The sequence below is a fragment of the Mytilus trossulus genome, chromosome 14 (genome assembly GCF_036588685.1).
Source record: "Mytilus trossulus isolate FHL-02 chromosome 14, PNRI_Mtr1.1.1.hap1, whole genome shotgun sequence".
In the NCBI taxonomy this organism is placed as follows: domain Eukaryota; kingdom Metazoa; phylum Mollusca; class Bivalvia; order Mytilida; family Mytilidae; genus Mytilus; species Mytilus trossulus.
The window spans coordinates 59,325,230-59,397,318 of NC_086386.1; the positions used below are offsets into that span (position 1 = coordinate 59,325,230).

The following is a 72,089-nucleotide window of genomic DNA, read 5'->3' on the forward strand; positions in this document are numbered from 1 at the left end:
TTGTATACGCTACCACTTCAAAAATGTCAGTAAGATATGTACAATGCTTAATTATTGCTTGCACTGGCAACTATTAATGTATTAAATATATGTCCATACAGCATGGTGTTTATTACAACGTACAATCCTTCAATATTAAAGGCAGGAAAGACTAGATCCCTATATATCTTTTATGCATGTTTATATAAAAAGATTATCTTGATAGGGTAAAGATTAAGCACTGTGTAAATAAAATATTTTAGTTTTTTCCATGTATTATGATTCATGATTTTGTTACAAACTATAATAAAAATAACATGCATATACAAAGGGAACACAAGATATTACTCTTTTTTTAAATAGTTCTTACCTATACATGATACGTCCCTTAGTTCAAAATTATCACAGCAGAACAATTCATATCCTCTACAGAAACGTTCTTTCAAAGACTTAAGCAACCGATGTTTTAGAGTTAAAGCAATACTTATAATATTGACATGTAGAAATATTATTACATATATATTAATAAATGTTTAAAATAAGTTGTGTACACATTCGTATATTCATAAAAACTCAAAAGTCAGGCAAGTTGATAATAAAATATTAATAGCAATGTTCTAACTTGTTTCATCCTTCACGGGACTTATCAAGATATGTTACTAAGTAACATTACCACGGGATAGTGTGCCCTTCCGTTATTGTTGTGCATAAATTGCGTACTTCCTTTACACATTTAGATTTGCTTTGAATGTCTTAATAAAGCGCTTCTCCAGAACTGTTCTATATTCCTCATCATCGCGACGACATTTGTAGAACGGAAAAATTTAAATTTTACATTAGCACATATGTCTAACTGTTCACGTGAAGGAATTTGCCGTAAGTGTGGGTACCGGATTTATTGTTTGTGGACACGTACTCCTGCACTTAGTTTCACAGTTTGTCCGATGTAGTTTTCTTAACATTTTAGGCATGTTATAAAATACATGTAAATTAAATTTCTGGATTTGCAAGTCATGTCTGCATTTACATGAAATATTTGTCCACATACACATGTTTTTGATTTAGCCGTTGCAAGATAGTTATAGCTATCATGTTGACAGGACTATTTATCTGAAACTAATCCCATATAACATATAGTTAAGAAAACATAAATAAGGTGAATGGTATGTAGTATGGTGTAAGCTATTGTATTTGAAAAAGAAGTTAAGAAAAAGAAGAAAACAAATACGTGTCAGCGCTATTCAGATAGCAATATTTAAGAAAGCAAATGATTTAAACTAATTTTTCTGTCATGTTTATTTTGAACATTACTTGGTAATTTAAAATGTGATTTTTATGAAACCTTTAAAATACAACTTTGTCGTTTATCGATTCAAGGAAAATTATGACAACAAATCACCAAAGCTTGACAATGATTATTTCCCTAGTAAGGTGTTGTGTATTGATGTCATCTAAAACCTAGTAAGTTTGCATTAAGGAAGATAACATTACATGTCAGCTTTCATGTTTCCTATGCATCTCAACTGAGATATTCTATAACTCAATCAACAAATATGTAATCCCCCACAAGAACTAGTTTTGGAAGGTGCTTGATATTTTATAATCTCCTCTGGAACTATAAATTAACTCTTAGCTGTTTATTCAACAGTCCAGATACAAGCTGCAGCAATTGACCTAATGTGAACAATTATCCTGTCACGATGTCAATGTCTATATCATTTAACACTACAACGATTATTTCATATTTGAAATTACAATATTGTACATACCTATATGAACTTCTGTTGCATTTCGCTCCACAACAAAAGTTAGTCCTTAAAATTAATAGATTCACTAAACATGGCATTGCAAGAAGCAACATTATGTTTATAGTGAAGATAGAGGAAATAATTCAATCATTATACATTTTCTTTTTTTGTGCATTGTCAGTTATATTGAAACAAAAAAAAACAAATGTTCAATTTCCGTATGTGGGTGTTATTTTTTAATTCGATATGTATTGTGTTTCATAGTGGTGTTTTGTTCTATTTGTGGCTTTGGATAATTTAAAAAAACAAAAGCTTCATTTCATTACCTAAAAACCATGTAGTTTATGAATTATGTAATTGTTGTTATTATTCTGTATATTCTTTATGCACAACTTTTGTGTATGCCATTCACGAAATGCACATGAGGTGTTCCCGCTACCGCCCTCTATGTACACGACGTCACCTTTGTTGTGACGTTAGCTATTAGAGTTCCAATACAAATCATTGCAAGTAGACGTTATCATTTTCTAAGCCTTTAATTTATGTCTGATACAACCAATCTAAGATATTGGTGCCAAGTGACCAAGATAAATGTGAAGCTAAAATCGATACGTGTAGAACATTGAAGCGCCGTTTCAAGAATATTTAAGAATTCGACGAAATTCGGGAGAACGGAACAGAAGTTGTTGATTCTGATGAACTTTCGAACATTTTAGACACTTTGAAAAGGAAGCAAGAATTGTTAAGGACATTATATGAGGATATAATTAAAGATTTGGATCAAGAGGACATTGGAACCGAAATTGTCGATTCAGATGAGTAATCCTTTAATTTAGAAACAAAAAAAAGTCAAATAGCAATCATCAACGCTAAATACAAATGCCATAAGCTTTACAAATTCTAGAAGCGACGTTTAGCCGTCAGATCCTACATGTAGTAATCTATTAAGCTTAAAAAATCAGCACAATACACATTTCCGTTCAGATCTTCGCTCGTATTCCTCAATTGCTAGCTTATACAATAAGCTCCCTAAACTTAACTTACCAGCTTTCAATGTCGACATTCTACCATGGCAGTCCTTTTGGGACTCATATGAAACAGTCGTACACACAAATCCAACACTGAGTAACGTCCAGAGGTTTAATAACTTGACATCATTATTGCATGATGAAGCATTCCAAACCGTCAATGGTTTTGCGCTTACCAACTTGAAAGCTGATAAACTATCGTACTTATCCGGGATAAAACTCGCACATCCGGTTACCACGAACGATAATTTGCAAGTCTGAGTACTCGTAAGAGCCGACTAATATTGGTCAATTGTAGAAAATCTTTTGCCGTGAAATCAAGAAATAAATATTAATTATCCGAACCACGTCACGGTACACAAAGCTACAATAACCAGCTAACTACTACAATGAATGTAAGGATATCACAAAAGACAGCAGAGTGCAACCCAAACAAGTTACAGAAGACAGAATCATTTGGTATTGAACATATTGACGATAGGACAGGGAGAAAGAGAGAATTTCAAGTATGAGATTCATATCATAAAACATGTAAAAGTAGCAATGACAACAGACATTTCGATACCTTATTCCGGAAAGATGATCCCACACCTTCATTAGTGAACAAAGAGATTTTAAAAATGAAGAAAAGACAAAATTATTAATGAAGTAAAAAGGAACCGCAATTCATATACCCGCTAGAACTGACAACTGAAGAATATATAGGACCGTGATGAAATACTGCCCGCAGGACGACCACATGCCGATGCAAAGAAAAGATAAAAATGTGGATCGAATGAGACTATCGTATAATGTTATGGACTGGTAACTGATCGTGCTTTATTTCAGACTGTGAAATAATGTTATTTAATTCTTGCTCATTACCAAAGACAGTTAAGGATATTCAAAGATTTATATTTATAAGAGACAGTAATTCAAAGTAAAATTTTCATAATTTATTTTCATTTTATTGTCATTAAATCCATTTGAGGAACCCCATACTGTTAAAAATTCCACATAAAGTGTTCCCGTTACCGCTCTCTATGTACACGACGTCAACCTTGTTGTGACGTTAGCTATTTCAAATACAAGTATCATTGCAAGTAGACGTTCTCATTTTCTAAGCCTTAATTTCTGTCCGATACAACCACTCTACGATAAGGCTGAACTAGAGTATTACCGGGGTTTGAAGATCCGAGCCAGGTAACTCTATGATTTTTATCATTATATAGCGTGTCCTGAGTTTTCAATTTTAGCATTTTAGAACTGATTTCGCTATGGGGTGAATGTTTATCCATCAAAGAGTGCTTCATTGTCATTATGTTTCTGCGCAATATGCGCAAATGGCATCCGGAAAACTCACTGTCATGTCGTAATCCATATAACTTGAAGACGGTAATAAGTGAAAAGTATGAGAGGCAGATAAAGGTATCTGTCTGAAATTCCGACAGAAGATCGGACATAGTTGTTAATTATAACATAAAAAAATGAACTTAAAGGAGTAAGGCAGGGAAAAATAAAGACGATATGGTATGATTTTTAAAGACCCAGCTATAATGTATCCACCATAATATTGTATAGCAAATAAACTGCTTAAACGTTTCCATCTGATGTTCAGTGGCATCGATTGTTAATTTGTAGATAATACTATTGGGTTTGCTTTTGGATGGTTTTAACTAGTAATTTTTCATAGCTTGTTGTTCTTTGTGAGCCAAGGCCCCGTGTCAAAGGCATTACTTTGACGTATGAGCGTCACTGATGCGTCTTATGTAGACGAAATGCGCGTCTGGCGTACTAAGTTATAATCCTGGTACCTTTGATAACTTTTTTTTGACAACAAAAGGTTTACAAAATGTTCCTATACATGTCAATGTGACGGAGTGTTTCTGAAATAAAACTTATTGTATTGTATTATCGTGTTGTACAAATTGTGACTTGGATGGGGAAATGGCTCATTGGCATTCGTCAGCAAAAGAGCACATTTCCGACAAAAAGCATTGCACTTTTGCGTGACCATTGCACGTCAACTTCAACGTCATAGTCATATTCGAAAACTTAAGACCACTATAAATAATAACGTTACAGTGTTTTCAGGCATTCATAATTTTAGGTTTGATGTAGGTTGCATTTCTTTAAATATAGAAAATGCAATTTTCCATACGAACTCTTAAACTGTGACAATTTTGATATTAGGATCCGTGAAAAATTATATCCTAGAATGGAAAGTTGATGAGCCATTCTATCTGATTCAAAGGTCAAAAGAAAGGGATGTGATGCATATTTTCAACATTTATATGGCCTGAACTTTTTAGAGTTCAATACTGAATGTAAGAATTACAAATTAAATTTACTACCCCTACCTTTACTGTTTTTCTATTTCATAATTCAATATTCACCGCAATAGATTTTTTTTATACAGTCTGACTTTATGAGATTACACAAATAGATCATATCTTGGAACAAGAAGGTCAACAAATAAAATTATATATGAATAGTATATATCTCACCAAAAGAGGTGTGGTATGAGAATCAGCTGTATTTACAAAATGCAACCTGTAGATCATTTTTTCCACACTTATAAATTTATAAAAACTAATAGATTTGTTTTATTGTACAAGATAAGTAAATTGAAATTGATTTTGTAATGGTTTTAGGTAAATAGATTCTACAAAATACTGCTTAAACAATATGCAAAGATTTTATTACAGTGTCAAATGAGTACATTTAGTATAAATTGTTCAATAAACAATTCGACAAAACACAAGTGTGCAGGTAAAATCCTGATTATAATAAGAAATGTATCGATACAGTCGAATTCCAAATCATATATTTGTATATAAAAAGAATAAAATTAAGTACCAAAGTCTAGTAACGAGGTTCCTGTATATATTGTTAACTTGTGATACATTATCAACATCATGGAAATACATAAAGCTGTTAGACAGGGTGGAGCGAGCACATTTTAATATATGAAAGACATAAGATTGTAACAAATCAAAGTAAGTAATTAATGGGGCAAGAATTTATTATTTCTCTTGTTTAATGGGATCATATTGGGTCTCCTTTAAAAGTTTTTAGAATATTCCTGATCATTAACAAAAACGTAATTAAGGTTAGTGTTGTTGAATTGACAAAACAGATAATATTAAGGCAAATCTTCCCTGAGGTTGGCAACAAAGTCTGCTGTAAAACAAGCCCACCGGATATCCTACGGAGTTATTGCAACTTAACAAAAATCGTCACCATATTCAACTAAAAGTTTTGTTTACCTTCAATTGTGTTATGTCAATGACAAAGATATTGAAATTTCATATACAATTGTTAACCTTTCGTCGATGTTTTTGCTTATATATTTGGATTTTATTTTTCATATGACCATGCATAAAAGCAGTGTTGATAGTCAAAACGTTAAAACTACGCCAAATTAACTTAGTAACCGAAAAAAACACGAATTGTATCTTAAACAGCAAAATGTGTTTTTAAAATCCATAAATAGATATGTCATTTTTAAAATCCTTAAGAATGAAATAAATCAAATAGTTTTGATAGCTGTAAGATGGATAGCTAAACGACATATAATTTTTGATGATTGACACTTTGATCGGTCGATAAAACCGATATCTAACAAATTGTGTTCGTTTAGGTAATCAGTTTTACATGTTCAAAGGAACCCTCACATATTTGGAAGTGGCAAAAAGATTATATTTGACGTACACAAATCTAAATGTTGCCTTGTTTTTATTAATATTACATGTAGATATGATGATCATTATAACAAAGCTTAGACATTCACAAATGGGCGTGTGAAAATAAAAGAGACCTTTTTATTTAATTATAGGCAATACATGGTGTATGTCATACTGGGTTCTGTTTGCATTTTCATTTTCTCTCAAAAGGAGAATGTTATTTTTTCAATAATATGCATGTTAGAATCCTGTTAACAAATAATTCAGAAGGACAAAATTGACAATACATAAGTATAAGCATGGCGTCAATTGACGTGATAGAATAAAGTACATCTTCGTCATCCATCTTAAGGAAACAAAATGCTTAAACAATTATTATCTTTGCTCTTCCTGTTTCCTTGTTTGTATTATTTCTCTTGCGTTTTTCTCTTCTATAATATGTCAATGAAGCCGAAACCAATACCATAACAAGTGTCAGTGATCCAGTACAGATGGTATAAAGAAACACATTTTTCACTGTATCTGAAAAAAGCAGTTACGCAATTTTACAACAATTTTAAAATTAAATTCTATAGTTGACAAAGCTTAAAATATTGTCAGGAAATTTACAGACATAAACAAAGAGTAACCAAAAGAAAAATTTGTTGTTGCAGTCTGTAAATGTAACGACAAAATGGTAACTATTTTTAGGGGATCTAAAGAATCTTTTGACAAAAATGATTTTCCATTCATGCTATATCTTACATGATACTTGATTAACGATGACATTTTCATACGACCACCTTGTCACATAAAGTGCGGGGATGTTGTTTCTTTTAATAGTGTGTACATCGTTGTAATTTCCCACATGTGGTTATTCACTTAACATCCAGAAATACGATCATTCTTAAATGCTCTGTTTGGTCGTTTACTAGTGCTGAGATGTCTTTATAAAGGCCAAAAACATTGCCTCACATTATCATTCAATTGATAACAATACAAATAATATGCAAATAAAAGAAGGTGTTCAATGGGTCAAGTGTCTGTACAGTAATTTAGTTTACAGATAATAGTAAAAGGTGAATATTTTATTTTTACTAAATAATCGAGTTCTCACAAGGTTTAGAACATACAACATGTACAAGTATGAGTGTACGGTGAATCTTCTGTCATCAAGAGGTCAACTTAAAGTAAATGTCTTTAATATATTTTATATTCTCATAAAAAAACGGGTCAGTTTTACTATCATATGCGCATTTTGACAATAAACGCATTTATTACAGTTAAGTGCTACTGTATGTCAAAATATGCAAACAAAATCGAAAATATGATACACATTTTTATGAACGGTTCAAACCATAGACGATCATGACAATATTTAAATAGTCACATGTGCATGAGTCAATATAAGTGAAAAACATATTTCGCATGAGTTAAAACAGAATGTCTGCACTTAAAATTACAACCAAAGACTGTTATTCATTGTTTGCATGACACGTTACGTTAAAATTCACATAACAAGACTGGTTTAAAACTACAACAGGGAAAACGACACGAAACAAATTGCAATCAGGGTTTTTAAATCATTTTGTTTAAACACGATATGAAATTAAATTACAATCATATAATTTAATACCTGCTAAAATAAAAACACAATAGTTATTTATTTGTTAATCCTATTAAACAAAACAATTATTTTGCGGAAAATGAGACGAATATAATGATTGTGAAGAGTGTCATTCATGTTTATGTTGGATTTTATATAACAAAAATTGTAACAGGTCACTCATAAATATATTTCTACTTATTTTGTTACTTTGATTAAGCCTACCATCACCTTGTTATCATGCCAACCAAGAAAATACTGAATACTAAACAAATTAAGTGGCATCAATAAGCTGAAAATAACCTTTACATTCAAATCATCAATGTTATACTTACACTTGTATGATTGCATTCCACTGACCCCTGATTCAATATCTGGAAGTGTAACTAAATCGCCTGTAAATACATGCAAGATGCACCAGTTATGTACGATTTTGATTGCGGCTAAACTATTATTTGTGTATGAATAACATTTAAATTTGCTCTTGTTAAAGGCGATACTTTGACAAACTCATGTTCACCGATTGCACTAAAATGCTCATAATCGATTTATAACATACTTAAATTTGTAACCAACTACTAAAGTTTGAAGGCGGTGCGGTGACCTATAGTTTTTAATGTCTATGTCATTTTCGTCTCTTGTGGACAGTTGTCTCACTGGCAATCATACCACATCTTCTTTTTTATAAATCAAATAATTTACAAGGCAAGGACTCAATGGTATGTATCAACACTACGTATGTATTTTTATTTTTGACTAGACACGATCTACTTAACCATCAATATGACCTCCGAAGACTACCGACGTTTATATTATCCGATGTAAATAGATATACAATTATACACAGATAGTTATGACATGTACCCTAATTGTTCTTCGTCTTTTAGTGTAGGTTAAAAAGAATGTTAAACAACATTTTTGTTGATCGGAATACTCAATTTAATTGTTTATCCTTGTTTCAATTTCAATGTTGACTTTTTTTTCTTTTAATAGCCGAATACATGCGTAGCAAATATCGAGTTAATGATTTAAATTGAATGTGCCATTATAATGGAATTAATTAGGTCGAATTATTTACTTGCAAATAAATAATTCATCAGCGAATGTTTCTTAGCTTATTCGAATAAACCAAATTGGCTGCTAAAAGCAAAAAATTATTTCAACATTTCTCTTTTATTAATAAATAAACAAAAACAAACATATGTTATGTGTGTATCAATCTCGTAACTTATGGCATTTTATGCATTGTTGATTTCATTTAACGACATTATTTCATGTATTCACAATGTAATATTATATTATAATTACATTAGATGTAAGTTTCATTTTAATACGTTATTCTGATTGGCTAACATGTTATTCCGTAAGCAATTGCATCAGACAATAACATTTATCATGCATGATGACACGAGGTCCCACAAAAAAGTGCACAGGTGAATTAAATAAAACTGGATAAAAATCGTGTTTTCATGATTTTAGCTAAAAAAATGTAATTATAAGTATTGAATACTTCTTTTTGAAACTTTATAGGGTTGTAAAAGCGTTGACCGTGCGTACATTTTTAGAATGAAGCGCTTCCGCGCTTCATACAAAATGTACTTCGGTCAACGCTTTTACCACCCAATAAATTTACAAAAAGAAGCATTCAATTCTTAAATAATATACCAAAAAAATATATTATATTATGGAGTATCATTACTGTAAGAATGATGCATTTTTCTAAAGAAAAAAATAGTGAATCTTGATTAGGCGTAATCTGCAAGAAATCAACAGTTTGCAAACATTTAAATGTAATTAAATATGTATAGAATGTAGCTGTTTCAAGTACGTGTTCTAGGGAACAACAGATTATAGTAATACACTGACTTGTAATCTCATCTTTTGGGGTAACCTCTCTTGTTGTTGTGTCGGATCTGTCTCTATGATTACTTAATGTTGTTAAAGGAATGCAACCCATCACTTTATGACATCTACAATATATGATACATTTGAAACTTACAATTATATATTTAAGAAATACATATTTAAGTTAACATATATTGTTCATTTACGGACTAGAAAAGAAGATTCTTATTCAAATATGAATTTAAGGGGGAGGGGGGGGGGGGGAGTCAAGTCGAACAAGATTATTTAACATTTATCCAAAATTTAAATTTAAAACAAATTATTGACAATTGACAGAGAGCATGATGATTGAAGTAAATTGTTTTATTTTTTATTAAATGAAAATAACAATATAAACGTCGCGTTTTAGAAGCGCCTTTGACATTAACTTCATCAGAAACGCCTAAACATATTAAGAACTTGATGTAAAGATACGTAGAAATTTTGTAGGTTATATTATCAAATACCTTAAACGAAAAGCCACAACTATCTACAGTTAACTTTGAAAAAATGTTTAGTGATAGCGGTTCCTTATAATGACGACTGAACAAGTGATACTTGAGGGTATTAGGAGGACATCATCAGTTATATCGATCGGGTGCAATGAAATAGCGAATATAAAGCTATGTCTTGAAAACATTTTTTTTTACCAAAAAAAAATAATAACTTACCCCTTTTAAATAGTCATAAAGTGATTAAGGAAATACAAATCCGGGTCACAAACCAAAACCTAGGGAGCACATTAACTATTGGAGGAAACAACGGAACAACGGAAACACTGAACTGCAACAAAACCAAAGGCCAAATGTACATAGAAACATAGTATTTGATAATAACTACCATACGCTTGAACTGTCCTTGATATTTTAAGGAGAAGTAATGGTGACTAGACAAATCTCACGCTTATATGGGAATGTTAAAAATACCACTAAAAATAACGACATAACGTTTGACATGAACATATATAAAAAGCAAAATGCATATCTTAATATATACATGTCAGGGTATAAAGATGGTTTAATTACGCCAAATGTTATATCTGTTATAAAATTATTGGATCAGAGCGTTCCCGTTGAACAAATGTTGAAGGAATGATTACAGATGTTGTCTTCACACACATTTATAAAGTAGTATTGTCATATTTTGCAGGTTGAACACTTCTTATGATATAACGTTCTAGTTATACACTACAAAACGTGTTGAAGGCACCGCTAAAAGTTTAAATGGTGTAGAACACATTTCTCAATTATTTAAAAAAAAAAAAGTTTGCAAGAAGGGGTAGGGACAATTTAACATATTAAACAATATGTCACCCTAATTCGAAAAGAATACATGATGATACTGAAAGTGGTCAAAGGAATTCAATGTGCACAGTACAATAACTGAAACCAAGCTCGGTGTACTTTATCTGCAAATAGATGTAGTATTTCGTCCTGCACGTTTATAACGATATATTAAAACGAGCACTTTGACATTGAAAGACTGTAGAAAAAGATTACGCTCAACCAAGAAACAAATAAGATTGTACATGTTGGAGTTGTGTTCATCGATTTCAAAATACCACATAATGTTTAGTAACTAATCAACATTAAAAGATAAAATTTGTTCAAGTTCGGTCTGTCTATGAAAGAAATGTATAATAAAACTATAGCTACATTACAGACAGTCCATACCAAGCAAATCCACCAACAAGTGCATGGGGTTTGATTTCGGGTTACATTCAATTAATGACATATATTATTAAAAGTCATAATCTCGACCTAGGTTTTCAGAAAACAATTACAAACCTTTCAAACAGTTTACAATTGCAAGTGTTAGAACACTTACTACCATACCTATTTGAAGAACAAGGTTTACATGGTTGTTCACGCTCGGCTAAAAACCCTGCTCTGCATTCTACAAAAAAAGGGCATCTTTACTATAACAAGATAATAATTGAAATGTATGTAGAAAAGACTGAATATCGGAATAAGATATCGACACTTGCGTGCTATATATAATACTTATTTTGAATCATTCGGATTTACAGAATATGAGAGTTGCTTTTCAATGTGCCTTTTGTTGTGGAACTGTTCGTTTTAATTTGTATTAAACAGCATTTGTACACAAAAAAAATTCAAAATTGAATAGAACTTGGAACATAGTATATAACATGTATAATGTGGATAACAGTTCAATAAGTTGATTGCGTCAACTATTAGTATTGTTAATACTAGTACTCGGTTTTCCGGAACAATGCTATAACAAAAACATTTATGACGGTATCGAGAGTAATTGTCGACAAAAGTCATCATAATTTTAATCTAAAGAAAAGAATAGCTAAACCTGCAATGGCTTGTATCTGCGTTATTTGAACTCTGTTAACCGCTAAACATAACAGTTGGATTGAAGGGTTCTGTCACATAAGCTATTTCTTGTTATTCTATGAAACCAGGCCGTGTTGCAAGTTGATAAATGAGATATGACTAATAAACCAATGGCTTAATCTTGGAACCAGCAACGGACTCGCAGTTAACACAAAAATGAATAAATTAGGCAACTTTTACAAGAAACGTTGTAGTTAACACTGTACGCATTATTGTTTGTATTTATTTTTGATACTGCTTAATATTTACACGACATTTCAAGATATTAAACTTGTATTATCCCTTATAATGCCTTACCTACACATGTACCATTTATTCGTTCAGAATTGTCACAGCAATAGTACAAAAGACTGTAAAAGGACTTATATCCAATGTTGCTGAAAAGCAAATGTTATATATCAACGTTGTTTCAATTCAGAATACAAAAACCTTGATGATTTTGTTTTCTAATTCTATGTTAAAAGATACAAATTTGAAAACAACTATAACATGGTACATTTAAACGAATTTACATAATATTTACCTGAATGCATTAATTTTCCGGTGAACACGGTTTTTCAAAGAAAAAAGTAATATTTGTGTAATATTAATTTTAAATTAAACACTACGGTGACCAAGTCAATGTTACATTTATGTATATTATGACCTTTTTATTGATTAAACTGCGATGTCAACATGAAAGTATGGTTTATTGCCTCAAGTTTTTCTCTGTGTAGCATTTCTGCAGTATGAACTGTTAAACATATACACATATTTAAAAATAATTACATATACCTGTTTATTGATCTTTTACTTATCTGTCTGTAGCATATTTTTCCATTCACAAAATTAAACGTACATGTATTTATAATGGATGCGAAATTCAACATCATGTATAAAAAGACATCCATGGTCATAATTTAAAAACGGAAATATTTAACTTTGAATGTGTACTTCTACGAATTTAACAATAACTTCCGTGATGTTGGGGCATGTTACAAGACACATACTAACATTAACTTTATAGACACTTATACTGCACATGTGTTAACACAAAACCTAATCGCAAAAAAACAATTGTCAGTCAAACACCTAATGATAAAGTGTAAAACTGAACACATTTATGGTGAATTTATTGAAAACATACATAAGTTTAGTGGTATAGAATACTTGTTGTATAAGCACTCAACTGAGGATAGAGACAATGTGTTATACGTTTCATTTTTCCATCTGTTTATCATTCCTTTATCCTGAAGAAATACATGCACTCTTCCGTTGTCTTCTGTGAGGTAGTTTTTCTACGAAGGCAACTATTACAACAAACAATTACTATAATCAATAAATGCTCTCAGCCATGCCCACGTTAAATTATTTATTCAGAAAATCCCATAAAACGATCGTCTGAAAGATAAAAACACACGATCGTCGTTAGAAACATGCGTTTAATACTGTTAAAGGACCGAGCCATCATAAGGACAGAAGCAATAAATGTTTCCAAACAGGTTAATCAAGGTTTGTATCCGATAGTAATGTGTTTGTTATAACACAATGTGCTTTCACCATGTTCACGGGGGTCTTTTTGATAAACATTTACTTAAAAGTAATTACTTTTCTATGTTCTTCCTGTTATGACATTTCCAATTGAAAAAACATCCATCATTTATCGATAACTCGAGAAATCGTTTGCAACTTGTGGGCATGTGAATACCAAACACAATTCGGTCAGATACTGGACAACTTGGCCCGGTGAAAAGTCGGACCGAGTCCACTCGGACCGTTTAAGAAGAAAACGCGGATCGTACAAGAAGACATCTTGGACCATCAATAAGACAACTCGTCTATAAGGACAACACAGACACATTACTTAAAGAGGATTTGAACTAAAGTAATTGTTATGACTTATTAAACGATAATAGATATATCTTGATTCAGACGAAGAATCTGCTAAACAATATACTTATTCGTTTCTTTTTATAATAATATACGCTGAATATGCATAATATTGTCAGCATAACGTTTGTATCTACTAAATAGATTATTCTAGTATTCTAGCTTGAGATATAATTATATTTATTATTCAATTGCTCATCTTTTAATGATAAATTTTTTTCTTCAGGTCTATTTCATAAAATATTATAACAATTCGTAATTTTAACTAATTTGATTCGTTCATGGATAGTCACATGCTCAACTATATTTTTGAAGGTGGAGAGAAAATGGTGGATAGCAAAAAGCATATTGCACAGCAAAAACACTTTGCACTGTTATTTTTAGAATATCTAAAAAACCGATATAATTTGTGACGTGATGTAATGAATACCCTGTATACCACATTGCCTCACATTCTCATTAAGAAAAAATTCACACACCTAATTTATAAATGGGCATTCAAAAAATCAGAATGTGAATATATATGTTCAAACTCTTTTAGGTCATTTTTTAGTAGCAATAAACAAAAAAACTATGTTAATTGGACATGCTTTTATACTATATAATTATGCCCTTGAATTTTTACTAGATAACATTTTTGTTCGCTTTGGGGATTCCGTATATCGTCAGATTATCGGAATTCCAATGGGAACTAACTGTGCACCACTTATTGCGGACCTCTTTTTGTATTGTTATGAGTTACAAATTATGGCAAAAATATGCAAAGACCCATCAAAACAACATCTGATAAACTAATTCAATAATACTTTTAGATATTTGGATGATATTTTGGCTCTCAATACTGACGACTTCAGTCTGTATATTAATGAAATTGATCCTGCTGAACTTACTTTAAATAAAGCTAATACTAACAATGACCACTGCCCTTTCCTCGATCTTGATATCTATATGACTAACGGAAAGCTGAATACTAAAATTTATGATAAAAGGGATGATTTTTCATTTCCTATCGTTAATTTTCCGTTTTTAGATGGTGACGTTCCCTTGTCACAATCTTACGGTGTTTATATATCTCAACTTGTACGATTCGCTCGTGTATGTAACAATGTTTTAGATTTTAACGAGAGAAATTTATGTCTTACTGAAAAATTATTACACTAGGGTTTTCGATATCACAAATTAGTCAAAACATTTACTAAATTTTATCATCGGTATAAAGACATCATGCGTAAATATAGCTCAACATGCAGACTTCTTATACGTTCAGGTATTTCACATCCATTTTTTAATGGAAACATTCTTTATAAAGCACAAAGGTGTCAGTATTCATCTCAGAAACTTACAAAACCTTTGAATAGACTACGATACTGTTGTCAAGTCATTACAGATTGCATATTTTGGCGTTAATATTGAGTCACTGATAAGGTCTTTGTGTCGGAACTAAACACATTTATTCTAAAAACAGTTGTTGGCATGACACGGGTTATGTTCTTCTCATATATGTTTTGATGTCGTGATACTAAACCCCTAACGGGAAGGATTGTGCCTGATGTTCATATGATGAAATCATAATCTTTCAGTCAGTTTAATTGAAGTCTGGAGCTGGCATGTCAGTTAACTGCTAGTAGTCTGTTGTTTTTTATGTATTATTGTCATTTTGTTTATTTTCTTTGGTTACATCTTCTGACATCAGACTCGGACTTCTCTTGAACTAAATATTAATGTGCGTATTGTTATGCGTTTACTTTTCTACACTGGTTAGAGGTATAGGGGGAGGGTTGAGATCTCACAAACATGTTTAACCCCGCCGCATTTTTGCGGCTGTTCCATGTCAGGAGCCTCTGGCCTTTGTTAGTCTTGTATTATTTTAATTGTAGTTTCTTGTGTACAATTTTGAAATAAGTATGGCGTTCATTATCACTGAACTAGTATATATTTTTTTATGGGCCATCTGAAGGACGCCTCCGGGTGCGGGAATTTCTCGCTACATTGAAGACCTGTTGGTGACCTTCTGCTGTTGTTGTTTTATTTGGTCGGGTTGTTGTCTCTTTGACACATTCCCCATTTCCATTCTCAATTTTATTATATTGTTAAAAGTTTTATAAAAAATAATAAAATCTGATCGATTATTTGAAGAAAAAAGATCTTCAAATATGTGAGATGTAAATAAAAAGGAAATAAAATAACAACTTATATGTTGTTGTCAAGAAGATTCCAACAAAATCAAATGACGATTTTGATACAAATACAGGATATATTGACCTGAAAGAAGTATATTGACTGAGGACCTCATACACAGGCTGTAATTGTATAATATCATCGACTCAATACCTACCTAAGAAGCTGATATTACCTTCAACCTTGTAAAACAGGCAGTTAGAGGTGCAAGAGAAAGTTGATTTCCAGTGATGGCTACACCTTTACATTCAAGCGCCAGAACCTAACGCCGACAGAGTGGCGATGCATTGTACGCAATACTTGTGAATACTGTGGTCATTTGTAGTAATCATTTTCTGTTCAAACTGCACGACAAAATGTGGTACATCAAATTACTCGCTATTAAACAAAAAATGACAGTAAAAATAAAAGAAAATTACTGTACATTTAATTTTGGTTTGAATACTATCAGATATAAGATATAATCGGTCTGTCCACTGGTTACCTTTGTTTCTTGCATGTATACAGATACTTCAATTTTGCAATCTAGATCATTATTAACTGTATTCGAAGGTTACTTGATAGAAATGAACATTCAGAAAACTATAAATACAAAGGTAAGACATAACCCGTGTGTTCACCAAACGCCGTGTACAGTAAACATGTTTACATTTGGTTTAATGTAATGTATACTAGTTTCACATTAAATTTTTCCACATCTACTATACACCTTGTTTAGATACCCACTGGGGTAAAGCTGATGACCGTAACTTCATTCACGGTCATCCCAAGATGTCGGATGAAAAATTAGGTCAGTATTTGCATTGTCTGTTTAAGTGTTTCTAAAGCATTTTCTTTACAAAGCATACATTGGTACGATGTAAATGTATAAAAGAATCACACGGAAATCACATATTACTACCGAGAAATGTGTATTAAACAGGAAATTGGATTTGAAAAAATCGCTAAGATGACCGTACATCGTAAGTAAAATATTTTCAAGATGACCATAACATAAAACAAGGATGACCATGATTGGTAAAAAGATGGCCGTAATTTGTAAAGGATGACCGTAATTTAAATATCCGTATTTGTATTACCTTTTTTGTATCAAATAATTAATAATTGTGTTGGTATAAAACGTATTTATAAGACTGCATTATCATATAGGTAGAAGAAAATAAGACTTGCTTCAAATACATAGTTCACCAACTGTATTAAATCGTATCCGAATGTAAGAGGAATCTTTCTAGCTTTGAACATGAGCTATCTTGTAAACAATGTGCTTACTATGTAAACATTTTAACCTGCCTGTAACTTATAACCAAAGGAAACAGGTGTATATATGTTACACCTGCTTTGCACGATAGTGTTGCATATATATCTAAATTATACAAGTGAAAACCAAATTATAAATTTAGAAGAACTAACTATAGCATTCAAAAGATGTTCCTTTAATTTTAAAATCAGTGGCGATTATGTCCAAGAAGGGTGTCCAACGGAATTAAAAATGAATTTTATTAGGTCGTTAGTTTTCTTGTTTGAATTTCTTTTACATTGTTATTTAGGGGGCCTTTTATACTGACTATGCGGTATGTACTTTGCTCATTGATGAAGACCGTCTGGTGACCTATAGTTGTTGATTTTTGTGTCATTTTGGTCTCCAGTGGAGAATTGTCTTTTGGAGAGTTGTCTAATTAGCTATTATACCACATCTTTTTTTATATTTATGAACTATTGCCAAATATTGAAGCAAAACTAAAGAGATAGGGCGATACGAAGGCTTCATTTCCGTATTGAAATCCTTATCTAATAGAATATTTTATACTGAACATATTGCTTTTCATTTGTGACGGAAGGTTTAATCTCAGTCAAACCAACTGAATGCCGAATAAATTTTGCAGTTCCATCGGATCCGATGTTGTCAATGGACTGTTTGTATTCAAGGCAGATGTTAAGATTTTAATCTGATTCCGCTGGATAATCTTATGCTTAATCAATGTTTTTTTTTTCTTCAACTTTTCGTCGCATCGCTGTCAATTTGTATTATATTCTTCCCTTCACAGTTTGGAGTTATACAAGGAGATCACACAAGTCCTAACCTGTTTAAGATTTTCATCAATGACCTTCCCAACTATTTGGAAAAATCTCTAGACCATGTAAATATTAATAGGCATATTATCTCTAAATAAACTAGTACTGTATGCATGTTTTTGAGCATGCTACTAAGCTTTTAATCTATATGGAAGGGAAATTTGGAGCTCATTCAATCCCTTGATAGCAAAATTTAGATATGGAAACCAACTAATTTGCATGGATGAAATGTATTCAAATTTAACTTGTGAAAAGCTACACAGTAAATTTTGTAAATTCATTCTGGTCGGCACGAATAAAAACACAAATTGTGCAGCCTTATTTTAACTTGGTCGGTTTCCACTGTACTTTTAATTAGTGAGGTCTGTTTTGAATTATTGGCTTAGACTACAAAATAAGAATAATTTCCTTTATTACAAGATGCATACCAGCATTCAAATCTCTATATTCTCAGTATAAATCGTCATGGTGTAGCTTTCTCCAACACATTTAAAAAACTCTTCCTGGTTTTGCAAATCTAAATGATGGGGAAAATATTTAAAATAATACCATTAGGAAAATATTGAAAGAGACGTGCATACAAATTTTGGAAGGATCAACTGGTCAAGAAATCAGAAGGAGAGCTCTGCACTTATGTGACAGTTAATGATAATTATGGTTTCGAAAAGTATCTATATAAATATCTTAACAAAATTTTAGCGTAGGATATCATTAACAAAATTGAGGGTGTCATCTCACCATTTGCAGATTAAAATAGAACGATACCAGGGTACTCCTCCGAACCTTAGACCGTATGTCAGCAATGTAATTCTGGATATATTGAAAATGAAGTTCATTTTCTCTTTTATTGCACAAAATATAACGAAGACAGAAACTATTTATATCACATCTGAATCATGTTCCAATTTCAATAACTTAAATTCCCAAGAGAAATTGCTACGGCTGCTGTCTTGTGAGAACTCAACTGTATGAAAAGAGTTGTGTATATTCTTGGTTAAACACTGCAAATAGCAGATTTATATTCCATGTTTCGCAAAATTAGTTATTGTTGTTATTTAAAAAAAATATTTTTTAAGTGACAGGATTCAGTTTCTCTATTTATTTGTGTTCATCTGCTTCTGACACGAGGAGGATTGCTGTTATTGCCTATCGCAATCAACAGTATATCCTACAGCACCGTCCCTTGAATTGGTGTCTCCTATACAGATGAACAAATTTATTGTCATTTGTCTATTATAATATCTGTCACGTTATATAATTTTCAATGTTTGTTGCATATACTTTCATTATTGGTAATTGTATAAATGCCCGCTTTGGGACCCTGATTAGAAAAAATAAAATATTTGATTTGTATTCCAATTTTAACGTTGTTGTCAATAAATATTATTTTTTTTATGTTATTTCTTCATAGACAGAAAAAAAAATTACAGTCATTCTTTAAATATCTAATTATTTACGAGAAATATGCAATTTACTACCATTGTCATAAACTCTAAATACGGCAAATCGTTGAAAAGAAATTGATAAAACATATTTATAACCGATAAAAGAACCCCTATTGAGACAAACTCGACAAACAGTTATGAATACAAATATGAATTTTTCTAAGAATTGACGGTCATCCTAGCGAATTTTTCAAATCCAAATTCCCGTTTTATACACGTTCCTCGGTAGATATTTGTGACTTCCGTGTGAATCTTTTATAAATTTACATCGTATCAAAGTTTGCTTTGTAAAGAAAATGATGAGGAAACACCTTAACAGACAATAAAAAAACTGACCTAATTTTTCATCCGACATCTTGGGATGACCGTGAATGCAGTTACGGTCATCAGCTTTACCCCAGTGGATACCTGTACATAAGATTTGTTCACACTTGTAAACTATATGTCATTTAAATATTCATTACGTAGAACCGAATTCAAATTTTCGAACAACTTATCTAGCAGTTAGGGAACGACCATTTGACTTTAAAAAAAAAGGTGGGATGATTTTTTCCACAATTTAATTTTTAAAAATCGGGTCATATAGATGATTAGAATGAACAAATATTCTGAATCCAAAGTTTCCCCATACATTATAGTGTTAAATAGTGAATTGGTACTATCGAAAAATAAATAAATATAAACTTTCGCGCGAGAAAAAAATCTGACGCAGAACCCGCCCCCCCCCCCCCCCCCCGAACCCCACCCCCTTTTTCAAGTAAAGGGATTGCTCCTTTCAGAAAGTCATAAGTCATTTTGGATGATTTGGAGTAGTTTAAAGATGTATGGGTTACGTATTAAAAACGTAGGCTGCATCAGCATGCTTACAGACGAAGAAAAAGAATTGCAATGTTAATAAGGATCACTACATTTCTATCTTTTCTGTTTGTTTGAAATGGTATTTGTTCTCCACGGAGTATTTGGCAAAGGGAGGGGGTATTTTTTTTTTAAATTTCTAATTGTATTTCAACGGATCTGATATACTACACAAACAAACAATTAACCTCACCCTTTTTCAGTTATGCATCTATAAGTGAATTGTTGTTTGAGTAAAGACAAGTGGCAAATATTTCTGTCAGTGTGTACGTTCAGTCGATTCGGGAAGACCTTTTCAAATGAATTATGTGTTCGGCAATGATGATGATTGAGTCTTTATAAGGGGTTAATAAGGCTACGTAAAGTGTTTTTATAACAAAAAAATATATCAAGTTAAAACAAATATTTCTGTAAAGAACTTTGTTAATAAGTGTCATAAGTATCAATTTTATATAAGCATGATAAAAATCGTTTTTTTTTTAAATATACAGAGGAATATAAAAGTTCTGAATGCCTAGTTTTATGTACACTTAACCTACACAAGGCCTACATCGACTTTTGACTGCATGTAGACAAAACATGGTTTAAACTACATGTAAACATTGAGTTTAATCAATGGGAACGTAATTATGTTTAGTTTATGTGTGAGTTACACTAACACAACACCTAGTTTAGGTCAATGTGAACACGGCCTTACATGTAGAAGATTATTTAAATGTGTTATCTTTTTATCACTCAGCTTTGCACATGATGAATATAATTGTCCCTTTAGATATAACACACCTACATTAATAATAGTGTCAAGGTAATTTGTAATAACAGATAACGATAATGAGTGTGTTAATTTAAATAGACATGTACTCAGTGCACTTAGCTACATGTGACTGTACGTATTTATCGTGGATTGCATATATCGGGATAAAAACAATATATTTTTAAAACTGGTAAAGAAATTCGAAATGAAGGTATTGTCTTTTTACATAGATTTGGTTGACAATAGAGTATGTGTCAGAAGATCTTTTTCACAAATGTGTACATTCACTTTGGAAAAAAATACATCAATTACATTTATTTATTCGAAAACAATATATACCTCTATATACCTTTTTAAAATGATAGATTTTTGTTAAGTCTCAGTGAATAATGAAAGGTTGAAGTATGTCACATTTTTCAACGAAGTATTACAATATTTAAGGTTCTGGGTGTGATGAACACCTTAAAATCATCCGCTTCGACAAACATGTGAAACAAATTAAGAAACAGTTTTTCGTTTGAAGACATATCTGTATTAGTTCGAAAAGTAAGTTTGATTCAATAGAAATAATATCAAACGATTAGGTTATATTCATGTAAAAATTTATTTGTCAAATGAGAGAGAGAGAGAGAGAGAGAGAGAGAGAGAGAGAGAGAGAGAGAGAGAGAGAGAGAGAGAGAGAGAGAGAGATTAACGAACGCTTGAATAGTAATCAAAAAAGAAAATCACCTTCAATCATCGCGGTATAGTACTTGGGATTAACCAGTCGAGAAGGTAGGGAAGTGAGGAAACGTTTTCATGGAAAAAAATATATAAGACGGAAACACAAATTATTGCATGCATAAACAATGTTGTAAGATACTCATGCAAAGATGTGGAGTTAATAAAAAATATGTTATGCAAAGCTAAATTTTGTGTTGGATACAATGATTAAAATTCCCAAATATGTTTCTTACAAGTACTTCAGGATTTATATTAGTATTTTTATCAATGTGATAACGATTATTGTCATCAGTATAATGCAATTGTGTTACACGGTTGAGTAATTTATTGATTTTTTTAGTTCAATGATTTGTCTGCTTTAAAAATCTTGTAATGGTTGGATTACTTATTACATAGTTAACACTATTTTAAATCATTTTTCAAAATGACATTTATTTTGTGTAAATAGACTTTCATTTAGTCCAAACTAGTTGCTTGAGCATGTGTATGTTTGTAAGTTGTATGAACCTTACTTTTGTTAACTAACCGATGAATACGTTATTTTTGTGAGACTATTGTATTCACACTCACAAAATAAACGTGTTTGAATTGAAATATATGCACTCGACGTATTATTAGTATGAGGATTGTATAATTACCTGGATGGTTTTTAAAATAATTTTTGATTTCACCTTTCTACACAGTGATTTAAGTGACAAAACATGTGCAGACGGAAGTAATTTTATTAGAGAACGTGTCAACGATAAGCAGAAGAAATATATATGCTTCAAACATACTGAGGTTAGTTTTAGCATTTTTGTATTATATTTCTTAACAAATGTCACGTTTTTTTTAAGATAATATCTTTCTGATTTTTGTGATGGATATTACACAATTAGTATTAAATTAAGAAGTTATTTTCGTGTGCTCTGCCTGTCAAATTGTTCTAACAATTCATAAACTGAGTATACTTACAATACCTCATTAGTCATTACATACCTATAATTGTATAATCGGTTATGTTCAGTTCATCGTAAGAAGACAATATTGTTAAGGATGTTACGGTTTGTAAATAATATTTGTAGGGCATATTTCTTGCAAATAAGGAAAGTTGTAAGATTCGATGTGTCTATTGAACAGTGCTTTAAAAAAAAACTAATCACAGGGAATTATTTTTTTTTAATTTCCACACATTTATTATGTTTTAATATAACGGATTTATAAATAGCTGTCAAAAGGGTAACATAGGTAGACCAGGATCGGCTTATCTTTCCAGAGCATACTATAGCGCCCAAATTTTTTTGCGGAATTCTTTTTACTCGGTTCATGTTTTGTTTAACCAGGATGTTCCTTGATATATTTTGACTCTTTTCCATACTAGTTAAGCTAGCTATAAACCCAGTTAAGCCCATCATTTCATTCGGAAAATGACTATTCGTCAGGAACTAAACAGTTATCTTTTACATATGCTGTTTTATATATAGCGTTTGATTTTGTCAATTTTTACGTTCTTCCATTTTTGAATTATCCTTTCATATCCTTATAAAACACAATTTAAACGACTCCTATGTTTCTTAGAATTGTTTCAAACGAAAGATAATTCGCAGGTTTATCTCAATACTACATGTTGAACAACATGAAGTAATTTATACAAAAAATATATTTTGAAACAGCTTTGTCTTTTACTGTTTAAATTATTTGTTACCCATGTAGTGTAAGAATACTTGTAACACTTATTATATTTTTAAGACCTTCTAATCCAAATTATTTTCAGAAGTTACTTGATAAATTTGGTCATTTGACCTGTGCGTTTTTTTATGCGACAGCTCATATTTATCAGCAGGACAGTTAAATTTCATTTTAATATTCATTGTAGATGAGTGTTAGTTTTTGACTGATATTATTTTAAATATCACAAAGTCCTTTGCAAGTGTTTTTTTATATATATTATCCATGCTATGTGTATTAAATAACATATCATTTTGAAGTATCAGCTTTTTATCAGAATAATGATGATTAATATGATTGCCAATGAAATAACTTTCCACAATATTTCAAATGATGCAGATCATTTGAATTTGACAAAAGAATGTCAATAAAATAATACAAATATATTCTGCATGAAACAAATTATCGTAAAAAAATATCGTTGCGTCACTAAGATTTATAGACACAATGAATACACTTTTTTGTTCGTGAATCAATGCTTAATCATTGTACCTCCAATAATAAGCTAATATGTCGATGTCTTTTCAAAATAAAATTATTTTCTTAATAGACAGGTATTGTAGGTGAGTTTAAATAACCATGTCATCTTTTTCACAATTTCTTATGACAGAAATACAAAAATAGCATAACACTTCTTCAGCCTTTAATAAAGTGTCAGTACTCTGAAAACAAGATAAAACATGTTCGAACTTATTTTTAAGTACATATACAGGAAATCATTCTATGTAGTATTTATAAAAGAAAACTGGACAGTGTAATGTAATCTTTTGTCGTTTAAAATAAGTGAAAAGGCCAATAACAACCTAAAATAAAACGAGAAACCCTGCTATCATAACAAAAAATCCACAAAACCATACAATATAAGACAGAAAAACAGAGATATGGAAGTATAGGGACAACAAAAGAAACAAAAAAGGATTTAAAACTATAATCACATGTCTCTAGCTATAAGTTGACTATATAACTATGGGAGGAAAAACAAGATGTTTCAATCATAAAGTTTTATTTTAAGACATAGGGGAAGACTTCTCCTGTAATGTTTAATTTAAAAAAAAATGAAATGATATAATTGCTGTAACGAAGAGTATAGTACGTTGTTATATTTGAATACATTTTATTTGTTTGAAAGAAAATGTACTATGCAAAATGAAATAGACCACAATCGAGTTATGTCCTTCAACGTAATAATTGTCAATACTGAGCGTCTTTATTTCCTAATTTTCAAAACAAGGAGGTCACCAGTATCCCTGTATTATAATAGTTTCGTGATCATCATTGTCCATGCTCAACTTGTTTGCACCTGTTCTAAGTCAGGCACCTGATGTTAAGTGGCTTTCGTCTGTTTATGTGCTTCATACGTGTTTCTCGTTTCTGTTTTTTTTATATAGATTATACCGATGATTTTTCCCGTTTTAATGGTTTACACTAGTAATTTTTAGATCTCTTTGTAGCTTGCTGTTAGGTGTGAGCCAATGCTATGTGTTGAATACCATACCTTTACCTATAATGGTTTACTTTTATAAATTGTGACTTGGATGGAGAGTTGTCTCATTGGCACTCATACTACATCTTTCTTTATCTATAATTGTATGTTTGTTCCGAAGGTATCTAATCACTTTCCCAAATGGCAGCAGTGCTGGTTATCAATTATCGGAATTTAACTTATTAAAAAAAGTTCGTGCAATATAGTATTATACTGTTTTAACACTGGCTCATCATTTGATAAAGGGAAAGATGTCTTTCAACCCAAAGTTTGTGACAAAAATGCAATGTGTTCGGAAGTGGTCTAAAACTATAAACATAACTATGGTTTGCTGGTTAAGACAGCCTTCTCAACAGTTTTTGGGGTGACTACTTTAAAATTATTTTATTCGAACTCCAGCAAATTTGCCGTTTTTAATTTATCTTAGGGCATTCATGAATTGCACCTTAAAAAATAGGAAATGACTGGCAATACAAAAAAAACAAAGAATGGTATAACGGGTATTTCAGTAAAAATTGGACATTTTTGCAAAATACTACTGTTTTGATATTAATTCACAGTAGAAGAATCATACATGCTTTTCATTGCTGAAAAGGTGAAGTATGGAAAACGTTTATTTCTAAAATGATATCTTGTCTAGGAGAATCAGAAATATTTTGCGTTTCCTATTTAGTACTGCATTCATAAGTTGTCGCACGTTTTTTTCATTTTTTATAAATATTTCCTCCTAGACTTTTTTTTGTTGCTTCACATTTGATAACGGCTTCCAATCCCTTTTACTTTTCATGGAGTAACATACATTGTGTTGTTAAGATGTTAAGAGTGAAACACCGTCTTTGTGAAGTTGTATATTAATCAGGATTTTTTTTCTCTCGATCGATTTACGACTTATGAACAGCGGTAAACTACTGTTGCTTTATTGGCCAGATTATGTTAGGATACATGTATAGAACAGAAACATCAAGGACAGATGCACATGTGTTTTGCATATGATGATGTAGATCTGTTGCAAATTAAAACCGTCGTAACGACCGGTTACAGTTGTTTTTATTGATATCTTTCAGAGGTTTTCGTACGCGAAATCAAATTTTCATCCTAAATGAAGTTGATTACGAATATTTTATCAACAAGGTCTTAGTATCTAACGATGATGTGTTTCAGAAAAAAAAGGCATTATGTTATTTGACGTACTTCAGGTTCAACAACCTTCTGCTCAAACATAAGTAGCGTTTAAGGGAGTTCGCTACTCAGTTTAGGAACAACAAGTTATTTTAAACACTAATATATATTTAGAGGGGATTAATAAAGAAAAAAGAAAATAGTGGAAAAAAACTTGAGGTCCGTGTTCTTATTTTGAAGATAAAAAAAAAGTGGCTTGACAATGTTCATTCTTGATTTTCATAGCCTTAAACTATTAAAAAAAATAACAATGATGCTATTAAACTTTTACAAATGGCTTAAAACTATACATATAAACGAAAACACGGGGTTAGTGGATACATTTTTGTAACGCATTCACAGAACTATCGATAATCTGACAAAAAGTCCCAAGCATGACAAACGAACATCCTTTATAAAGTCGCGGTACCAGCTATACGCTCTTTGATAACCAATATAGTTGGGACATTTATTTCCCATATGCAGTCGAGGTTGGTTTACGACAATTAAGTTATACAGACGAGGTTAATGTTGTGTCATGAAGGTGGGGTACTACATAATTTCAAAATTAGAAACGTCTTGTTTGTAACACATTCTGGTACTTAGATGACCACTATTTCTTATGAAATTTGTAGTTCTTGGGAACATATTGGAGAAACCCATTCAGGAAAGTTTGGACTACTAAAGGAAAAGACATGACTGATTTATCTGATAGTAAAATTAAAGATCTGACTTGTTTGGACTTATTTTTTAACAATTTGAAGGAACTCATATGCAAATTAAAAGAGATCGACGAGGACAGGTAAATAGTTCATTCCCATACGAATGCAACCACTTTTCTAAAATAGTCTACCTCCATATTTAATGCATATTTTGTCATACATTTCTTTTAGATGCTTTTAAAATTCAAGACACTCGTAAGAATACGATTTACAGACAAAACAATATTATTTGAAGATTTGTCCGCTGGAACAACACCATACTCATCGTGAAGTGATGATAGAAATCTACCAGCTTTTTTGTCTCTGTAAACAGACATTTGATTGATCAGTCATACAGTTTTTAACTTATTAATGCACCGTTTTAACAGAGACCTATTTTTTTTTAAAACATTTCTGACAGTGTCCAGTTCAACATTTTCTAGTTGAAATAACGAACAAATACCGAACTCCGGAGAAAATTCTGCCCAAAAAATCCATAGCCAAATAACAAAAATCAAAAGCTTAAAACATCAAACGAAAGAATAACAAATGTCATTTTCCTAACTTGGTACATGCATGATCTCATGTGTTTGGTGGATTAAGCCTTGTTTTAATTAGCTAAACCTTTCACTTATAAACTGACGAGTGAAGTCTTTATCTGCTGATTTGGATAGTTTGTCAATATTAGTATGTGCTTGTACAACTGTACACTGAGGTTTTAGATTACGGGAAAGTTCTCAAAACATGTATCACCCAACTGCATGCATAATGTGCCCATATTCTAAGTCAGGTCGCTTTAGTTCAATTGACTATAGATTTCATCATATATTTACTTACGTTTAACACATGACAATGATGGTAAATTGAAAACTACGACAAAAGGAATGCTATCACCTTTTAAAATGTTAAAGTCATAAATCGATTGATACGATATTTCAGGGCTTGTATTTCCTAGATAAAGGGTTACTGCTCAAATTTAAGCTATTCAACCAGATTTGGCATACTTTCTTAATTTTAAGGACGCTTTGACGAGTTGAATGACCGTTGTAGAAATATCGGATTCAACTGAGATTAAATAGAGCTTTTGATATGATTCGTGTTGCTCAGTCTTTAATTTCTGCATTAAAGATGTATTTTGTGTACTATTATTGATCTGTTGTCTTATATAATTTTAAGGCCATGACGTTTTCAGTGACTTATTAGTTTTAATGTAACTTAGTTATTCCTATCCTATTACGGGTTTTCAATGATTCGTGTTATACATGTTATATTTTATGCCGCAAATTGTTTAGTTTTTCTCCGATGACCGTTTTATTTTATAGAAGACTATACGGTATGAACAATCATAGCACACAGTAGCATACCGTTGTCCAAAAGTCATAAATCTACTGAGAGAAAACGACTTTAGATTACAAACTAAGCGAGAGAAAATCAACTTTAATAGGAAAGCACATGAATATAAGTATACGATTGCCTATAATTGACAAAATCTACTTCATTTAAAGTTTAGTAGATATATATCTCATTTGCAATCAAACCACATATTTTTTATATTTAAATCATAATTCCATCTCAACATTGTGACAAATATGTTTCCAAAGACGTTCTCCTCACAATAATCAACAGTTTTTGGATCTAATATTCAAGGAGAAAAAAAACCAGACTAAGGTAATCATCATAATGATTATAATTGTATTTGACGATACTAACGAAACGAAACCCTTTTGCAATTTTTGCAGCCTAGTTATAATTGTTAACATACATTGAATGCGTCGTATAAAGATTGATAGACTAATTCGTAAAATGTTTACTATCTGCAAATATCAGCAAAACGCCTTGAATTCATCTAAATATTATAGTTTTGCAAGGGTTTCCAATTCACGATAGTATCATCATACAGAAGAGTAAACCTAACACTATTTTATATTCAATTCAAAATAATTCCTTCTCTGTGTATGTGTGATCAATATAGTCTCACCAAAAGATATATAATATATTTAAGCTTAACATGATGTGTATTGCAGGATCTTTGTTTCATAGAGGATACTGGAGTGTGTAAACATGGGACTGGTTCCACTATATGTAAGTGTCTGTTAAAAGTGTAAAAGAAAATTAACATGAATTAAACCGTCATGTAACTTATGACTTTGATGGAGAGTAGTCTCATGCCGCTCATACCACATCTTTTTATATGAGTTATGTGAATATTCGTAAATACATAAAGGAAATATGTGTGTTAAAGAGGGGCGAAAGATACCAGAGAAACAGTCAAACTCCTAAATCGAGAATAAATTTACAACGCCATGGCCTAAAATGAAAAATACAACCAAACAAATAATAGTACACAAGAAACAACATAAAAAACTTAAGACTGAGCAACACGAATCCCACCAAAAAATCGGGAAAAAGTTCGATTGTCATTTACCTTTCTGAAAATAAATTGTAATGCAATATGCAGTTATTCAGCTTAAATAATATTCCTAGAAAAAAACTTTATTTATTTTATGAAGTAATTTTTATGTTCGTTTTGAATAAAGAAATATAGAAAAAAGTTCCGAACACGAAGTTATAATAAAATACTATTTGAGAAGATTAATAAGTTTGTATATTTTTTTAAGTCATTTTTGCTGATCATGCTAGTGCATGTTCACATAGCAGTAGCATTTTTCTTGAATAGTTGTCCAAACAAAGTGATGTGGAACTTGAGGGCTCAAAACATGTGCGGTGATCAGGATAAATACATGTGTCTATATGATACAAATGCAAGAAAATTCATGGAACTCTGTAAAGACAAACCTGACTTTCATAGACCAGGTACGACTATAACAATGCAATTTGTATAATTTTTAAACACCATGTTAGAATCGTTGGCTTCTTTTTAAAAAGGTGGTTTTAAACTGAGAGCAGAGGTCACATTGTTACATAACTGTTGAATATTGTTATATTTTAAATCTATCACTTACGTACTAGTATTTATGTTGACAAATTAAAGATCAGTACTACGCTGTTGACACAAATTGTGGTCAGAATTTGAATACTGATTATATATACACAATAATCAAGACAATCCAAGGAATATTAAGCAATGATTAAACATTTTTGGACAATAAATCTCATTATCTAACATACACAGGACAAAAATGCTCATTAGAATATTAAAATAGGAAAAATAATGATCAAATAAAAGCAAGAAGACCTATTGGTGGCCTCCAGCTGTTTTTGCCAGTATGATGCACATTACAACCTATCCTTAAATAAATACATGAGCAATGCGTTGACTTTTAACTACTGTACACTCAAATTAATTTTCTCTTAACTAGTATATTATTTCCTTTCATAATTGAATTAAATGGTTCAAACCCTTGATCTTTCAACATAAAAGTTAAATAAATAAAACGTACGTTCCTTTTACAATATCGTCACTTTATAAAACATTGCTTTTAAAAGAAGACTAGATGTGCGGGTTGATTGTTCACTTCTGTATATGAAATAAAAGTAGAAAAAAAATGTTTTTAAGTAACAGAATTGAATATGCAAGGATTTGTTTTGTCAGGGAATATTTTTGTTATCAGTGGAAACTTACAATATTTTGCTGGAAGACCTTGTTATTATAACAGATACCAACCACACAAGTGGTGGACAAATGGCAGCAGTGAATGCCAGTACCTAAAGTCAACGTGCAATGAAGAAGGACAGGTTCCTTATGACAATGGAACAATATCAAGGGATAGAAAATGTCGATGTGACTATACAAATTACTATACTTTTCTTAATGAAACAAGGAGTAGATGTCACTGTGATCCTATAGAAGAGGATTGTTCGTGTTACAGGAAAACCTGTAATACTGGTGAAGTTCTTACACCAGGTATTTCAAATATCTTATTCTACAATTAAAAAAAAAGAAAAGATTTAGTGATAACCAAGTTATGTGTCAAATTTGCAATACATGATACATATATCTAGCTAGAGCTGTTCAGTATCAACATACATTGGGATTGTGTTATATATATATATACACGATATCATTATCAATTATAAGTCTTATCATACATACATAATAAATTGGTAACCGATTATTGATAGTCGGATGGTTGAATTATGCATGCGTGATCGTTGAAATAAAACAGTATGTCCAACACCAGGACAGTCTTCAATTTCGCATTTTAAGAGTTGAGGTTACATGTTTATGAAGTATAAAAATCCAGATAAACGCTTCGTTCACACTGACTAAAATACAAAGTGTCATACATATAGAGACTTGCCTATGCTTTTGCTCAGCAATACGTAATGTTATTATTCATAATGGTTCAAAAATTTGAATATGTCATATTTTCTCATAAAGCTCAGTCAGTTTATCAATGACTTCGAAGAATCAGGTTCATAACATGCACTATGTGTACAATGATAGATTATTGTACTCTGAATCCAAAAATACATGAAACATATGGTTATTATAAAATGTTATTTTAGAAAAGGGAGATGATTTGTTACTGTCATCTGAGCATCGCTAATAAGTATTATGTAGACAAAAACGTGCCTGGTGAATCAAATTATAAGGCCGTGTCCTTTGATTACAATTTGTCATGTCTTGTCCAGGTACCGTTTACCTTGCATGCTACAAAATGCAACCACATTAAACATTAAATAAGAGTCAGCGATAGGACTCAGCACCAATGTGTTTGCTGACGACTATCCTGTTCTAATTGGGCGAGTAGGGAGGCCTAGAAAATTTGAAAACGACAGAAATTTCCATCATAAAAGCTACCAGATTATTTATGTTGAATGTAGACCTACCGTCAATCTCCACCCTTCAGCAACCTCCCTCATAGTAATTTATCTTTTGTTATACAGGTTACCTTTTTATTAGATACACATACAACTTCAAACACATATATTGTAAAGTAGTAAAAACGAAGTCTCGAATATATACATATAATTTTAATATATAATTATTATACCATTACAATCAGGACAAGAGGAGTTTTCTGGCGAGAGTAGTAGCCTTTATATGTTTAATCTGATAACGACTTTAAGCATGGTTAAAACTCGAAATGTTTGTAGGACATGTAAAATATTCGAGATGCCAACGTTGTGATGTATTTGTTTTAGTTTGTCATTTTCAAACTACTTGTCTCCTTTTTAATAGACTGACATTTGATGTGGATTGTGTTTTACAGCATCCAGCTAAAATTGGTTTTGGTATAAGGGGTATACATGTAATGCGAACTTGTCAAGAATAGATGTTTTTATTTTAAATAGATTATATATTACTGTGTAAATATGTCATTATGTTGTACTCTACTGTATTGTCATCACCAAGGCGACTTTTTATAATTCGGTTTTAATTTGTTGTTCTTCGTTGCAACCCTTTAAGTAAGATTTGTAAGTGGTTTGAATATACTTTATATTTTTCACACTATGGTTGCTCAACCTCATTTACTGCTAATTAACCAGTTATGTCTACAGTTTTTCATATTATTTTGATAAAAAAAAACATTATTAGGACTTCATTATTATATTGTTACTTTTGGTATGTATTTACAAACCGTCTGCTGCAAGTTAAGCAGCAACGTAGTCAGCTTTGAATTAGTAAAACAATGCTTTTTATGTCAACATTGTCAGACGCGATTTCTGATTTCTCGTCCAAGTACTTAATGTTATCCTTAACATTTCATTTTATATAGCACATACAAAGTAGCGGTGAATGATAAATCAGACAGCCTTACTATTCCTCTTCTTAGATCATCTGTGTTCTGATAAACGGAAATGAACCAATGTAAATTAAAAACCAATTGTTTAGAGAACAATTGAAGGTCTTTCGGCAATAAACAAGTATTTTGATATGAAAAAATGAAAAGTCATTAACAGCGTCAAATGATAGCTTATAGTATGCTGAATTTAAAAATGTATGGTTTCTGTACAATATTTTTTAAATAAGGGAGATAATTTGTAACTTCTGGTTTGAAAAATGTTACTTCCGGAATTACTTAACTGTTTAATTAACACTGATTCCAAAAAATTATATAGTTCTATATACGTTCACATGCAAAAAGTATAAAAAAAAAGCTACTTCCGGTTTACACATGGTAACTTCCGGTTTTTTTTCAAGGTCATATGGCTTCGAACTTATGCAAAAAGTCCCTTGGCTCTATCATGTATACATATGAGGTTAAAGCAAAGGTGGTCAAAATCTAGAACGTCAAATAAACTTATGAGCTTGAGCTCAATTTCAAGGTCATAAACCAAGGACCTCAAATCAAAAGACCCTAGGTCTTAATTATATTTCGTTAACGAGTTATATCAGCATATTTGTATTTTTAAATAAAAGAGGGGAAAAAACTCTTATTTTATGTAAGCGTAACCTTTAAACCTTTATGTATGTGTTCAGACATGTCGCAACTAACAATTAATTAAAAATATGTTGTTGATATCTTAAATTGTGTTTGAAAAGAGGTTAAATAAGCTAAAATCCAAATTTAGAAATGACCTAGACCTTTGATCTTTACCCTTTTTTCTTAGTTTTTGACCAAGGACCTCAAATCAAAACACCCTAGGTCTCTATCACTTATAGTTTACCAATAACAACTAAATATTTCCTATAAAAAATACAAAAGGGAAAATAACTCCTGTTTGCAGTGTCCGAACCGCTTCGGTCAAGATTATTTTCAAGATCCTGCGTATATATAGAGCAAATTGGTGAAATAATTTTGTCGAAATCTTTAATGGTTGCGAAGGAGATGTGTACACAAGATAAACAGTGTTTGGGGAGATAACTCTTACAATATAAAGATTTCGGCTTAACAGGGTGAGTTTCAAAATCGTATTACCTGTTCGATATCATACACAACAAATCTTAGCGACATCTTGCAAAACAAAAAAGCACCGTCAGAAAACAGTCGCGGAAGAAGAAAATAATAATAATAATAATAATTAAAAACCAATTGTTCAGAAAACAATTGAAGGTCTTTCCACAAGTAAAGATCCATTTCGATATTGATATAGGAAAAATCTGTTAAAATGTTAGTTCCTATGGCTTTACATGTATGATGTATTTATATGAATTTAAAGCAAAGGTCAAAATATATAACGTCCTATTAACCTATGACCTTGACCTCAATTTCAAGGTCACACACCAAGGACCTCAAATCAAAAGACTATAGGTCTTATTTATATTTGGTTGATGTTTTATATCATCATACACGTATTTTTGAATACAAGAGGGGAGAAAACTCCCTTTTACGTTCAACGTACCCTTGCAATCAAAATTGAGGTGTTACGACATGTCACAACAAACAATTTAGTTCAAATAATTTGTCGTTATCTTATACAGTCTCTGGAAATAAGAGAGAATAAGCCAAATTCAAAAATTAGAAAATGACCTTGACGTTTAACCTTGAAAAATTTTCATTTTTTTGGACAACAGACTTCAAATCAAAAGATCCTTGGTCTCTAGCATCTAAGGTTTACAAGATAGAAATGCATGTCACTTATATCAAATGCATAAGGGGAAATAACTCTCATATGGAGCGTTCATATCACTTCGGTCAAATCATGCGAAGGATATAACGAGCAATTTTGTAAATTAAACTTGTCGTAATATTTTACGGTTGCGAAGGAGTTGCACACACAAGGAAAACAGTGTTTTGAGAGATAACTCCTACAAAGAAAAGTATTCAGTTACGCAGGGTAAATTTCAAAAGCGCATAAACTGGTCGATATCATATACCAAATATCTAAGCGACATATTGCGAAACAAAAATTTATCGCAAGAACAAAATTAGCGGAATAATAAAAAAAATAAAAAATAATCAGAAGAAAAACAATAGGTCTTTCCACAGAAAAGTAAAAGGGCTTTCCACCATAAATCCCGTACTTAAATTTGAAAGAAGTTAAAATTAGTTAATAGTGTCATTTTAATCGTCAAATGAAAACTTATTGTACACTGATTCAAAAAATATATGGTTTCTTTTCAATATGTTTTTAAATAAGGGAGATAATTTTTAACCTACGGGCTGAAAAATGTTACTTCCGATATTATTTAAATATTAACTTGACACTGATTCCAAAAATATCTGATTCTATATACTTTTATTTTAATAAGGTATCACAAATAGCTACTTCCGTTTTACACAAGGTCAATTTCGGTTTTTTGTTTAAGATAAATGGTTTGAAAGCTATTGAAAAAAGTCACATTGCTTTACCATGTATACTTATGAGATAAAAGCAAAGGTCAAAATCTAGAACGTCACATTAAGCTATGACCTTGAGATCAATTTCAAGGTCATAAACCAAGGACCTCAAGGTCTTAACATTCTCCTGCAATCAGCCTTCTATTGTACAAATAACAGGTATACGAATACAGTTTTGCTTTATTTGTACATCCTGTTACCCCGTTCCCATGTTGGGCACGTGGTAATGGGGATTTTCCTTTTTGTAAACCAATTCATTTTGGGTGTCCTCATCGCGGTCGACGTACCCTTGCAATCAAAATATACGTGTGACAACATGTCGCAACTGGCAATTTAGTAAAAATAATTTGTTGATATCTTATAGTTTTCGGGAATAAGTGAAAATAAGCCAAATTCAAAAAATGACCTTTACCTTTGACCTTGTCTTAATTTTCATTTTTGTGGACCAAGGACCTTAGATCAAAATGATCCTTACTCTCTATCACTTATGGTTTACAAGATAGAAATGCATATCACTTATATCAAATGCATAAGGGGAAATAACTCTCATATGGAGCGTTCATATTGCTTCGGTCAAAATAGGACAAATCATGCGAAGGATATAACGAGCAATTTTATAAAATAAATTTGTCGTAATCTTTTACGGTTGCGAAGGAGTAGTGGACACAAGGAAAACAGTGTTTGGGAGATAACTCCTACAAAAAAAAAGTATACCGTTATGCAGGGTTAATTTCAAAGGCGAATAAACTGTTCGTTATCATAAACCAAATATCTGAGTGACATATTGCGAAACAACTATTTATCTAAAGAACAAAATTAGGCGGAAGAAAAAAAAATAAAGGTCTTTCCACCAAAAACGATGAATTTTAAAATGAAAGTAGTAAAAATATGTTTAAAACGTCATTTCAATGTACAAATGATAGCTTATTGTACGCTGATTCCAAAAATGTATGGTTTCGATACAATATTATTTACATAAAAGGGATAATTTGTTACTTCCGGTTTGAACAATGTTGATTGCGATACTATCTGAATATTTACTTGACACTGATTCCAAAAATATCTGGTTCTATATATTTTTATCTTAATTCAACAGCTACTTCCGGTTCACACAAGGTCACTTTTGGTTGTTTTTTTACAAGGTTAAATGGTTTGAAACCTATTGTAAAAGATCTTATGGCTTAATCATGTATACATTTGAGGTAAAATCAAGGGTCAATATTAAGAACGTCAAATTAAGATAGGTCTAAATTATATTTGGTTAATGAGTTATAGGGGATAAAACTCCCTTTTACGTTCAACGTACCCTTGCAATCAAAATTTACGTGTTACGACATGTCGCACCTAGCAATTTAGTAAAAAAATAGTCGAAATCTTATACGGTCTTTAAATAATATAGGTGAAAATAAGCTAAATTCAAAATTAAGAATATGACCTTGAGCTTTAACCTTGACCTAATTTTCATTTTTTTTGGACCATGGACCTCAAATCAAAAGATCCTAGGTCTTTATCATATATGGTTTATAAGATAGAAATGCATATCACTTATTTCAAATGCATAAGGGGAAATAACTCTTATATGGAGCGTTCATATTGCTTCGATCAAAATAGGACAAATCATGAGCAATTTTATCAAATAAATTTGTCGGAATGTAATATGGTTGCGAAGGAGTAGTTGAGACAAGTCAAACAGTGTTTGGGGAGATAACTCCTACAAAGAAAAGTATTCGGTTACGCAGGGTAAATTTGGAAGGCGCATAAACTGTCTGATATCATATACCAAATATCGAAGCCACATATTGCCAAACAAATAGTTATCGCAAAAACAAAATTAGGCGGAAGAAAAAAGAAAAAAAAATAATCAGAAGAAAAACAATAGGTCTTTCCACAGAAAAGTGGAAAGACTTTATAATCAGAAAAAAGCAATAGTTCTTTCCACAAAAAAGTGAAAAGACCTAATAATAATCAGAAGAAATACAATAGGTCTTTGAACAAAAAAAGTGGAAAGACCTAATTACAAAATATATGGATTCCGAGTTCTTTTCATGAAATAAGTGCAAAAAAAAAACGCTTTTCCCGGTTTTCTCTAGGTCACTTCTGATTGTCATTTTTCAAAATTGTATGTCACCCAACCTTTTATAAAATGTCATATGGCTTTATAATGAACCAAGTTTAAGTAATAATCAATTAACATTATAATTGAACATTTCAGGAACAGTAACTCCTATAAGATGCCAATGGATTGTTTCAGACCAAATGCTACATATCTTTCTTACAATAAAGCAAACATTTTTATCTAAAAATATGCTGCGTATGGTGATATAACTCATCAACCAAATAAAGTTAAAACTTCGGGTCTTTTGATTTGAGGTCCTTGGTTTATGACTTTGAAATTGAGCTCATGGTCATATGTTAATTTGACATTCTTGATTTTGACCTTTGCTTTTATTTTATATGTATGCATGATAAAGCCATGGGATTTTTGCATTAAGTTGCAAGCCATATGACCTTGAAAAGAAAAACCGGACGTGACCTTGTGTAAACCGGAAGTAGCTATTTTTTGAATTCTTTGAATGTTTAAGTATATAACACAATATATTTTCGGAAACAGTGTCAATTCCACAGTTAAATGATACCGGAAGTAACATTTTTCAAACTGGAAGTATTTAATTATCTACCTTAAATTTGTTTTGCATAGAAACCATATAATTTTGAAATTAGCGTACAATAAGCTATTATTTAAAGCTGTTAATGACATTAAACACCTATTTTTGCTATTTTCGTCTCAAAATATGTGTTAGTTTTTTGGGAAAAATCTGCATTGCTCTCTGAACAATTGGTTTGTAAGCTGTATTAGGAGTTATTTGTTTGAATTATTCAAAAAAGATCTTTACACACGTATAGCTCATCATTCGCAAGTTATGCTATTAATTTAATAACCAGTTTTATAATAATATATTAAATTCAAATGATGGCTTTAGGATGCGTGTTGACGTTTCATTAAACAGACATCTTAAATTACTATTTCTAGAAAAAACCTTAGTCGGCTTTTTATTTGTATTATATGAGACGATAAAATTCACATTTGTTAATGTGGCATACGAATATATATTAAGTATTTGATAATGATAACATATGTTATCATTTCAGATTATGAATGTGTAAGTGTCCATGCATGGACTGGATTGTTTGTCTGCCCAGAACATAAAGCACCAAGGTAAGAGTTTATGATACGAAAATATGCCAATGTATATTCATACAATGTACTGTTGTGACATTTAAGATATTGAGTAATTGTTTGATAGGTGATGTAATTAGTTTGCTATCATCACTAATTCTCTGAAATGATACTTCACAAACACTAAACTAAATATAAACAAAAACAAAATTCAAAGCCCTAGAGGAATTGAGAGTCCCTGGAAAAAATACGAAAACAAAATCCCGATGTAAATGATAACAAATTTAGAGAACACACAACTTTGAAAATCAAACATAGAGGATCACAACACGATCACTACATTCGGGGTTGCAGGGTATGGTCGATAGGGATAACCATTTACTGCCCATTGTATATCACCAATCGGGTCCTACTAAAAAGCTCCCGGGAGCACCCGGAAAAAGCGTTCGGGGAAAAGATAAAGCGTCCGGGAATGAACAAAATCGTCCAGAGAAAGGAATTACTCAAGGCGAGTCTAGTATGGTTGAAACATTTCATTAATGAATGTCACAATTTAGGCAAAATGGATCTAAGATAGTATGTGACGCAATCATCCAAATAAAATGACGTCCGTAAAGATTTTGGCCAAAAAACTAAACTATTCCATTTCGAACCCTTAAATAATTGCTTCCTTGTTGCTTTTTTCGCTATCTTTTACACTAACATTGATAATGGCTAGACAGTGGCAGAGAAAGCCGGGGTGACCGGGGGGGGGGGGGAGGGGGGAACCACCGACGTTTTGCCGAAAAACTGACAATTTTTGTGAATAAAGTGTTCCTAACAAAAGAAAAATTAGTTTTTTTTTCAATTTTAACAGATACTCAAACGTAAAAACGTTTCAACGAAGAACAACAGTATGTCCATCTGTTAAACGAGGTAATCTTTACAGTACATTGATTGTGAAAAGTATGAAAAAATATCATTTTAACAGCATGTTATCTTGATTACTTAACAGTGTTTTACTATTCAAAGTTATTCCATATAGCACACATATGTGAGCACACATATGTGTGCTTTATAATTGAAAATAAATGCTGGTATAATGAACATGATGAATTAGCTCGTTGCTATGATAACTCGATTGGAATTTTACAATTTACATGTAAACAACACTTACATTTCAATCTAACAATACTCATTTTGATGGCTTAAATAATGATAAAACAGAGATCATCTCCTACTGTTTATAAGATTTTACCCGCATTTAAAATCCAATGTATGTACATGTCATGCCAACACAATTGGTTGCCAACATGAGTAAACAAACGTTGTTCTTTATGTTGAAATGAAATGCAGTTAAGATCAGGCAGGCAATTTGGTTACTCAAATAAATAGTTTTCGTTTCAAATTTTCGTTTCAACATTTGGCGTTAATACATGATAGACGTTAACATGTTCATGATAATAGCATGACAGTCACAAAGGAACGTCCCTGAGTATGGAACAAAAGAAATTTAAATCCGTTTTCGAAATAATATCATCCCTTCCTTTATGATACATAAATGAAATTTTACATACAAAATGTATATGTTGATTGACGAATTCAAATTATTAAATCATTAATCATGACAGAAAAAAGTACGTATAGGGATTTCATTTACATATTGATTTCACTTGCCAACGACTAAAAGTTCGAAAAATAACATTTGAAAATGATATGTGACAAAAGAAGTGATGCACGCGTTTTTCAAGTTCAAATGAAGTAAGAGGCATAAAATATGGCAGTTTGGAATATTTTAGATACCCACTATTAATTGAACAAAGTGGCTTATCAACTTACTTAAAATTATCGGTCACCGATACACACAGGCAAACAAAATAGCAATTTTACAATTAAGAGGTGTTATATAAATCACTGAAACAATATCTGGCACGCAGCTATCGATAACATGTCTTTTAACTCCACGTGTTGGCAAAAATACAAAAACACAATCGAAAGAATCAAAAGAAAGGAAAAAGCTTTCCTGACAAATGTCTCTAAATAAATTAAAAAATTAAATTAAATGTGACAAACACATGGCAATATAAGAACCAACTATTAATTGGGTTACCAAAAGTCTATACACGTGACAATGGTATACAATATCTACGAACAAAAAGACTTCAGACACAAAGTTATAATTAAAAAGAACTCGTATATTTTGAGGGCTAATAAAAAGTCAATTACAATCGAAGAAAGTAGCATTTTTCTATGTAACACTCGAGAACTCTCATATAGTAGTCAGTTGTTTGACTTTTTGTAAATGACAAGTATATTTGCTTAACTATTTGAACGTTTACTAAAACTTAAGAAGTTGAAAGAATTGGACCTTAGTAAAGTAAAATTTCAGATTACAAAATTGTGCGCGTGTCTTATCTCTGAACTTTAAAAACACCAAATGTAATTAAAACTTTCTTTAGTAATAGTAATGTTGTGTTTCAACATACACGATATAGCTTCGAAGTAATTACAATAACACTTGACGATGTTAATGATTAACTTAATAAACTTGTAACATTATATGTTGTAGATTTATCTGGCACAATGCAACAATCAAGCGCACGTATAGCTCAAACAGTGATGGTGTGTGTTATCACAATGTTCGGTTTGTATAATTTGTTATGTAGGACGTTGTTCTAAGGATTTGAATAAGTTTATATCAAGTTCCTATGTGCAAATGTCGATAATCTGATAAGCCTCGAAAAAAATAAACTGTAAATATGAGGTTTTAGTGGCAATAACAGTGGTAGTAGTAGTTGCATGTTTTGAGCTTCATAGTTTGATGTAAATCATTGATTAATTGGTTTTAACGCAAATTTCATCATTTCATGGCAGTCAGATTTGATTGGTTCTGGAGTGCCCGGATAAAACAACCAAAAGATAACTAACAACCAAAGTCAATTGAAATTGGGTTTGAGTGCACGTGCATCGTGCAGGATTCTAACTCACTACCCCTGAGTTGACAAGCTAGTGATACGGGTGTTAAATAACTTTGACTTCCCGAACAGAAGGCCCTCCCGACGCGTAAAGACTGAGAATGTAATGTTTACTTAACAAAAACAAGTGTTTTAATATACGGTAGCACAAAATCACTGATTCTAACTTGTCTAAATTAGTCCAGGAGATTCAAACTCATCAATAAACTGACAGCGTCACGGCAAAAACTTGAATAAAACAACAGGAGTTCACTTCCCACATTACAGAAAGCCAAATACCCAGCAACACGTTCCCGACCAAAAACTTGTGATCAGATGATCTGAGAGAGTAAGCAGATCTGCTCTACATGTGGAAGCGATCGTGGTTTGCATGCTAGTTCAAAATTTGTGAGATTCAGTAGGTCACATTCGATGAAAAGGGACGAAATTTATGTACGGCCATATCCAGTGTCGTGTGGGAAACTGATATTGAATAACGGTCATCCAATTCTTGATGGCATCTGTTAAATTTACGAAATCGCAGTTTTATCTCCACCACTTGTATTTCTTGGTTAAAGGTTCTTTGTCAGGAATATCATATTTTGTCAAGCATGTGTAATACAATTTTAATTTGCATAATTTAAAATGCCATGAGGTATTTTTTAAGTCTAATTGTAGACGGAAAAGAAAAACACATTTTGATGATGAATAGTGTTGTATCTTTATATTACATCCCAGCTCATTTGTTCTAACAGAGGTGATCTGAACCGGATCACCCCTACCAGATCACCCCAGTTTCCGTTTCTTTGTTATGCATGCTTCCCTTTGTTCTGTATCATTTTGGCGGGAATGTCAAATCCACTATAAAACTTATTATTAAATATACAATTATACGGAAAAGACTATCTATCAAAATTCACGTAGAAAAAATCCAGTGTATATGCTGGGATTCGAACTCAAGACCTTTAGCATATAAAACCACAACAAAACCACTACACCAGAACGACTGGATACGAACAATCAGTAATTTAACATACTTAAAGGAAGCAAGATAGTTTTATAAGTGGGGCGAGTTGGCAGACCTTTATTCAGTGGGGTTTAAACCCTTTTCGTTAATAAGTGAGTTGTCAGTGATTTTTCAGTTTGATTGTACACTTTTTCAAAAGTGGGGCGAGTCGGTAAACAAGAGTGGGGTGATTTTTTTCATAAAGTGGCGATATAGGTTGGGCCGATTGGCCAGTGGGACGAGTTGACATTGTTTGAAATCTACTCATCGTGTTCGGGGTCAAAAAGGGTATAAATCATATAGTAATGTATAAAGTATATTATAATGGTTGTGTGGTGTTTTAATCTAGATTTTATGAATTGTAAATGGTTTTTCGTCTTATCCCACCCGGACTTGGTGTATCAGTGTAAGATCACCCTCTGGCCTCCGGCCATCGAGGTGATCTTACACTGACTAACCGCGTCATCGTGAGATAACTATTAATCAATATACTTTACAAACCTCAATATCATTAATACACACTGTAATAATTTTTTTACATATAATTGTTTAATTTATCATCAAAAATTTTAAACCACATTATGACAGACTCAATTAAACCAGTAAACATTCAAGATAGGACAGGAGAAGGTATTAGTTTGATCACCGAAAAATAGAAGCAATTCAGAATTTATTCCAAAATTATAACATCTTCTGAAAGTTATGCTGGTTCTTCAAACATGACATTTTTTTTTTGCAGTGTTTCTATTGTTTTGTTGTTTTCCTCGAATAGAAAAGATTAGTGGAAACCAAAGTAAATGCTTTTATTATGTTAAAACAAGGTTAAACACGAATGTTATAAATTTTATCATTAAGAATATTTAGATAGATAGAAGAATAGTATAGTGACGGTACTATTTGTTACGACAATGTTTTTTTCGACACTTTGTCTGTGTTGAATATTTTTGAAACAAGAGAAAAAAATTACATTTTCATCTACTACTTCTCTGCTAACATCCTCTCATATGTTTGAGGCTAACATGTAATTCACACACTCTTTTCATAGACAAAATATGTATATTTCAGTTTCATTGTTTATAAGATACTTTTCAGGTCTTATGAGTTTAATAGTATATGCAATCAAATACAAGACAAACAAGTTATGTAAGTACTACGTCGTCTTACACTATGTATACAATAATTTTCGTTTTATGTATTTTAGCTTTTGTTTTTGTCATTTGAAAGAAACTTCCCGTTTTGATTTTTTATGGAAGTTCGGTATTTTTGTGATCTTACTTTTTTTAATTCCCTGGTTAAAAGTCCAACCACATAGCACTATCACACACATATTCATCAATCATTTAAACTAACGGAAAATTGGTTTGTATGGCCCCGCAACGAAGTTGTCGGTGCCAAATAGTTTTACCCTTGTCCATAATTCCGTCATTCCGTCATTCCGCAACAAACCATTATACGGAGATTTTTTTCCAAACGCCTTCAGACATTGGGTTGATTTTTGGTATGTGAGTTAACCATGATGAGTTACAGATCTAGTTTAAGTTTTATTTCGTTCCACTAATTTTGCCGATATTACGGGCTTTTAACTTTGATAAATGTTGAAAATTACAGTTATACAGACTTTTTGTCTGATCGCCTTCAGATACTGGGCTGATTTTTGGTATGTGAGTTAACCATGATGAGTTACAGATCAAGTTTAAATTTCGTTCTGCTCTGCTAAATTTTGCCGAAATTAGGGGCTTTGGACTTTGATAAATTGTTGAAAATCACAGCTATACGGACTTTTATTCTGAACTCTTTCAGACATTAGGATGACTTTTGGCATGTGAGCTGTCCAAAATAAGTTACAGATCAAGTTTAAGTTTTGTTTTGCTCGGCTAATTTTTGCCGAAATTACGGGCTATGGACTTTGATAAATTGTGAAATTTGAAACTAAGTTTGTGTCCACATGTGTTATTGAAATTGCAGATTTTTCAACTTTTTGAGACGGGGCCATTCGTGTCGCTTTGACACGTTTAGTAAGAATTAATGATGATATTATTCTGAAATATATGTACCTGAAATTGGCGTTCTTTGATCATTTCATGCATGCATGCATATCAGAATATACTTATATAATGTTCACTTTAGACAAGCAGTGTGTAATTCGTTTTTTTTAAAGTTAAATTATCGACTGGTGTGTAATATAAACTTATTTTCCAAAGATAATTTGTCAACAAATATGTATTTTTTCAGAACAAAAATAAAAATAAAAAAACAAACCGCGCTCCATGAAAGAGCAAAACGAAAAGTCCTTTCTCAAGGCCAAATCAAATAAGTTTGCCTAAAAGCTTCCACATGAGCAGCTTACATCCGACGCAAGCATACTGTTAAATGGAAAGACTGGAATATCGTATCGCTTAGAGAAATCATTTACAATTTCCAGGTCAGCAGAATTTCATGGTCAGTCGGATTTTAAATGAATGGGAACTAGCAAAAACTCTTACAGTGGCTTTAATTTTGTTCTTCACACGTGCACACTTGTTTATAGTTGGACTTTTTAGTTGCAATAGGTAGGGTTTATCCGTGAAACATAAGGTTTTATCTAATAAATGTGTAGGTATTTCAATGGCCTGATCAATTTCGAATGGTTTAGGTTTATTTGATGGTATCAAAACCTTTACTTGCAAAAAATAGTTTTTGATATGATCTCTTCCCCGAAATATGTTTTCAAATGCAAACAAAAAAGATGTCCAGTAACGATTTCCTAACTGATAACTGTACATGTCTATTGGTAAGAGGAGGATTTGTAAAGAGTATTTCCAAACATGATTATATCGATAATGCAGTTCATATTTCTATATACGGAGCAGTGATTACCATTCCAAATGGATGTGATGGACATCTAACGGGTTCGTAATGAACACAGATTATTAAATATATCATGAGAAAAACTAATGTATAATGACTATAAAAATCATGACTGCATCTTTGTCAAGGAATGTTCTTGCAAATATGCATCACTTCCGCTGTGCAATATGATTTAAAGAATGAAAAATGTGAAAAACTAATTAGTGTCCTTCCGATTATGAGTTTCTTTGTATGTGCATTGAACTATTGTGTCAAATTGTCGTTATAGTTTTGAAAACTGTATTGATGACAAGTATTTCTTAATAGCAAACAAAGATTTTTTGTTTAAATTGCAAAATAATCAACAATAACTTAACAAAAATTAACATTCCAGTAAATATCAAATTAAATACCAGATGCCTCTACATTTTCAATGCGGTTTAAACACATCATGCAACATGTTGTGATGAGCTAATTACACATTTTGTCGCTTCGTTTGTTTAAGGTATGGTATTTGCATTAAGCAGATCAATTTCACAATATCACATTAATGCATAACTAAAAATGTCTTTTGTAAAAAAAATGGATAAAAGTAATATAATCATTATATTTGCAGTATTCAATTTTCTATGTCAGACAAGTATAATTTTTTTTTGTAATTTAAATGTCGCATGTTGAAAATTCATAACAGTGATATATTTTACTTTAGCAAAAGGTATGGAATCGAAACTAGAAGAGATCACAAATAAATTGAAGAAGTTTGAATCTCATTTAGGTGACATGGATCAGTCAACGAATAACACAGGTTTACATTTTCTTTAGTAGTCAGTAAATGGTATATGATGTTTTGATTATCATAAGTCTTTTCTAAAAGAAATGGGACAATTAGGCTAGATGTAGACAACGATATATATGAATAAGATAATGACCACTTACGTTATGCTTTACATGTTCTTTTTTCATTTCTAAACACGTCATTATCTATTCTAATCAAGAATATTGGAAAACTAAGTTTTGAACTGGTATACAGAATAGGAATATTACTTTTATAAAATGAGGAACATTGAAGAAGATGATATATTTAATGTTGAATTATTTATTCACTTAACTTAGATGAAGGGATCAACAATTGTTAAGAACAAATATTGCAACCTTTCTTGCTGTAGATACATTATTACGTCATATCAAATTTGTTTCTGATTAGTTGCCTAATTATGAAAATCTCACACGTATGTTAAAGTTCAAAGTTTAGTAACATAGATGTTGTCCAAATTTACATCAATGCATTTATAATAATGAATTGTATTGCATATCTAAAATAACCAGTGATAGAATTAGATGTCAAAGCTGAGGATAAAACATGCAAAATATTATCACACATGACTAAAAAGATTCATCGGAAGATGTCGGGACCTTATTTATGAATATTCAGAATCAACTTCACAAAAACTAAACATGACATACGATTGTCTTAAAGAATAGATTTAGGTATTGATGTTGTCAATCATCTTTCGAACTAGTTAACGTGTTGGTTATTATTTGTCTTTGTAATCTTTTGACTTTACTGTTAAGTCCACGAAATATCCCTTTTGGCGTTGCTTTGAATTCATGCCGCCTTTGTGTTCTGGTACCATATACATTTGTTTGTATTGTTGTATATCATTATTGCTCAAGTACGTTGTCTATAGAGTGTGTTGATGCCATTTCGCTGTCTGTATTAAAATGGTCGTTTGATTCTTTCTAGTGAACATTTGTAAATTGAAAGCAACCGCTCTATAATCGCCCCTTCCCCCCCAAATAAATGATTTCTTAAATTAATGATAATCAATTTCGTTTATAGCAAAGCTATGCATTTTCTTCGTGTTTCAAACTAGTTTACTACCGTTATTGAATTTCACGTGCGATCAGTAGCCCAGATGTCGATATGCATCTTAACACATGATGCACAGAACTAAAAGGGGACGAAAAATACCAGAATGACAGTCACAATCATAGATAGAAAATAAACTGAAAACGCATTGCCTAAAGAATGAAAAAGACACACAGACAAATATTCTTACACAAGCCACAATATAGAAACTGAAAACTAAGCAACCCGAACCCTATCAAAAAATTGGGGTGATCTCAGATGGTCCCGACGGGTAAGCAGATCCTGCTCTCCAGATGGCACCTGTCGTGTTGCGCATGTTATAAGAAGGTATCACACACATTAATCTATATCTACTATAAACACACACACATACACACACAACGCACATTTATGTATGTATAAAAGCATTTATATAAAAATATAACTTATTTTGTATTACTTATTTGTATGTAATCTGCTTGTTCATCTAGCCACAATTATTTTTTCTACAATTAAAAAGATGAATAGTTAAATTGTATACAACATACCATCATATGTTTGAAAAATATTGATACGCTTTACTGGTCATACCAATGTTAAAACAATTTTGTCACACAAGCCAGTTAAAATATTTGCACTTTCTGTTATCGATATAAATCAAACGAGTAATAAGAAATAACAACCTACAATTCTTAAAATATGAACTTTATACAAAATAATGAAAATAATACTTCATGAAATTAATGTTATGAGTTCTGAGCACTTGCAGATACATTAGTTTTAAATGCTCAACGAAGAGATTTCAGGTAGCTGAGCTTTACATTCTAATACAAATGGTGAGCATAGTCAATTTAACTAGGCATATTTCAGCTAACGTAAATGATATCTGTTGACGTATGTAAACGTAAATTGTTCCCATAAAACAAAGCAAAAAACTGCAATAAAGTATTGGAATTTAAGCTTGCCTAATAAGTAGTGGATAAATAAAGTATATAATAATATAATGAATCATATAATAGTTATGTCTTTGTCGAACTGCAATGAATGGTTTATTTTTAAGATATGTGATTTATTTGATACTTGTACATTTACAGTACAACTTATACAATGGTAAAATCATTTATGTCTTTATAAACTTTTAAGAGTGTATGTTGACTTGCAATGTGCCCATCATGTTTTATTTGAATATAGTCTGCCGTATTTTCAAATAGTAAAAAATGTTTAAATATGTCGGTCAAATTTGCAATAACACTTTTTCAAAATTGATAAAACAAAATCGGCCTTGAAAAAAACTCATTAATTACTTCAAATCCTTATAAACCTGTTTAAAGTATTGTCTTATATTCGATTAATAACTTTCAAAAATGATCATCTAATTAGAAAACATTCCGAAAGTAAAAGTAACAATACAAGTAGTTATAAAATCGTAATAAACAGAAAATCACTTGCAATCGTTTTGTCAAGGTCTCTTTCATCTCATCTCCTAAATACAAACAAATATTAATATTTACAAGACTATATGACTAATGATTTGTCAGCCTATTTAATCAAGCAGTTGTCACTCCTATTCAGTTATTTTAAGTTACAATACTGTGCACATGCGTTAATTTTCTCCATTTACAGATCGAATTGAAAGTATAAGGAAAACGAATTCAGTGAGGTTTAATTACGCAGTATTACCTTGTAGGTCAAACATATTTTAACGATGATTTTTGGGCGTAATTTGACAAAAATGTTACAAAACTGATTGCCACTTGGTAACACTTTGTTAAAACACTGTGCACTTATAAATGTATTAAACAAAACCGTAATGTCGAAATCGTATCATAAGACCTTAAAAAGTTCGATTCACATATAAACATCATACCCACCTATAGGTAAGGAGAGACAGACTGTTTATCCGAATACAAAATTAAAGTCAAAAAAAGATACTGTTTATCCAAACAATGTGTTAGAAGGACATAGTTACTAGTAATGAAAACTTAATTTCTTTGTTATTGTTAAGCTATGTATTGTCTAGTGTGCAAACTAATTTATCCAAGTTTGCGACGTTTCCCGATAACTGATGTGTTTACTCATGTAAGGAGGGTAGAGTGTATTGTTAAAACACAACATCATTTGGACCGCTGTATTGTTTTGTTTGTTTTACAGCTGACAGTCCTTTTGATGATTTAAATCGAATTATCCTGGAGAATAAGTGGGAAGCCTGTGCTATTGTTTTGTGCATCTTATTTGGTAATGAATTTAATACAGATTGGCTGAAATCAAAGTTAGAGGCACAGGACAAGAAGGCAAAACTTCAAGGAATTGTCAACGAGTTTGAAATCAATCTTTACAATGAAACAGCAATAGATATGTTGATATCTGCATTTGCATCATTAAATGGTATACATTTACATGGGTGTTTTCCTATGTATAAAATTAGCAATTCCAAAAACTATCAGCAGATTTCTGTAATTTGTGGCAAGAGTTTTACAGAATGTTTTATAAAACATGGCTCTAGTACACTAATTCGTGACCACTTTCTGTTTGATTCAATTAGAGGGGAACAAATACAAGATGGTCTGATAACAATATCAAAGGACAACGAAGGCTTATACTTTGAACGACTGCTAAGTGACTTACGAAAGATGAAAATTAAAAGTACATTTAAAAATAAACAATTAAAATATCCGTCATTTGTAAATAAGTTGATACGATTTTTTGAAAAGAGTGAAGACACGAAACAGTTACTGAAAAACCTAGACAAAAATATTCGGACTGTAGAGGAAGATGACAAATCCAGTCGTGGGTCATCTGCTACAACACCGTTAATCGAATCAGCATCAGGTGGTTACGTTGACATAGTTTACTTTCTAATTGATACTATTAAAAGTGAAGTCAACAATAGAGATGGGGAAGGTAGAACACCTTTATATAAGGCATCTGAAGCAGGAAAAACAAATGTTGTGCAAATGCTACTGGTAAAAAATGCAGACGTCAACCAATGCAACATGTATAACGAGTCTCCGTTGTATGTGGCATGCAGAGAAAAACATAGAATTGTAGTTGACATATTACTACAGAACAATGCTTCTGTCAATCAGTATACCAGTGATAAAAAATCTTTGTTACATGCCGCCTGTTCCGGGGGTTGCCACAGTATAGTAGCACTGTTGTTAAAAAAGGATGTTAATGTGAATCGATGTGATATTAATATAGAATCTCCGTTATATGTAGCATGTGCACTAGGACATACAGATATAGTGGAAGCTCTATTGCAGAGAGACGCTAAGGTCGACCAATGTGACATAATTGGTCAGTCTCCATTATATGTATCCTGTGCAGGAGGACACACAGATATTGTTCACAGGTTATTAGCGAAAGGTGCAAATGCAAATAAGTACAACCGTGATGAAGAGACTCCATTATATATGGCATGTACAGGAGGTTATAGGGATATAGTAGAAAAGTTATTACAGAAAGATGCCGATGTAAGCAAGTGTGACAGTGATGGGAAGTCTCCATTACATGTGGCATGCGGAGGAGGTTATAAAGATGTAGTAGACTTGCTATTGAATGCCAATGCAAATGTTAATCAGTATTATAGTGAACAAAAAGAGTTTCCATTATATCTAGCATGTGCCGGAGGTTATACAGATATTGTTGAAATGTTATTAAAGAAAGTAGCAAATGTCAGTCAATATAACAGTGAGGGAAAGTCTCCATTATTTGTCGCCTGCACAATGGGATATACCAATATAGTGGAATTGTTATTAAAGTGGGATGCCAAAGTTAGTCAATGCAACTGTGCAGGTGCGTCTCCGTTGTATGTAGCATGTGCCGGGGGACGTACAGATATAGTGAAACTGTTACTGCAGACTAATCCTGATGTTTCAGAATGTACACAATCAGACAAGTCACCTTTACATGTGGTTTGTGATTTTCATTTATTTGAACATCTTCGATATAGAAAAGATATTTATAAAAGAGAGTTAAAGATCACATCAAAATTGTAGAATTGTTAATTTCGTGTAATGTAGATTTAAGCAAGAAGGATTTAAAAAATCGAACACCACTGGATATAGCCAAACAATCACGCTGTTCGGAACTTGTGAATCTTCTTGAAAAACGATCATAGTTGCGCGATGCCAAAGAGGATAATTTCTACACATTCATCCTCTTTTTACTATAAAGTTATGATTTCGTAATTCTAATATACCGGTAACACGGGATAATCAGTTGTCTGGTTTATTATAATTGTAGGCAATGTAAGAACAAACATATATTTGACAATACATTGATAATGAGCTTAAATTGTACATGTTGTAAGTTGAATATTATATATAGACACTTTCGGCTGATATGTTTCTATTTCAATATTTTCTCTTTAACATTTAGAGTTACAAGTTGTATTTCCTTACACTTAGTTACTTGTAGTATCTGCTTATCATATTTGATATGAACGTCATATTATAAAGAATAAATACTCTTGTGACCTAGATCTATCGTTCCTACTCTGCATTAATGTTTTGGAATGGAGAACGTTTTTTTAGTGTTCTTCCTCGTTCATCCAGACATAAGTAAAAACACAAAAATACTGAACACCGAGGAAAATTCAAAAAGGAAAGTCCAAAATCAAAAGGCAAAATCAAAAATCCAAACACATCAAACGAATGGATAACAACTGTCATATTCCTGCTTTGGTACAGGACATGTTTCCTTCTGAATATGTCATGGAAATTGCCTTCAAAAGTGTACAGAAATATAAAAAGATGTAGTATTCGTGTCAATGAAAAAACTCTTCATCTTAGTCTAAATTTGTAAAAGTAAAGAATTATAGTTCAAAGTACGGTCTTCAACACGGAGCTCACAATGAAGAGCAAGCGATACAGGATCCCACAATGACTTCTGTTAAACCATCCAAACAGGAAAACGATCGGTCTAATATAATAAGACAAAACACGAGAAACACTTATGAACCACATAAACAAAAAGTAACAACTGAACATCTGAGGACAGGTGCAAACAAATGCAGCAGGTTTAAACGACCCTTACCTGAATGATAGTGCATCATCACAACATAGAAAAACACACTTTAAAATATCAAGTAAAATGACTGAACTCAATCAAAATATATTATGAAAACAAGTGAACATTTCATCTATGACACAATGTAAACAAAATCAATTAGATACGGAGTGGCAGGTTAAACAATATAAGAAAGACAAACATTATCATAAAAGAAGTAACATGACAGTGAATAAACATAAACACTCATATAACTTGATAATGGTTAATATTATTCATTGATGAGTTTTGTTAAGTGGGATCTTAGTTATACAATGAAAATCGAATACCTGATTATCAGACATAAATAATTTAATCGCGAGTCGTGATTCCATCTTATAAAATAAAGTAACCCTTTCGTTCAAATTCAATAACAATATTCATAGTATGTTGTTTTTCGCTGCTAGTCTTATAGCTACAATAAGAACAAAAGATTTATCTCAGATGAATAACTTTATACTAGACACATTAATACTATAAGTATAAGTATCAGAGATTTGAAACTAATATTTACCATCATATATATGAAGGATTATCTTAAAAAGATATACAATTACTTTTCCTTTTTTAATACAATTAAATTATGGGGCTGCAGTACACGTTAAGAACGTATAAAAAGTGTATTTAGTGTGCACATTATCGTTTTCAAAACGATTCGACAACATCCGTTGTCTAATTTCGACTGGCCCTTTCGGTCACTTTTTGATCTACTAAAACGTTGTTTATATGTTATTTTACTCATTTTAGCGGTCATATATATAACGCAGTCAACGATCATCCTACTTCTTTTCTTTTACTTTTAACCAAGGTCATTTTTATGGGTTTTATTTACTACAAAAAAAAAGAAATTCTGGAAATAATTATCTGTTGGCATAATCGAAGTAAAAAAAGAACACTGAAACCCCTCTGTAACTTGGATTGCAAAAAAGAAGGTGAATTGAAAATTTGCCGTGTTCCATTGCTTTAAAAACAGCATCAACGACTTAGTTTTCCAGGAATATTCTGATTTGTATGTACAGAGCCAGTATCCTCGCAAGTATGATAATTCTACCAATTTTAAAACCCTCAAACAAATAAACTCGATCCAAGTCATTTCGACGATGTCAGAATCGAAATAGTTGGAACCTACATCTTTGTAGGTCAAAAGTTTCCCTTGTAAATTTATCTGTTTTGTTTATTTTTCAGTTTTTAACGTTATGTTTTGACTACTATTGTTCGTCGGTTGAATTTTTGTAAGCAATAGCGTTGTCAGTTTATTTTCGACTTATGAGTTTAAGTGTCCATCTAATATTGTTCGCCTCTCTTTTATTATTTTTAGACTTCGAATATATAAAATTTAAGAGATACATGTATGTTGGCACAAATGCTTTTCTTATCGCAAAGTAAAAACGCTTAATATAAATCTGTAAACCAACAATAAAAATAAATGTATTAACAGTATTGTTCTTTTTTAAGGAGACGACATTTCTCTGATAATAACCACAACACAAGAAATGTTCAGATTATGTTATATCGTGTGTATTGATCAATATAGCCTTTTTAGCTGATAAATCCATTAAGTATTTTTGGTTTTAAACGCCACTATTTTACTTATGGATTGTATTTATTGGTGGAAGAAATCAGATGCCACGGAAAGAACCTCAGAAATCGTATAACCATAGTCAATTAAGCTCCCTTGACACCATTTGCGAGTATGGTCTTGAGGAAACGATGATAGTCCGTCGGATGGGGACTATAAATGGCTGACCCGTGTTAAGAGAGAGCCATATCTCTTGCACGTTAAAAACACCCTTGTAGATTTCAAAAAAGAGCAGACTTATGGTGCTACAAGGCAGCACTCGCACCCGCAAAGTGGAAAGGGATTGATATAAGTTGCAAAACTTGTTTCCCAATCCACTATAATTAAATATGTTTAAATTAAATTAAGATTGAAGTAGGAGAGACCATCCAGGTGCAGGGCCTGATCTCACAGCTTCATTTTTGGCAAGCTAGATTAACAGAAGTTAAACAACTTATATAACTGGTCAACCACTGCCTCCTAATTTTTGTGTATGTCATTCATTGTCAATTTAGGTTTCATAGCTTTTGAAAACACAGTCTAAATATTTATCAATACAATGTTAGCAGAAACAGACTTTTATTATCGTACTTTGTATATGAGACCCATGTTTGCAACACACCCATCGACAGTAAAGCGACTGTTAAGAAGAACTTAAAATATGAACAAAACAATTGACGATCGGTAAAATGAATGACAAATATGTTGCTTTTCCTTCCCCAAATAAAAACAATCGTGTGTATATGGGAAAGGGAAACGTGCAGATTTGAGTCTATCAAGATCGCATAATATTCCTTTGTCTTTAACATGTTTAACGTTTCAACATAAATTCTCAATCATATCAACAACTTCATAACATCTAAACTAGTCAGAATGAGTATTTACATCTTTTTATTGGTGCTGAGGCCATTGCCTGACTATATCATATCAATTTAGTATTGGTGTTTAGGATAGTCCGGTCTTCGCATAGACATGTTGTTGACAATATTCAGGACACTGGGTAGAAAGACAATGTACAGCCGAATGTTTATTTATAGATCATGCAACGGGTGTTAAGCAAAAATGTTTACCCTTCTTGAGTACCTGTTAATTCCCGAAGAATAGTTTAATGTTATTTTTTTTATGTTTGTAGCTTTTACTATCGTGTTTTCTTTACCGACAAAAGAGGAAAGAAAGATACCAGAGAGTCATTCAAAATCATGAATCGAAATCACATTGACAACGCTATTGGTAAAATCGAAGAAAAAGTACAAACAGACAAACAGCAGTACGCAAAGCAAAACATAGAAAACTACAGACTAAGCAACACGAACCCTGGAGAGGATCTCAGATGCTCTAGCAGGGTATCAAGTATGATTTAGTAGGTCACATGCGTAAAACGATGACGGGGTTATACAGATGGGTGCAGTCCTTACCTGTAAAGCAAGTTAAATTGACAACCAGTCCTTTTGACTGGTCAAAGTTAACCTTTGACAGCATTAAGGAGTACTCTGACCAGTCCTAGGACTAACTTGAAAAGCGGACATGGTCCTAGGACCGCTTTTATTTCTGCCAAAAAATTAACTTCGAACAAGTCCTATCATAAGTTCAAATATTTTGGCCTCGAGCATCACTGAAGAGACATGTATTGTCGAAATGCGCATCTGGTGCAAGAAAATTGATACCGTTAATGTTATTACTATCACTGGGTCGATGCCTCTGCTGGTTGACTATAAGTCCCCGAGGGTATCACCAGCCCAGTAGCCAGTACTTCGGTACTGGCATGAACATACGGATTTTTTGTGTTATTCAAATTTGCTGTTACAAAATATTATAAATTATCATAAATTAAGGAATGTACAATGTTGCTCCCTCATGCAAAGCTCTGATTCCTTTCACGGATTTGGCTATACTTTTTGGACCTTTTGAATTATAGCTCTTCATCTTTTATATAAGCTTTGGATTTCAAATATTTTGGCCTCGAGCATCACTGAAGAGACATGTTTTGTCGAAATGCGCATCTGGTGCAAGAAAATTGATATCGTTAATTTTATTAACATAAGTTAACTTCGAAACCAGTAACTCCATAAATTAACATAAGTTAACTTTGAGTTGACAATTCCGATTGAAATAAGACATGTTCTCAATTCAACTTTTGACTGATTTGTTCAACATAACTTGCAACCAGGACCGCTCTACATTTTGTACGTCGATTTTTAAAGATATTTTTTAATATCTTTGTATCTTGGTACAAACATTGAAAAATAAAGTAAAATTAATACTTCCGTGATATACACAATGTAAACAGGATTAAATACATATGTTTGTAAATAAAGTACGCATAAAACGTTGCTTGTTATACAAATTTATCCGTGATCTGCTTTTCTATAAAATAAAAAACTATCTTGGTTACATTGCTAACGGGCATTGAAGATATGTTCCAATACCTTAAAAATTTAACCATATTTGCACATTTTTGTGTATATATGTATAGCCGCAAAGGCAGCAATATTTTAAAGTCAGGATAGAATTTATAATACAAAATGAAAGCAATATTGGAACACATGACTACAAACTTTTGTCTGCACAAATTGATGTAGCCAGCATGTCTTCCTTTTGTTCAATATATTGATTCGTAAAACAAATCTGCAGTTTTGATACCTAAGGCTGACTCCAACAACAAAATTATTTGACCGCATCCAACTCAACTGACCATATTTGCACTTTATCATTTAAATCTATATATATAGGACACCGACAAGCAAAAACGACCCTTATGGCAGAAATTATGAATTATCAGATTTTTTATTAATTAAACAGAACATACTAATGCCATCTCAATGTAAAAAATTTGAAAACGATCGGTGAAAAACTAGTTGAGAAATTTCAATTTTGGTTACACGTAACGTTGGAATCATACACTTCAACGTCGATTTAATTGCTGCAATTTACTAGTTTACTCTTCTCCTGGTGCTTGAAAAAAATGAAACCTGATATTCCTTCCTAGCATATGGACGAATATAATTTTTGAATATGAATGTTCCTACCTAACACGTCCACTTCCGGCTGCAGGAATAACTACAGGACGAGCCAACATATCGAACTATTATGAAGGAGGATATAGAGTATCTATTTCTTTTTTAACTAGTGCATTTTTTTTTTTGCATAATTAATTCCTGATTTATCATGAGGGTCGATGAAATAATGGTTATTTCTGATACCATAGAATAGGTTTAAACAAAACAGATGAAATTGGTTTCTAGTCTCTCCGTTGCTAAGTAGTTTCATCGTTCCCTTGCCCACACTGTTAAACGACGTATTTTATTGATGGTGATTTTCGGAAGAATTCTGCTACATGAGGTACAGTATCACAGTTTGATCGTCAGTATTTTTTTTAGCTTAACAAATCTACCAAACGTTTAGTATGACCAAAGAACTAGGTTTATTTTTTCTAATATCATCCAGTTAGCACAGACAAAGCAAGATAGTCAGTCATATACCGATTCCCCCCTTCAGTAACAAAACAATAATTATAAATACTTTCATTTGTTGGATTTCAAATAAAAAAGAATTCTTTTAATTTGGGAGCGATTTCATTTATTTTTCAGTGTTATCTTAAATGTAATAAAAAAAAAGCACTGAAATGTGAACTCCTGATTCTTCAAGGGCGGGCGCATTGCATTTGCGCCTTTTTTTAAAAATCCAATCATTCATTTGCGCCACAAGATTATATTTCATTTGCGCCATTTTACAGGTAATACAGGTAATATATAACAGGAAAGGAATATTCATCGCTCTATCGGGAATATTAAAGATTTGCTTATACAGCATTACCGAGACTACAATAATAGTAGTCTCAGAGCAATACCCCTGGATAATTGATTCAGTTCAATCATACTCATTTCTAAATTTCTAAATACAAAACCGAAAATCACTTAGGTTTAGATCTATATAGTGTTCACATTTTAGATGTACATATATCAATATGGGCATTGTCAATTCGACAAACCAAGGAAATAAGTCTCATCAGATGTTCTGAAAAATTGTGACAAGTCATTTAGGTGTCCTAAAAGACTTGCAAAGGCAGAATAACTTGTAAAGGCAGAATAACACCTGATATGGAACACAAAACAATTATCAAAACTTTAAACAATCGCAACCATGGGGTAAACCAGCAGAAAGTCTAATCTCAAAAACTCATTGAAAAGGTATACTTATGGTTTTATGATGACTTATTTCTGAGGAATATGTTTTGACTAACAATAACTTTATCAAAAGTGTTGTTTTTTTTACATTTTTTTTTATTAATACATGTACCTGTATTATGCGTATTTACCTGTAATATTGGCGCAAATGAAAGGTTTTATTATTGGCGCAAATGAAATATATTTTCTGGCGCAAATGAAGATTTTTTTGGCGCAAATGAAATGCCAATTGGCGCAAAAGCAAAGCACCGTCTAGGTTCTATCTGTTTTTCATGGGGTTCGTGTTGCTCAAATTTCAAATTTCTTTGTTGTTTTTTGTTTTGTTTCACTCGTTTGTGTTTAAGACATGGTCATCTGCGTTTTCTGTTTATGATTTATGATTTCACACGTGGTGTTTGTTTGTATTTATTTGATATTAAGGATCAACTTGACTAATTCTTACTCTTATTCGATCTTTCTCAGGTTCAGATTGAATCAATTCATATTGCCAGTCAAAACAGTTTGGGCATTCAAAATCAAATTGACAATGAAATTCGAAATGAAATATTGAAGGAGCTCATTGTGGGAATTTGTTGTGGAAGGTCAGTGTTTTGAACATTTTATATAAAGGAGTGGAATAGAATCATATTCAAAACAGTGTGGTCCTGGCCATTGATTGACGACCTAAATTATCCCATTGACTGGGACAGATTAGGTGAAAGTTTGTCGGTAACAATCACTGCTCACTATGTACTTGTTAAAGACACTGAATCTGTGGGGTCACCAAAGGTTCTCAACACCTAAATAAAGCAATTCGAAAAACTAATCCGGAATAATACGATGTGTTGATTTATATCAATAATATAAATCAAAACATAAAGGTTATTTTGAATAATTTTTCGAATTATTTTATTATTAAAGGCGTTTAGAACCTTTGGTGACCCAGTTTAAATTCTATAATAAGTAAGAAGTGAGCAATGGTCGTTACCGAAAAACGTTCACCTAATCTGTCCCAGTCAATGGGATAATTTAGGTCGTCAATCAATGGCCAGGACCACACTGTTTTGAATATGATTCTATATTTTGTCAAAAGGGCGTTTAATACTGGTATTAATTGACAGCCAATTATTATGAGTGTGAAGGCAAAGGTAATATATTTGGTTAGCGTGCTTGCTAGCTGAAGTCATTATTAGGTCATGTAAACTACCTCCTTTAAAATTAGACTCATCATACATATAACTAATCTATCTGTCTGTAAGACTAGGCTTCATCAAAAAGATGGAATTATACCTTAGCTAACCAAAGATATTACCTTTGCCTACACACTCAATGGAATCGGCTGTAATCAACTTAATTGTTTCATATTTTTCATATCGGATCTTTTATAGCCGACCATACGGTATGTTTTGTTGAAGGCCTATAACTACGACCTGGGACTGTTATACAGTCTAAGAGTCCCAGCTACGACACACATCAGCAAACAGAGATGCAAATAGTATATGCGGAAAACAAGATGGCCAGTCATTTGTCCATTCGGTTAAGTGGACAAATCTAGTATATAAAGGCTCCGTGTTGAAGACCGTACTTTGACCTATAAGGGTTTACTTTTCTAAAGTATAACTTGAGTGGAGAGTTTTTTCATTGGCACTCATACCACATCTTCTTATATATACATCCAGTATCATTTGTCTGAGATGCTGATACATATGTGTCAAAACCCGACTGAAGATAACACAATCTGAGGTTCCGAGTCATGTCTATTAGGAGGTACTGTTTGTGGCCCTCAAATGAAAATGTATTTTTCGGACGTCTATTAAAATTTTGATATTTTCTTGGTATTTTTATTACTGTTGATGTGTTTAATCAAAGATTTTAAACGGGACTTTAGAATAGTATAGGTAACAGAAATACATCTCGACAAGCTTATCTTTCATCAAAAGTATATGTAAAGTTTTGTTTGCTTCGCTCTCCGTATCTAGAACGGAATTTATCTCTGCCTTCTTACTTTAATTTACCCAATAAATACATAGCTTTGCCTTCTTTGGATAGTTCACGCTTAGAGAGTAAGTGCCTTATTATTTTATCATGTTCAAATTGGTTGATACATATAACAAGACAACGACAATCTCTTGTTTTTTTAGCCATATTCAAATGTTAAAGTTATTTCTACCTGTAGTATCTTCAATGTTATTGTTAAACGAAAGCTGCAGCTGCGTGTGCAATTTCATCCGTTCAGATATATTTCTAGCAATAAATATATACACATGTAAATGTTTACAAAACAAACTAAAATGCACGTTAAACTAATTGATTTAAATGAAAAATAACATTTGAAAACTTTATTAAATAACATTAAAAATATATCTCGAGTGCGAAATCTCAATTTGTCCGTGTTTGTCATAAATATAAATATCGACTTCTTTTATGTATTACTATACAAAAAAATCGCCTAGATATCCCTTATCAGAGAAATTTGATTCGAAGTCAATATTATTCAAAAGTAAAATAGATTGTTTTTTAAAAATCTTAAGTATGACATTTCAAGTTTGAAAAAAATATGAAGAACAACAAGATTATTTGATGTGATCTAATTGTATGTTTTTTTTCAGCTTGTGCTGCCTCAATTAGTCCTTGTCACATATTTAAAGATCATTAATTTCTATTATATTCCGCATCATCTTTTTTCAAAAATTAACGCAACATTGCTAAATTGCTTTTGTTTCTGTTTCTGATTTTACATGGCGTTAAAAAATACTATTGAAAGTTTATTATCGGATAACCTTTATCTATCCGTGCATTTAGAGATGTACACGACGGGTGATACAGACAGTGACTTCTGATCAAGTCACAAACATCAATTTAAAAATTGTCTGCTCGTCGTTGTATAACCTTTCGTACTAGAGTTGCATATTTATTTCAACAAGGTTAACAACTCAATTTAAGTCAAACAATATCCCGCATCTCATTTTATTTATAATCAAAGAAAATTAATACAAAAGAAATTGAACTGTGACCACTTAATAGTATACAGTCATATATTTGACAACATTGTAACAGTGATTAACCAGCTTAAACTATCTCGTGTATGCATCAAAAATTGTTAATCATTTTTCGAACTAGCTGCAGCCTCTAGCATCTTTTTATTTTCTAATGATTACTGTGATGATTTTTCTTCCTTTCTTTGTTGTTTTGATTCTTCATGGCCTACCTCACAGACCATTTCAGAATAAAGGAATTTTTTTTCGAATGGAAGCAGAAATCATAATTTTTTTTACTTCTAGAAAATGTAAAACAAAAATTAAGATATCCTGAATAAAACTGAGAGAGGAAATGCAGAATCTGTCAAAAAGACAACAACCTGACCAAAGAACCAAACTGTAGATTTATTATAGTTTAAAAAGGCAACAACCTGACCAAAGAACCGAATTATAGTTTTTGTGTCGTATGTGCCGAGTTAATTCCAATACCTTTCCACGTAAAAGTGTGACCGAGGCCTCTTTAGTAAACTTCAAAAATGTGTAAAACAAGAGAAACTGTGAACTACTGCTTACTGATGATACCCCGCCGAAATATTTCGGTAAACAGGAATTTGTTGAGTCATGAATCTGAAAACGCATCACACGATATAACTGACTTATATAAACCCTGAAACCAAATTTTCAGAAATCCTTGTAATGTAGTTCTTGAGAAATATGCGACGAAAATAGTCATGGGACGAACGGACGGACTGACGGATGGATGGACTAATGGACAGACAGAGGTAAACAGTATACCCCCACATTTTTTTTTAAAGTGAGTGTTACAATTATGAACTGATATTTGTTTCATACTCAAAGTTTTAAACAGATTGCAAACTTTTTGATATATTTTCTGATAAAATACTGGTAGAATGTTTTCATTTAAACAAATTGATTTATTGTATTAAGTACAGTAGTAAATATTTTGGATTAAAGCGTTGCAAAATAAAAGACGAAAACTTTCAGACAGACTTTCTTCTCTGTCGTACTTGATTTCTTTAAAGCTAATAGCTCTCGTGTGATTAACCATGCAAGATTTTCCGCTTTGGCATGCATAATGTTGCACCAATTATTAAATTATTTGCATGGGTTCTTCATACAAACACTTGCCGTACCAAAAGTATAAAAGAAGTCTAGCTGCGGAGAATAACTTTTAGTGGTTTTTTAAAATATTTAAGTGTGTTTTTTTTTACACAACATTGGTATTGGTTATATATAGTGAAGAAGTTTAATACATGTATATTAGTATTGCATCATTACATATCGTGGTAATAATGAGACTTGGTGGTGTGTGGGATTTTTTTTATATTGTTTATAAATCATTCTTCTAAAGACAATAATCATATACAGTATATGTCAAAACAAGCATTTGAAAAGTTTTAATATAATTTTAAAAATTAAAATCCTGCTATGTTTAAATTGTGAATCGTAAATACGGCATTTTTTTTACAGAAGTAATGTACTATAAGAATACACTTTTCAAAACAGACAAGATAAACATTTCGCAAGATTTCAATGTGTACCAGGTATGCAAATCAATTTCGTAACATTCTGTTTAGTATTACAGCAGATTTCAGTGAGTATGTAGCTAATGGAAATATCTTTGTTTAGTTTGCTTGTTAGCTGAACCTTGAAGTCATTGTAAGGTTAGGTAAACTGCCCTCCTTCAATAGTAGACTAGCCCAACATATAACTAATCTATTTCTCTGTAGGACTAAGCTACTTTAAAAAGAGGGTAGTATACCTTACCTAACGATGACTTCACGGTTCAGATAACAAGCAAGCTAACCAAAGATATAACCATTAGCTACATACTGACTGAAATCTGCTGTAATCGGATATGAAAATATTACAAATTTATATTTTTTTTGTCATTTCCGTTATCTATGAACTTTCAATTGAAATTATCATCCTTGTAACTGATCGACAATGGGTTTACCATATATTGTATGTATCTTTTTATGGATGAACAAAAGAAACACATTTGCTTCTACTACTGGTACGTGTAATGCTGTGCAAAGGTAAGTTAATATTTTAACAATAAGGACAAAGCTGTTCTTTTTTTTATATCATTTGGAATGAACAATGTTTTGGAATGGTTTTTCATTAATACTAATTATTTTAGTGATTGTTTTATGTTATGTCTGCTCTGTGTTTTATTTGATCTTTTTGTTTATTGATTTACATATATCAACCTGTTTTGGTATTTATTTTACAAATCAATTCGTATTCTCCTTCGAAGTCTTTATATATCTTGGAAAAGTAAAGTGTGTCTGTTGGGTATTTTAAATTTTACAACATACATTTTTGAACATACATATCCCTGTCGGAACTTTATAGACATAACAAATCGAGTTGTTAACTAAATATCCAGTTTAGTTCGAATTAAAAAAAAAACAATATTGTACACAGAAAAATGTTTCAATTATGAAAAGGAATTTAAAACATGATATGTTAAGATCAACTTTTGAACCAACCATTCTTTTGTCTGCTAAATTTAATTTTTAGAATGTGTTTTGCATTTTTCTACGCAAATAGGTTGAATTGTTATTTTAAGCCTGTGACTATCATGTTAAACCCAATAGTATATCGTGTATACAGGGGAAGTAATGCTCATCTTGACATAAAACGTAATTTCCCGAGCAATGACATTTAAAAAAATGCAACAGTTGATCTTATTTATAAATAGCGAAATGATCTAGAAAGCTTCAATTGCATGGCTATCAATATGCTTAGATCTTAACCTTTTGCAAAATATACTCCTGAAGAACAGTGCATGAGTTAAAGAGGACCTTTGTTAACATGTTACACATACTAATTCGTTCCATAAACCATATATCGTTTCTTGTTTTTCTTTTCTTTTTTCTGAATCAATGCTGGATATATAAGATCAAAGGCGTTTTGAGAAATTAAACTAAAAGACAGATGACACATGTACAAAGGAAGAACAAAATGTAATTTTATTTGTTGATTGTCAAAACATTAAAACTGACTGTAATGATTTCAATATTGATCACGAAACTGCGCATATTAAAGTGATTTTGCTCTACTTTGTACGATCTGTTCAAACGGATATCATAATATATTGTTTCAAATCCAAAAAAAAACAAACTGCACGTTGAATAGTGATAATTTCCTGGTGGCTGTTTGATTACAGGGATTAGATACATATTTTTTGTTAACATATATATATATATATAGATTCTTACATTGGTACCAGTGAATTATCGTATTTATCCAATCTAGATAGTTATATAATTAAACTATCGAGATTGGATAAATCCGATAATCCACCAGTAACTATGTAAGAATCTGTTTCTCTGATGATTAAAAAGACATTTTCTTTTTTTTTTGTTAACCGAAAATCCCCTTCAAGTGCCTTTCACATTGCACGAAGTTGTCAATTTCATTAACACCTGTTATCAAATGTTGATTCATCCAGTTAGCTAAAAAGGACATGACCCTTACAATCATCCAATGATCTTTTGAGATCACCAGCAACCACACGTTGATTAAATTTTTTTATACAATGGGTTCGGAAAGGGATAAATTTCCATAGAATTAGAGAAATATATATATATATATATATATATATATTAAAAATTAAATACACAAAAAGAGTTTTAAAAGCAGCATTGTCTAGCGCTTTCATCCATCTGGGACTTTTCAAGACTATGAACGTCGTTATGAACGTCGTTATGGGGAACACATTAGTATTATGACGTAACGTCATTGTTCGTAAAATATTAGTAGTATGACGCAACGTTATTGTTCATGTAACTATTAAGCATTAAGCTTGGCGTCAAACACTTTTATAAATTTTCTTTCTAGTTCTTTACGGTATTCTTCTGTTGGTTCCGTACATTTAAAGAACGGGAAAAATTTGAATTTTCCTCCCGCACAAATGTCTAAATGTTCGCTCAACGGAATTTGTCTGTATTCGGGTTGCCGTATTTGCTGTTTATGGATCCTGACCCGTTCACACACACTATTTCCTGTTTGACCAATGTAGTTTTCTTTACAGTTGACACATGTTATGCAATAGATTACATTTTCTGATTTGCAAGTCATATTTGCGTTTACTGTAAATTTCTTACCGTTTTTGAAATATTTCGTACTGCCGATTTCTAAGTAAATATAACTGATGATGATATCCTCCCGTTTGTGACTACTCATGATCCGTCATTACCAAATGCCTTCAAGTTTATAAAATCGAATTTTCCGATTTTACATCAAAGTGAAACAATGGAAAATTTGGTAACAGAAGAATCGATCATTTATAGTAGAAGACAACCGAAAAATTTGAAACGCCAACTTACTAAAGCGCGATTTGATATAGTTAAAAAGATATCATCCGTACAAATTTGTGGCGATTCACGCTGTGGAGTATGTTCCAGAGACAATTATATTTACTTAGAAATCGGCAGTACGAAATATTTCAAAAACGGTAAGAAATTTACAGTAAACGCAAATATGACTTGCAAATCAGAAAATGTAATCTATTGCATAACATGTGTCAACTGTAAAGAAAACTACATTGGTCAAACAGGAAATAGTGTGTGTGAACGGGTCAGGATCCATAAACAGCAAATACGGCAACCCGAATACAGACAAATTCCGTTGAGCGAACATTTAGACATTTGTGCGGGAGGAAAATTCAAATTTTTCCCGTTCTTTAAATGTACACTGTGCTTAAACGGCCGTGGGTAACTTAAGTTACCCACAGCCCAAGATGGAGCCGCCTGGCTTCGGTTAGGAAGTTTTCTCCTATATAATTACAATACCATGAATGCAAAAGAAAAGTTCAGTAATTAAAAAGTTATATAAATCTTTAAGTGAAACTCTGCAATGTAAAACGTGGTTAGTTACTACAAAATAAACGATTACAGCACGATTTGCCAAAACACTTATGATGTCCGTAACTTCAAAACAACGTGTCCGTAACTTTTTCCCTTATACCAATAGAGATGTCCGTAACTTTAGCATGATGTCAGTAACTTTCAAAGAGGTCAATCCTTAGCAGAAATACAGATGAATCAGTCCAAACCTCTAAAGAAGATATGTATGATTTGATACCCGATCTTATTGAACCCCTGAGGTCAATGTTAGAAGATTTTAAATCTACCTTTATTACTATAATAAACTGACACATGTTCAACAATATAGCCTTCCATCTACTAGATATTGGCATTTTTTCTCACAATCAACATCACATCACACTAGATATAGTAGAGACCATACCTTTTTGGCTAACAATTCAGAAATTATTTAAAGGAAAGAATATCATTTTTTTCCGCCAAGGAATCATCAGTGAACAATCTTTAAAGCTATAGAAAAATGTTAGATAAATTTCGCCGTACCGTCAGATCCCGTTTTATCCCGGGAATATTTTTTTTCAAATTTAACGGAAAATCCGTGACACTCTGGTTTACTTTTTCTCTTGTTTAGTTTGAAGCATATCGCTATTGTATAAATCTATGTAATAATTAAGGGGTTTGATAGTGTTTATTGTCCTTTAACTGTTGAAATTGTTAATCTTACAATTTTGAAAAAAAGTTACCCACATCCGAAAATAAAGTTACGGACAGTCTGATTATTTTTAACTTATAAGTTACGGACATCTTATGCATTTTTTAAAAGTTGGCCTTGCGCTAAAGTGAAGTCAAAATTAACGAATTTGAAGAGATGGTAAGTGATTTCTTTATTCAAAAATCCTATCAATATTTACATAGATTATGAAAAACGTTGCAAAAAGTATATTTCGTATCAACTGTCATCTCAACGAGTTTAGAGTCCGCCATCTTGGGCTGTGGGTAACTAAAGTTACCCACGGCCGGTTAAGCACAGTGAATGTACGGAACCAACAGAAGAATACCGTAAAGAACTAGAAAGAAAATTTATAAAAGTGTTTGACGCCAAGCTTAATGCTTAATAGTTACATGAACAATAACGTTGCGTCATACTACTAATATTTTACGAACAATGACGTTACGTCATAATACTAATGTGTTCCCCATAACGACGTTCATAACGACGTTCATAGTCTTGAAAAGTCCCAAGATGGATGAAAGCGCTAGACAATGCTGCTTTTAAAACTCTTTTTTTGTGTATTTAATTTTTAATATATAATTCTGTACACCGCTTGAAAAGAAACTTTTTTTATGTACTTTCTCTAAAAATGAGGGTACTTTTTATATGGCCTTCCAAATACCGTTTCGATCCCTAACATCACTGAAGAGACATTTATTGTCGAAATCCGGATATGGTGTACTAAAGAAATATTGACGCCGAAGTTTGTGGCTCTACATCCTGTCCACAAGTTAACAATTTTTTTTTATCGTGACGTATTAAATTTATATTGAGATCCATTTTGTAACATCTTGTGATCAATTTTATTTGGCAATCGCCAATGGCAGTCAGCAGGGTTAAAGAACATCAGTTGTTCGACCTGTTAGTCAAATGCGTTTTGTTTAAATATACTTTTTCACTCTTTTGGTCTTTTGGAAAATGTTGTTTGTGCTGTTTTTAGACCCTTCTACAACGAAATTTGTTTGACATGCACACGTATAAAAATTGCGGTTTTTATCCAACGCAGTCATAGGTTTGAACGTAGTTTTCAATTTAGACTCGTTTATATTTTTTGTTTGGGCATGTATCATATTTTCCCTCCAGATTATATGATCCGTTCATCCTATATATTGACTCTTAAAATTCAAGAGTTAATCTAAAAATGAGGGTACTTTCTCTAAAAATGAGGGTACTTTTTATATGGCCTTCCAAATACCGTTTCGATCCCTAACATCACTGAAGAGACATTTATTGTCGAAATCCGGATATGGTGTACTAAAGAAATATTGACGCCGAAGTTTGTGGCTCTACATCCTGTCCACAAGTTAACAATTTTGTTTTTATCGTGACGTATTAAATTTATATTGAGATCCATTTTGTAACATCTTGTGATCAATTTTATTTGGCAATCGCCAATGGCAGTCAGCAGGGTTAAAGAACATCAGTTGTTCGACCTGTTAGTCAAATGCGTTTTGTTTAAATATACTTTTTCACTCTTTTGGTCTTTTGGAAAATGTTGTTTGTGCTGTTTTTAGACCCTTCTACAACGAAATTTGTTTGACATGCACACGTATAAAAATTGCGGTTTTTATCCAACGCAGTCATAGGTTTGAACGTAGTTTTCAATTTAGACTCGTTTATATATATATATATATATATATGGTGTCACGATATCACAGTAGCATGGGTTCGAATCCGGGCGAGGGAAAAACCAAAATTTTGCGAAAGCAAATTTACCATGTTTACAGATCTAACATTGTTGGTTGATGTTTAGACGAGTTGTATATACATTATGTACACAGCCATGTATCACCATCATTGATGGCGATCCGATGGATACATCTGTTGTAGAGTTGTCACTGACTCAGACGTACTTATAAATATAATTATTTTCTGTGACTGTATATTACGTAAAGGTTATATTATGTAAAGGTAACGTACGGCCAGAGAAAGCTATTTTTTGAGAGCCCAGGTGGTCGTGTGGTCTGGCGGGACGGCTGCAGTGCAGGCGATTTAGTGTCACGATATCACAGTAGCATGGGTTCGAATCCCGGCGAGGGAAGAACCAAAAATTTGCGAAAGCAAATTTACAGATCTAACATTGTTGGGTTGATGTTTAGACTAGTTGTATATACATTATTTACACAGCCATGTATCACCATCATTGATGGCGATCCAATGGATACATCTGTTGTAGAGTTGTCACTGACTCAGACGTACTTATAAATATAATTATTTTCTGTGAATGTATATTACATTAATTTGTAGGATCCTTTACTATAGATAATTTAGCTGATCTGTAACAATAACATCTTCATGCCTTATATAGCATGTACTGTAGTACGCCGCTTGATTAACACTGACGTATGAAAGGTAACATACGACCAGCGAAAGCTCTTTTTTGAGAGCCCAGGTGGTCGTGTGGTTTATCGGGACGGCTGCAGTGCAGGCGATTTGTATCTTAATGATAACATTTAGAAATGTTATGTGTAATTCAATGCATTAACTTGGAAAAGTAATTATAATTTAATGCATTATTTTGGTGTATGCCTGTAATTGTACTTGTAATATAATTTATGATTTTCTCAAAGTAATTGTAATATAATGCAGTGCATTGCAATATGTTCACCCCATGCCTGGCCTCGCGGTCATAAACTTTTGAGCATGATTTTTGTACTCAAGACTCGAAAATAAACCAATCAAATTGCTCGATTTCATGTTTCGATCATGATTTCCATTCTCAAAGCACTGAACAATTTCTTATGCATTCAAGGCCTGGTCTGTTGCAGAGTCCCATATTTGATACAAGACATTTTAAACGTATTTCAGGCTGAAAAGTTTAGGCTGATTTTGGATCTGAAAACACAAAATAATAGTGCTTTAATTAATATATACACCAACAAAATTTAGCGTATACTAATATGTATTTTCAAGTCGTGTTTAATCATTCCATAACTTCTTACATATGATATGCACCTTAAATGTTTTGTTGAGTAGTTTCGTATTTGAGCAGTCATTATGAATACCTTGAACAACAATGTTGTATTGACCCTTTGACCCTGGTATGATACTTTTTACGATATAGGTCGAATGCGTGAATTTGTCATCATATTACCTTCTAGTTGTTTTGCCTTTATGTTTTGATGATATAATTTATAAAATACATTTCTTCATTATGTTGAGGAATTAAACAAGTCATGATTGTCCATAATATTTCGTTAAAACGTCCATGTGTAATGATGTTTACAAGTTGATTCGGCAATAATGATGTTTTTCTTTGAATTTGGACTAAATTTGTAGTAGCTGAGCGTCACCAAGAACACATATCCCATTGTTGAAACTTAACCTCCATTTCGAATAAAATTCGGTGCTTCTGTACTAATAATCTATAGCAAGCCTTTTATTTAAATTGTTCTTATATTGACCTATAATCCTAAAGAAACTAAGAGAAGGAATTCAAAACTTAATTAAGACATTATAACATAACACGTATGCTGAGTTTGTATAAGACGTATGCCTTCACACTGGCTTTAATCCAAAACATAATCATAATCTTGTGTTTGATTTCAACATTATTTAGTAAAATCATGGTGTTTTAGAATTACATTTTTAAAACCATTGTCATTTAAACTGTCACTTTTCTTTGAATTGCAGCGCTTTATCTGGTGGAAAACTAATATACTTCCATGCAACATTTTGCTGTGATAATTTTGAAAAGGTAGAAGAGATTTGCAAAGGTAAAGATGTGTATTATGTTATTCATTTCATTCAGAACGTACAGTTCCACGTATTTATCACACTACAAGCGGACGCAAAATAACGGTACAGCTTGGCATGTGTTGAAACAAAAAGTTTGCACAGTTGGGAATTGGACACGGGTAATGTTATTGATTCTATTCCATTAAAGCGATAAAAAGAGATGAACATTGTGCAGCATATCCGGAATGAAAAATACAAATATTGAATACCCCAATACAAATAATCTTTGTTTCCAGTCACATCGTTTGGAGGATAATTTAGAAAACCCTGTTTTCCCCCAAGTCTTGTAATTAGTCCGTATATAGTTTCGAGTACTGGATATGCGACCATTTGCAACTATTTTAATTAAGGACTCTGCAAATTTCTTTGTTATTTGACATTCAGGAATGCCTTAGACATGTATACACATTCTGCTCATAGAAGCAAGTTAACACATAATTCGTCAATTAATCATAGAACCCTTGCATCAAGGAATAACTGTGGTCATGTGATAATTGAGCTTTCTGTATGCAATAAAAAATGCAAAATCATGCATACAGAAAGCTCAGTAATCAATAGTATTAATATTATAAAAAAAAAACAGAAGTAACATAGAGACCTAACAAGTAACTGTTTTGATTATTGGTTCAAATTATGATATTCATAAGTCAGAGTTCGTATATATCATACATTTACATACATGAAAAAAAAAATGTTAAGTATCATTTTCTGAAAATTAATTGAAGTCAAACGGACTATACGTTTAAACGTCATTTCACATACTACTTTCGATTTTTTATGGATGAAATTAGTCTGTGTCTTTATAGGAAGATGAGGTATGAACGCCAATGAGACAACTCTTCATGCAAATAACAATTCATAAAAGTAAACCATTATAGTTCAAAGTACGGCCTTCAACACGGAGCCTTTCCTTACAATAAACAACAAACCTATAAAGGGCTCCAACATTACTAGTGTCAATTATTCAAACGTAAAAACCAATGGTCTAATCTATAAAAAAAACACGTATAAATTACATAAACAAACGACAACTACTGTACATCAGAATCCTGACTTAGAAAAGGTGCAAGCACTTGCAGCGGGATTACACGTTGTAATGGTTCCAAACATTCTCCCTTTTCCTGAGACTATAGTATAACATCACAACATAGAAAAACACACGACAAAATAAAATGGAGTTTGTGTCCTGGTGACACATCTGAACATCGTTCGCTGTTAATTTTGGCGGATCTGTTTGGTTTGGTGTACCTCTTTAGAAAACATTTTACTTTAATGGGACTCCCGCTGCCTTGTCACACGATTAAGTTCCGTCTATATTGGCCTCTCGTTTAGGTCCTTGCAGGGACGTATATAGAGGGATAGGTAACTTCTTAACAATCCTTGTTGCGATAAAAAATATGTACAGAATCATTGTAGAAACCACACTGTACACCTTAAAACTTTAAAAGTTGTTGATGGATTTTAATGAAATTAAGATTTTCTTAAACTGAAATGATTCCTACATTGATAGAGTTAATTTGGTTGATAATGTTCATGTCCTTCATGTAATTTGGATTATTTAAGAAAGGAGGGTAATTATTTTTGGGGCATTATTCTAGATTTTGGGTGAAAAACACAATAAAACGTAGTTTAACTGTTCAGCTAAAAACTTAAAAAGTTCTTGATTGATTTTGATGAAATTTATTTTGTCTGAAGTCTTAATGTTTTTTACATGTACAGAAGAATTTTCATGGTTATCAATAAGGTATAAGATTAAATATAAGCAATTTAAAAATGTATAGAAGATATGTTCA

General features: G+C 31.9%; 1 protein-coding gene across 1 annotated transcript; it reads left to right on the forward strand.

Annotated features, from left to right (window-relative positions):
- The first annotated feature begins 28,908 nt into the window (after positions 1-28,908).
- Positions 28,909-51,525, forward strand: LOC134696756 (uncharacterized). Its single transcript, XM_063558692.1, has 9 exons — positions 28,909-29,283; positions 29,820-30,015; positions 30,755-31,066; positions 38,541-38,607; positions 39,425-39,483; positions 41,117-41,191; positions 43,600-43,650; positions 46,043-46,138; positions 49,334-51,525. Exons 1-9 carry the CDS (start codon positions 29,263-29,265, stop codon positions 51,178-51,180), a joined length of 2,724 nt encoding a protein of 907 aa, XP_063414762.1. The 5' UTR covers positions 28,909-29,262; the 3' UTR covers positions 51,181-51,525.
- The last annotated feature ends 20,564 nt before the right edge of the window (positions 51,526-72,089 follow it).

Bases quoted from the DNA above. Each gene is read 5' to 3' on its own strand.
- LOC134696756 (XM_063558692.1), top strand. From the start codon at position 29,263: ATGGGACTGGTTCCACTATAT. The intron at 30,016-30,754 runs GTACGACTATAA...TTGTTTTGTCAG, and splicing joins ACCTGACTTTCATAGACCAG to GGAATATTTTTGTTATCAGT. The intron at 46,139-49,333 runs GTTTACATTTTC...TTTGTTTTACAG, and splicing joins TCAGTCAACGAATAACACAG to CTGACAGTCCTTTTGATGAT.